We start from the raw sequence: 72,089 nt of genomic DNA on the forward strand, positions 1-72,089 counted from the left end.
TGGTACAGATTACCATACCAACACAACATAATTACCATACCACAACACAATATAATTACCATACAAACACAACATAATTATATGTACCAACCACATTATTAATGGTACAACAATAACTTTAATTACATATTCACCAAAAAAAAAAAAAAGGCACTACCAACCTACAAAAAAAGTCCATGTATAACAAAAAATTCAATTTGGTAATGGGAATAAAGGGTACTAACAATAATAAAAACCAGAAAACTTATTAAATTAAAGCTTTTTATTATTATAACAATAATAAAAAAAATAACTAATCAAGAGTCCGACAAACCCTAAAAAAAATAACTAATCAAATTGCAAATCACTTACTTCTACATATATTAATACTATACTCAGATCAAGCCTTCGAAAATACTCTATTTTAATACCACTGTCCACCATTTTACGACAACAACAATTTTTCCCCCAAATTTCAAGACACCACTCCAAAACCCTACATACAACTATATAGCATAAACTCGCATAACATGCATAATAGAACACAAAATTACTAAAATTCCCCCAAATTACCCATAAACCCTAACTTCGAAACTGCATGTAGAAAAACTTACAATTAAGGAGGAGATTCGCCGGAATTAAGTGGTCGTTGTCCTTCGCCGTCGACACGCCGTTCACCGTTCACCACTGTCTTCGTTGCTTTCTTTATCACTCTACGTTGCTTTCTTTCTCACACTTTCTTTCTCAGTCTTCTTGTGTTCCCCTCTTTTCTATGGGATATTCTCTCTCTTCCCTTTTTGTTTCAAATTTCAAAACCTTTTATTACCTCTCTCTCTTCCCTCTTTTACTCCTTTTTTTTTTTTAATTTACCTGCTGTGGGCCCCACCAGTCCTTTAGGTTTATTCAGATAAAACAACAAAGATAAGGGACAATTACTACTTTGCCCTTAGTTGAGTCCAAAGTGGACTCAACTTAGTAGAGACCAAGAAATGCTCGTATCCCTTCAATGGGAAACTCAAAAAAGTTTAATGCAGGTACATACCAATTCATAGAAAAAGGATTATTTGAAATAACTCATTATGTTTCTTCCAAAAAAAAAAACAAAAAAAAAAAAAACTCATTAAGGACCCGTAATATTTAGTGTAGTGAACTACGGAGTAGTAAGAATTGTTTTCTAACAATCATGAGGTGGGGTTCTCTTATCTTCTTCCACCATTCAAAGTGACTTTTCCATGTAATTGAGACGGATTGTTTTGTAAGATTCTCTTATTCAACAAGGTTTTTTCTCTTTAAAATAACAAGCTATGAGACATGCACAAGTTGCGTGTGTATTATAAGAAATTTATATAACTCAATTCTCACTTTTTTTTCATGAAATATTATCTACCTTGTTCTAATTAAAAAATCTTTCAAAAAAATTATAATAAAAAAATATTAATTAAGTGTAAAAATTGATGATATCATGGAGACAATAGAAAGATATAACTTCCAAAAAAAAAAAAAAAAAAAAAATAGTATTGTAGTGTTTTTTTTTTTTTTTAAAATAAAGGATGGTAGGTTTTTAAATTTTTTTTTTTTATTTTATTGATGGTAGTTTTTTTTTTTTATAAAAAAATGAAGGTAGTTATTTTTTTAAAGAAACTAAAAGATGGGTGGGATATTTTGGGAAAGAAAAATTTATCACCCAAAACCGATTTCAATTTATATATTACTCCGTACTATAAATTATAAAAAAAAAAAGGAGAAAAACCAATTAATAACTAACCAAATAAAACCTGATAAGATTCCTATCGAAGATCCTATCCTCTACACAAGCACACGACTACACGTCTACACGTGTGCTTTATATAAGTATCGGTCATATCAATGTAATTTAAAAAAAATGGAGGGAGTAAAACAACGCAAAAGTTAAGATTTGGTGGGTTATTTTAAAATTTCGTTACCTTAAAAATTAATGAAAAGAATACAAACCATTGATAATATTTTTGATGTTTACAATATAATAGTATGATTAATCTTTCCCTTTTTATAATTTTGTAACGGAAGGAAAAAAACCAAAAAACGGAAAACCGATAATAAAAATGGGTCCTGGAGTATTCGTTTTTTTACGCCTTTAAATAGCTGCACCCGCCTCCTCTTTCTCTCTCCTCCGTTGAAACGCGTACTCCAAATTCTCCATTAGAGCGCCTTTAGAGCTTTCTCTCCTCCGTTGAAGCAATTTCTAAGGTAAGATATATTTTATTCCTGATCAAATTGCAGATTATCAATTTTACTATCTAGGGTTTATCGTTGATTTAATTCCCAGTATAGTCAATTTAGGGTTCTTCTAAGGTGGATTCTTGAACTATTGATTATAAGTTACTCAAGTTATGAAAATTATAACGCTTGATTTTGTTGCTTAAATCTTTCTCTTTGCATTTTACGTTGATATTCTTTAGCAAGAATAATTTTATGTGATTGTTTGAGTCTAATTTGGTAATTGAGAGTTTGAGACAAATATGATTGCCTATTTGTTGCATTGTTCTTGCCTTATCGTGTACACAAGATGAACCCTTTTGAGGCTAATAGAGCCGAGCCGAGCACGAATATTTGAGGCTAGCCAAGCCTGCGTAAGCTCTGTTGAATTCGCTTGACCCAAAACCCTTATAAGAAGTTTGATGATTGATTAGGAAAACCCTTATAAACCCTTATAAGAAGTTTGATGATTAATTAGGGTTCAATACTATTGAATCAGTTCAACCATTTGCATTTCGCAGGCGTTTGTTGATAACCCTTTAATGTGAGGATGGAACTATGATTATGAGTATGACTATGACCTTTACTCCCTGGCTCAGGGACGGGCCTGGTCAAGCTGTGGGTATTTGATAACTGTCTAACGTTTCGAATTGTGAGTTACGGCTAGACATGTGTTCTGCTTAAGAAAAATGCAAAACAGTGTTTGTTATATTTCGTATTAGGTTGTAAGCATTCTCGTAGCTTTAAATTGTTGCTGTTTCCTTTTTTTTTTTATTTTTTTTTATTTTATTTTTTTATTTTTAAGTTGAGAGAATTATTGACAACCCTGTGAGTTAAACTGTTGAAGGCATGCACAGAGACTTCACAATATCTGAAATTCTTTCCAATAGTACTCCTTTTGGATGACATTGTCTTATTTCCCTTTTATTTCCTAGAATGATATTTGCCTTTTGTTTTGGAATGAGTACTTACTGAAAGTTTGAGACATTAGAAATACGGCTGGAATTTATGAGTTTACTATGTAACTATCTGAAGTTTTATGCGTATTCCTTAAATTTAAATGTACTTTCAATGTTAAGCAATGAGCTTTGTAACCAATTAACCTTTTCTTCTTGTCCTCCTTACCTCCTAGCACAATCTCATTTCACAGTGTCAGAATTGTTGCATTCACTTTCCAATTACAATCTTTGATCTCCCATCGTTTCTATAGGTTAGTCCCATATGCTATTTTGAGCGTTTAAAAAAGATATACCCATATTGAATATATTTGTTTTTTAACCTATTTTTGTTTCCTTATTATACGCTCATTGTCCCATTGAATTTCCCAATCATCCTTGATTCTATTGGGATTATTTTCCTAGATTTCCACCGACATAACTTCATTCATTGAATTCTTTTATTACTTCTTTCAGTTCCAGATTCTTCCACTTTCTTCTCTTTCTTTAACCTCTCAACGGTCTTTCACGGTACATGAAGAACCCTAGTTTTCTCTCTCAATTTTAAGGCTAATCCTTCATAATTCTCCTTAATTCTTCGACTTTGGTCAGTGAGACCAGATTTAACAAAGCTCTATGTTTATTTTGTGAAACCTTAACTTTCTTTCTCCTCATAATCTTGTATATCTGATACTAATTCGACTTGTGATTTGTTAATTATCAACGAAATTGTGTTTTCTGTCACTTTAATAGTTTAATGGTCTTTTAAGACTAAAACCTTGTCTTGATTGTTCTTTGTTGGGTCAGTTTGTTGTAGATCTGTTATTAACGTTGTTCTTCGTCGTTTTTCTCTTCTCAAATTACAACCATGAAGGACATGAATAATTCTGAGCGAAAATTTGCAGAATTCGGTCATTTCAATTTTCATAATTTTCCATATCTTTAACCAATCAGATTTCCCATCCACAAATTTTCTTGGTATGACAGGGTTCATATTCCTTTGAATTGATTAGGGTGAAAGTACAAATGCTTGCTATTTTTTACGATTCATTTTTTTTTAACTTTTATTTGCTCGATTTAAAAAAAAAAAAAAAAAAAAAATTCCGAAACCTTAAAATAAGTAGAAAAGACCAACTGCAAAAGATAAAAGTTGTATTTTAATTCTCATGATTTTTATTTAAATCTGATTGGTTAAAGCTTATGAAATGTTACATTTGATTGGTTAATTTAATGCTAGAGTAACATATGGAAACGGAGGGAATTGGTTAATTTCCTTATGAAATGTTACATTTGATTGGTTAATTGTAATGGTGGTGGATTGATGACTTGGCACTAAAATCCTAGCTAAGTCACATGCGCACCGCAATTATGGTTTATACTGTCCCCAAAAAAATAAGGAAATTGAATAAAGCAAAATTAGTAATGAACCGGAATGTAATTTAATGCTAGATTCATAAGATTCTTATTTTCTTATTTTACGTGATTGATTCCATATGCGACTAACATATGGAAACGGAGGGAGTTTATTTTGTGTCGCTTTCTTCCCAATATAACTGTCATCCAGTCCATCCAAAAGATTGTGCTTTAATGGAGATGTTATCGAAAAAAGATTATATTGTGTGAAAGCAATGACCGAAACATTACTTTTGTTTTCTTCAGTTGCTTTGAATGATTTAGATTTACAACTAACTACATAAGAATTTATACACTATCTTTCAGTCTTTTAAAAAGGCTATTTATAAGCACCAACCTCTTTTTAATTCAAACCTTTAGTGTCGAAGTGTGGAGCAAGTGGAACAGTGTCTTTAGTTAAAAAGGCAGTAGATGGACTAGATTTACTATTTTTTTTCTCATGGTGCATTGGATTTATTGATTTAATTTGTCACCTGAACAAGTTCTCCAAGTATTTTATGATAAGCTAAGGTTGATGATAATGACTAAAATGATGATTGGTATCATTGATGAAGTATTATTGATGTAATTAAAGCTTTATTACATCACTGGTTTGCATTATTTGGAGACTATTGCTCTTGGTAATGGTATCCAATGGTCATCAGTCCTCTGTGTGCCATGAGAATGAACCAATCTCATTCTTGTAGCTCATCATACCTGGGTGCTCTCTGTCCACTTGTCCAGTCATGTTATAGTTTCATACTATTTCAGTTCATAAACTTTTCTGATGTCTGGTTTACTATATTTCTTGTATAATCTAGTGTGTGTGTGTGTTTCCCCCCGCATGCACATTCTATGGGTTTTCTGTTTGTGTCGCATTTATTGCTTTCTTGGTCTTGTTTGAGGGTTGTATTGTGTATGATTGGCCACATGGTGACATGGGACATACTTTTCATTTATGGGTTTTCTAATCTGTGATTCATTCAGTCAGCCAGTTTAATGGAGTACAAAGTTCATGCATTTTTTTTCATACAGGGGTTTTAATTTTTTTTTTTTGGTTGCATTCTCAATTACTCTTTTTATGTGTCTTGTCTTGACTGTTCTTTTTCCAGTGTTGTTAGCCTCACGATATGGGGAAGAGAAAGTCAAGAGCTAAGCCTCCTCCAAAGAGCCTCAAACTTGATACTGTTTTTAGCTGCCCCTTCTGCAATCATGGGACCAGTGTAGAATGCCGCATGTAAGTATACTTTGCATGACTTGTGTTTTTCTGTTTGAGTTCATGAATCTAAAGAGGAAGTTAGATTTGCTGATTAAGTCCAGTTGTTCAATGGGTATAACTGTGTAAGTGCTTGTTTGGGTGACATGGAAAAGTATGAGAAGTCGAATTTCCTAGGAAGTGGAAAATATGAGGTGTTTGGTTGGAAAATATATAGGAATTTATAATATCTAAGAAGTACTTTACACAAATTGAAGAAAGAGGTAAGTGGAACTTCCTGTGTGTAGTTGGATTTTCTATGTTGCTCAAACTCTTCATTTTACCTCAAATGCCTGTGCAAAATCCTTGACACTCTTACATGGGTTATGGGTATGTACACCTAACACTTCACTTTGGCTAATAATAATTTTTTTAAAAAGCGAAGTATGTCACTTTGGACATGCACCTAAGTCTGTAGAGTATACAAGGAAAATAGCAAATCAGCAATGAATGAGGCAGATTAGTATACTTCCTTGGAAGTGTATTTAAGTATATCTATGGGCAAACAAAAATCCTAGGAAACGGTACTTCCTAACTTCCTATGTTCCAAACAAACACCCATAAAGTTGCATTAGGCTTCATTAGATAACAAATTAATTTTTGTCTTAGTCCAAAATGATGGAGTATTTATGTAGGAAGTAATAAAGGATAGAACTATAAGACCCAAGAAGTTGACAGTTTGACATGTTAACACCCATATACTTACTATATGACAGTTGAGTTTTGCATTGCTCATGAGTTAAAATTTGATCCCAGCTAAGCAAAAGCTCACAAACTGAATAATCTTGAAAGATCTGTTAGCCTGTTTCCTTCCAAATGCACCACCAAATCGCCTACAGAGCCGAGCCCTTTTTCAAACTTCAGCAAACCCACTTTCATCTTTTTTATCCAATCAACAAAAAATATCTTTATCGAATAGGGTTTAATAAAGTGTAGCACATCTTTTCTCCGAACAAGGTTGAAATGATATCACTTTTAAGCAATTAAAAGCCCTGCCTAGAGGAAATAATGAAATTAACATGAAGGGGAGAGTGAATAATGAATTTGACACAGCTATGTTCTAACCTTACCACGAGTCCACGATTATTTCTTTCTTTTTTGTGTTGTTTAGATCTTACTGTATTCATGAAGAATATTTTATAAAAGCAGTGTAATTGGGCTAAATTTTGAGCTGACATTTTATTACTTAACCTGCTTTATAGTGATATGAAGAACTTGATAGGCGAAGCCCAATGCAGGATCTGTCAAGAGAGCTTCAGCACTTCAATTACAGGTACTTTTCTGAGCCTTACTAATCGATCATCAACTCGCTCTACATGCTGTCTGGCTTTGCATAATTTAATTACATGCAACCGTGATTAAATTACAGAATTTTGCATGTCATTGGGTTCATTTTGAAATGATGAACAAGGACATATTCCAGCCAGTATTAATTCTGGACATCTTAGTGGGTTTGTAAATTGTTTGTTTTATTTATTTATTTATATATTTGTATTATTATTACTTTATGAAACCCATTTCTTTTTCAATAGTAGCGAGATTTTCCTGTCATTGGGATGATTATGGTTAGATGATCAATGAATAAAATTTTACCTAGTGGAACTGGTATTTGAATAATTTTTTATCTGGTCTCATGTTGGTAGATTAGTTGATTGTCCACTCAAAAGAAAAAAAAAAACCCCAAACCTGTTATGCTGCTTGTCACGGAATCTACCCACAATCTTTCTCTACTTGCTCTATTTCTCTATCCCGCTTTCCTTCCCTGTTAATCTGCTATGGCAAACGAGGTTGATATGTTGCTTGTTATATTGGCATATTAAAGCTGGCTAATGCTGTCCATTGCAAATTTTGGGTTCAATTCTTGTCTACTATTGTTTGTGTATAATTTGTGAGGATTTGAGTTTATCTGATTTTATTTTTTGTCCCTTTTCTTTTGGTGTCTGCAGCTCTGACTGAACCGGTTGACATGTAAGTCTTACTTGCTCAATATCTTGTGAGTTCTACTGTCTACTAAATCCTCTTTATCCTTACATTACTTTTGTATTTACAGATACAGTGAATGGATTGACGAGTGTGAGCGAGTCAATACTGTGGAAGATGATGCTGAATAATAAAATTACAAAGGGCAAGAAGGCTGTTGTTCTGTCCAATGAAATAATCGTCCCTTGCCCATTGTTTATGGTATGGATGTGCTGGATTAGTGGAACCATAACTACTAAAATGTGGACTGTATGTAAAACTTTGTATTATGGGAAATTCAGCATCTCATGTTCAGTGACTACATTAGGTCTTAGGTGCAGCAACTGGTTTGTTCTTGTAAGTTGTAATATATGTCATCTCGGTAGCATGCTTTCTGAATGTAACATGACTATAATACTGATCAGCCAAGAATACTCTGAAGTCTGAACTAGATGTTTGGCCTTATTTAAACTTTATATCAGTCCCCTCTAATATTTTATTTCGTACATGAATGAAAATTTTGGTTTAGCCTATAAAACTCGACAGCAACAATATTAGATTAGTTGTGACCGGCAGAGTTGAACTAACCCCTGGGAAAAAATTCCCTCAAGTCCGCTTGTTTTGGTTACCAAACAACAAAACAATGTAAAATAAGATCCTAAAGGAAAAACCCCAAGCCACTGTAATCAAGAAGCAATCTAATTTACTCAAGTCAGTAATGTCTAACTGCTGTAGTACATTAGAACCTGTCATCACACACGAGCCAGTCATGTTGAACCCTAGAATGTCGCTCATGCTCTCTAGTACTTTGCCCTTCGAAGCAAGCGGAGCATCCTTGAGGGGGGTGTTATCAAATATTTGGATCCCGCTAACTAAACACTTCATAGGGTTGTCAAATTCATTAATTAAAACCCCTTGATATGGATACTTAACCAGCGACATATAATGAAACCATATCCAATACTGTGGGATTTGACTTCGAGTTATAAAGAGTCCACTGAAGAGCGTAAATTGAGCCAAGAGGGTCACAACCAATACATACCCCATCAGAACATGGGGCACCAATGCAGACAGGAAGGTCACAAATGAATGTGCTGTCCAGAACGAGGCTAACATGAACCCGAAGAACCAAAGGAACCCCGAAAGCCCACCTCCTAACCTAACAGCCCAAAAGGTTATTGCAGAAAAAGAGAAGGAGAACAAGATCAGAGATGGGAGGGCAGTGATGACATTAGAGAGAACATAGGAAGATCTTCTGTAAGTGTTATTTGAAGTTTCTCTCATAAAGACCGACCTCTCTTGAATAAAATGAGGAATGGCTTCAGCACAAATGAAGAATGTTGTGACTATAGCAGCAGCAAAGAATCCTAGCCGTTCTTGTATTCCTTTAGGAGAGTCATCTAACCTCCAAAACACGGTAGCTAGCATTGCACCAGCAAGGATCACTGCACCAAACCGAAACCTGAATGATTTAGGCATTCTTTTTGAGTTGAGCAATGATCTTTTCGCGAGCACATAGGTCTCAACCCAAATTGGATTGGAAAACTCAGGAACCATTATACTTGACGATGCTAAGAATTTGCTTTCTGAAATCCTTGCATTTACTGCATCAGTGAAGGACAAAGCTGATAAATCAGTGGCAACCTCTGAATGATTATTGTTATTCCTCCTTTGGCAAGATTTGTTAAATTCCACCAAACTTGTGACACCACCAGGAGTATCCTTGAGCTCGGAGATGAGATCAAGAGCAAACTCGGCCTTGTTTACATTTCCTAAAATCGAGTGACTACATGCTGCAAAAAACTCTGTGATACCTGAAGGCGAGCCACTATAGACTGCTTGTCCTTCAGAAAGAATGATCAGAAAATCCATGATGCTTAGAAGCCGAGAACTAGGCTGATGTACTGACAAGATCACAACGCTCCCCCTTCGAGCAATGCTCTGCAGAACACAGGCCACTAAGAAGGCATTTGTCGAGTCTAAACCTGAAGTAGGCTCATCTAACAGCAAGATAGCTGGGTCACGAATGATTTCAATGCCAATCGAAACTCGTTTCCTTTCACCCCCAGAGATTCCTCTATGCTCAACATCTCCAATCACTGTCTTAGCAGCCTGCCTTAGCCTGAGTTGGCTGATTAGTCCTTGAATTCTCGCTCTCTTCTTCGACTTTGACAGAGTTCTTGGCAGGCAAAACTCTGCGAAATACATAAAAGTCTCCTCTACTGTTAGCCCTGAAAATAAGATAACATCCTGCATAACATAAGCTGATTTTGATTTCAGAATGTTGGCATTAGACCTCAAAACTTCTTGGCCATTCAAAGTTACTGACCCTCTTAATCTTTCCTTCGATATTCGACCCGCCAATGCATCAATTAAGGTTGATTTTCCAGACCCACTAGCACCCAAAACTGCCATGATTTGCCCCTCTTTCACTTCCCCTGATATGTCATGCAACAACAGCTTTTCTTCAGAGTAATTTCTTGAAGCATTTCTATAACATACATGTGTTAGTTTTGGGTGTATTTTGACACTATATGTTAGGCTTTTGAATGCAAGTATAAATGGGTTTGATGGTAGTGTTGTGATTTCAGCATCATTAAGCTCAGTTATCTGTTTCATATTTTCAATTAGTGAAGATAAAATTTTGCTTACTTTGTCAAATGATGAGGCAGTGAGGCACTAATATTAAGTTGTTAATTACAAGTAGTAGATAAAAACTCTCGAGATGCATTATGATTTAGCTTGGAATTTTTTATTGCATCATTTTGGCTTTGGTATCAAGTTGTTCAAATTTCTAGCATGTGAACTAAGAGGTAAAGTTCAAATTCATGTTTTTCTTTGTACAAATAAGATGATGTTAATTAAGATAATATATTCAAGATAAAAAAAATATTAGTGATATTAATTAAGATACAAACTTCGTATTAAAATAAGGGTTTTCTTGACTAACATCACGTTCAAGACATTAACTAGGTTACAAATAGTGTACTTTATATATCTTACATTCAGTTAAATATTGCTAAACGCTTGAGAGTATAGGGGGAGGTAAGGGAGTCCTCTACTCTCAAGCAAATGTAATTGGTAGGGTTCGAACTTGTGACTTTGGTGAGATCCCCACCAACTTCACCAAGCTTTAATTTGCTTAGTACTATACTACTTTGTATATCGGTGATGACATTGATAGATATTTGTATAGTCGTATCTCATACTCTATTATAGGCAAAATTATTACTTAAAGTAACAGTCTACCAATAAACAGTTAAAAAATTGTACTCCCTCCGTATTTAAATTAATGAAACGTTTTGACTTTTTATACTATGTATGTAATTCACTTTGACTAATGTTAGTGGTTTATAGCTAAGAGTAATTATAACCTTATGAGTATTCTGAATACGGAATTGTTCCAATAAATAATTTATTAATATTAATTATTATAATTTTACTTAAAACAAGTAATACTTAGTTGAAGTATTGCATTGACATACGATGCGTGAACACGAGAAATGTTTACTTATTTCTACATGAAGGGAGTATTTTATTTATAATTTAGATCTTGCTAACAAACGCCCCCAGGGCGTTAAATAAGCATTTAAACTATTACCTAAAGTGGTATTAATTTGGATAAGCATGACAGAATCAAGCGTCGATCGGTGTAATCAATGTTAATTTTTAATTTAATTCTTCTACTTTTAGCTATCTTATCCAACACCCCAGGACATTCGTCTGCTTTTTTGTTATAATTTTGCCATTTGAAATACATGTTTGGTTTATTAGAGCACCCACAATGGTGGGGTGGCTCACAATTTTCTCTTCCCTACTTTTCCCCCTCCACATCATATTTCACTATCTCGAGTCACCCTCTTAAGTCACTCCCTTTATTTTTCCTACAATGGTGAGTAACCCCACCATACTCTCTCCTACTTTTATCAATACCCCACCATGTTTTGTCTCTCTTACCAATGTAGTTTATGTTTAATTATTCTTCTAATAAACATATTAGTCGAACAATGACATCTATAAGTTCTTGAATTTGTCATTAATTTAGTTTACGTAATAATTATTTGTAATAATTATCAAAGTATTCGTAATAATTACATGATTAATTTAAATATTATAAAAAAATATTGAAGACTTAACTATTATTACTCGTAAAATAACAATATCACATTTAATTCATAGACGGAATTGAAAAGAACACGGGAAAACATAACAATGAAAAAAAAACATTACATAAGAAAATAATTATCCGACTACTTGATATCGTCATTCATTACCAAAACGACTCTATACGTGCTCAACCAAGTCTTTTTTCAATGACACACGAGTCTCCCTGTCTCGGACATTATTTCTATTTGTTATGTAACCCGCTAAACTGAGATTACGTAGTCGTCCTTCTCTCACAGTGAATGGTTGGTTAATATCTTGGTTTGAAGATCCGGCTATATTTTGAGGTTGATCAGTGATAAATTCAGATGCATCGTAATGCAAATAGTTCTCTTGCTCATCTTCAACAATCATATTAAGCATGATAATGCATGCCATTATAATTTTCCATAGGATTTCTGTCGACCATCACTAGTGGAAAAATTGTCATTTGTAACACCCTATTCGTAACGGACATGATAAATTTCGTTACGAAAAGAGTAATTGTAACTGGCAAAATATATGACCGTTACGGAAAAAAGTCATTTGTAACGGACAAATAATTTCCCGATACGAATAGTTAATATTCGTAACGGACAAATAAATGCCCGTTACGAATAATTAATATTTGTATCTGGTAAATATTAAGTCCGTTACGCCGAAGTCAAGCGCTAGGGTTTAATACTCGTGAATCTCTTTCGCCGCTTTTTTTCCTCAACGCTCTCCTCTCTCTCTCTCTCTCTCTCTCTCTCTCTCTCTCATCCTTTCTCTTATCTTCTTTCTCAATCTCTCTCTCTCTCTCTCTCCTCCTTCCTCATCTTTTTTCTCTTCTTCCTCTGTTCATGTTCACGGCACGTCGGGCGGTCGGTCTTAGGAACGATGGCAGTGGCGCAAGGAGCTGATACAAACCTACTTCTCGTCATTTCCCCCCTCGCGAAATGATTCTCCTTGAAGGTTCGTGTTTTTTTCTCCTTTTCTCTTTAAATAATTTCATTATTTCGTGTTTTTATTTTTCTCAAATTTACAATTTCATGTTTTTTGAACCCAAGGGTTTTCAGATTTTCGATTTTAATTCAATATCCCTCCATAGAAATAGTTCCTTTCTCAAAACATGCAGCACCGCAATTACTGAATTTTGACAACATTTCATTGTCAGATTTCTTGAAATCATATAGATCTGTGTTTTTCTTATTCGTGTTGAAAGGTTTCCATCATCGCCTTTTGTATATCGTATTTGTAATTTCGTCATCTTCAAATCGTTTTGTATTTGAAATAATTTCTGGGTATTCTTCATCTTTTCATTTTTCTAGGTTCAAGGATTTTAATTTATCGATTGTCAATTGTCTGTTGTTGATTTGAATGTTTGGGATCTGCAACTCGTTTAATGTCAAATAGATTTTCTGGGTTCTATTAATTTTTCCCTAAAATTTAATTGTCTCTTATTTTTTTGGGTTTCATTAATTTATATTTTTCTTTTGATAAAATTCTTTATTATTTCACTAAATTTAATATTCTAGAAATAATTTTGTAGTTGAAGGTAATAATAATGGCGAAAGCAAGCAAAAGAACGCAGTAGAAGGACAGGGCAGAAACATAACATCTTTAAATGATATTGGTAATCTTGTTACAATTCGAGATGTTAAAGGCAAACTAAAAGACCAATAACAAGGTTTTCCCCAAATCAATTGAAATTCGTATATTATTTTTTTCAAATTGAATTCGATTATTTATAATTGAATTTGTAAACCCTAAATTTATGCTAACTTTGTTTGCAGGAGTTTTAAGGCCAGATTACTTGCTAATGCACAGGCTGGTGGAGATAACAAGATCAAGGTCTAATAATAGCATTTTCATTAACTTTTTGTGTGGGTGTTGAAATTTTTATTGGGATATAAGTGCAAAGGTTGTGCCGTGTGATTCAGGTTTCTGCTATCCTATCTTCTTTTTTATTATTTTAATGCAATTTGCTAAATGTGAAATGGTGTAACTGTGGTTGTGATTTGTGAATCATCATTATGTAGTGTCTGCAATGCTCATATGTGAGGGCATAGCTATATCTGATCTTTTTTCTTAAAAAATATTAGACCGACTCTTTGCTTTATAAGTTGGATTTTGTGGCCATTTTGGCAGTGTATGAGATTTGATTGCGGGATTAGATATTCAAGATGTTACATTGCTGTTGTTGGATATGACTGTTGAGATCTTTATAAGGATATAATAGAAATATAGAATTGAATACAAATACAAATTTATAATGTTGGAGGCATGATCAACATGTAAAGAACCTGTTGCTAGGCTATTAAGTGTAAAAAATCATTGGATGGATTGTTCTGCATCTGACAGTGTTTGATATTTTGCATAATTTTATTACATGACTTGGCTTGGGAATGGAGAGTGAATTAAGCGAATGGAGGCCTATCTGAGAAAATATTACGTACGTATGTTAATTTATGTCATAGCCCAATAGAGTGATTCTCTTCTTGTGAACTTTCAGAGGCTTGGCCCAGCTGCAGCCCAATTAAATGGCGTACTCTATGTTGTTAATGGATATGATGGTTGTGAATACTTAAGGTAAGTTACAATGCCTCTACATTCCTTGTCTTCCATTGTTAATTGTGTGATGTATAATGTCTTTACATTCCTTTTTTTTTCTTTTTTTTTTTGAAATCTGTTGTGATATTTAGGAGTCACATGGAGGTTTCTGTGTTAGTGTTTCAAAATGTCATATATGTCACGCTTTATCAAAAAACCAAGGCATATTAAGACTATATATCTAGAAGATATTGGATTTCTAAGGTCAAATCATTTACCAAGCCACCAATTGTACGTTGCAAGTGCAAGATTATTATGAGTTGTGACAAGATCATCGGGATATTATTGGAGACGCTACAATTATAACTTAAGATATTAGATCATTTATGCAAATTTTTAAGATTAGACTCATGTCATGGGGAGGCCACACAACTTGCAAACTTTTTATCAAAATAATTCTGACATATTTCTTTGAGCGTTTTTTTTTTTTTTTTTTTTTTTTTTTTTTTTTTTTTTTTTTTTTTAATAATAAATCTTTGAGAATTTTCTGAAGTAATTTATTTTTGTGGCTCCTCATTACTGGTTTATTCATGACCCTGTATTTCTACTTTGCAGTTCCTTGTCAGATGTTATTTCTGTTTGTTAAAAAAATTTAGACTGTCGCTAATAAGCAAAATGCTAGAAGTAATAACACTAATAACTTAGCTCATATGTTGGTTTTCTGTTTCGTTGTTTTGAGTTGGCCACGTACATTGCTATGATGCCTGAAGACGCTTATGATTCTCTCCTTGCCCTGTTGTTCCCACTAGCAAATCAGAATTTACCTATTTTTATGCTTTTATTATGTACCATTTTTGCCTACTTGGACATTTATTTGTTGTCAATTTTTGTTCTCTAGCTTCTGTTCTTTTCCTTATTCTTGTTTGGTTTTCTAGCAGTTTGCTCCAGTTCATCAGCCTCAACATGAGATCAGAAATTTGAAGCAAGTGTTCAAGAACCAGGAATATTATTTATGTAGTAGCTTTTGACTCATGTTAGGGAGTTGTTTGTAAAGTCAATTTGGACATTTGTAAAAGTTGTATATTTGATTTTATAATTAATTAAATTTTACATTTATTATTATTGAATTTTGATAATAATTAAAATTTGGCATCATATATAGCAGAATGTCAGGTTAGCAGGTAGACTAGCAGGTACCTGCTGCTTTTTTATTTTTTTATTATTTTTTTTTAAATTTGGCTTCAATTGTATTCGTAACGGGCAGTCAAATTGTCCGTTACAAATAACCCGTTATTCGTAACGGGCAGTCAAATTGTCCGTTACAAATAACCCGTTATTCGCGCCCGTTACGAATAACATAGCCTATCCGTAACGGCAGCATACGTAACGCCCGTTGCCCGTTACGGATAGGCTATTTTTGCCCGTTACGGATAGCTATTTTTCCACTAGTGCATGCGAGAGCTGCTTGTCGTATTATTGCGAATCGAGCTTGTAACACTCCGAAGGCACGCTCAACATCTTTGCAATAACTTTCTTGCTTCCTCGTAAATAATCTTTGCTTAGCAGTTTGTGGAAGCTTGATGGCTGGGATAAATGCTGCCCATTTTGGATATATACCATCTGTAAGGTAGAACTACTAAAATTCGGTTGAATTGCGACCGTTTTTCTACGACCGTCATGAAAACGGTCGCAAAAATTGATATTTGCGACCGTTTTTAAGCGGTCGCAAATTTGCGACCGTTTTTAAGCGGTCGCAAATTTGCGACCGTTTTGTAAGCGGTCGCAAAATTACGACCGTTTATGGGCTATAAAACGGTCGCAAAGGTAATTAAATATATTTTAAAAATAAAATTCATGTGAAAATTTATTCAAAATTAAATTAATTCTGTTACGACCGTTAGTAGCGGTCGCAATATGTGTTAATTACGACCGTTTGAGAAACGGTCGCAAAATTACGACCGGCATACCGGTCGCAAAATGCGTAAATTACGACCGTTTGGTAAACGGTCGCAAAATTACGACCACCATACCGGTCGCAAAAGTGTTTTATTAATTTTTTTTAAAAAAGGGTATATAAGGAGATCACCCAAACCCTATTAGAACTACATCCGTCACACGCATCCTCTATCCTCTCTCTCTCCTCACGCATCCTCTTCTCCTCTCTCTTTTTCTCACACCCTTCTTCTTTCTCTCTCTTCTCTTTCCTCTTTCCACCTCCTTGTGAACAACCCTCATCTCATGAATCCTCTTCTCCTCATCTTTTTCTCCTTCTCTCGCATCTCTTCTCTTCACCAACCCGAATGAAATAGAGCAGCCACCGTCACAAGCAAAGCCAACCGTTAAAAGCAACACGCTAGTTTGGTGTTTATGGTCAAATTCGACCTTAAAAATTCCAAATCTGGAGTTTTCTTGGTCGAATTTGACCATATTAACCTAAAGAGGAAGATAGATTATGAAAGGTATGTTTATTTTTCGAAAATTTTGTTTGTTTTCAAATTTTGTAGTTGAATTTCGTTTTCCCTTCGAATTTCCATGTTTGTTTGATTTTGTTATCGATTTTTGTTTGCGTTTCTGTTCCAATTCCTTTGATTTTGGTTTTATTTTGAGTTTTTGTTAATTCTGTTCGAATTTGTTCGAATTTCATAGATTTTTGGTTTGATTTTGAGCTCGAACTTGTCGAATTAAGGTTCGAATTGGTGGGTTTAATTGTTGAATTTTGGTTCGATTTATGAGGGTTTTATTTCGTTTTTTGTTTGATTTTTTGTCGAATTTTTTGTTCGATTATGTGGGTTTAATTGTTCTGTGTTTATTTTTTTTGGGTTGAATTTTTGGCCGATTTTTTTTATTTAATTTTTGTTCGTTTTTTGGTTTAATTTATGAGCATTTTATTTGTGGGTTAATTGTTTTGATAAATTTGGATTTTTTTTCGAAATTGTTTGATTTTTGTAGGTGATTTTTTTTACTGTTTTTCTGTGTTAAGGGTGAGTGGTGGTGGGTATTGGTGGGCGAAGGTAATGGTGGGTAGAGGGCGGCAGAGGCGGCTACTGGTTGTTTAGGGTGGGCAGTGGTGGGTGTTTGGGTGGGATCTGGGTTAAGGGTGTGGGTGGGATCTGGGTTAAGGGTGTGGGTGGGTGGGTTTTTTTCTTTTTTTTTTGTTTTTGTTAAAACTTTTAGTGACGGCTTATGACGGTCGCTAAATTCAATATTTGCGACCGTTTCATAAGGCGGTCGCAATTTCTAATATTTGCGACCGTTTTTGAAACGGTCGTTGAAAATAGGGAAAACGGCTGTAAAAAATCTACGACCGTCAAACAGTCGTAATATTTTTTTTTTTTTGCGACCAAGATAATAGCGAACGCCATGTTGCGACCGTTGACGGTCGCAATTATGTTTTGCGACCGTTTTTACTATTTTTTGCGACCGTTTGCGCCGGTCGCAATTTGGCCAATTTTTAGTAGTGTAGTATCCCATATTGTATCTATTTCCATTCACATTAAAACTCACCTATGGGGCTCGACCTTCACAAATATCATCGAACATTGGCGACCGTTGGAGGACATTTATATCATTTAGTGAACCAGGTGTGCCAAAAAAAGCATGCCATATCCACAAGTCTTTGGAAGCAACAACTTCTAAAATTATGGTCGCAGTTTTACTTCTTCCTTGGTACATTCCTTTCCATGCACGTGGACAATTTTTTTCCACTCCCAATGCATGCAGTCAATGCTCCCCAGCATACCAGGGAATCCACGAACATTACTTTCACGAAGAAGTCGCTCTACATCTGAAGGTGTTGCCCTCCTCAGGTACTCTTGTCCAAATTTAGAGATAACCCCTTCAACAAAGTGTTGGAGACAATCTCTTGCTGTACTTGCCGCAATTTTGAGGTATTCATCAACTGCATCGGCTGCTGTACCATAAGCCAACATCCTCATTGCCGCAGTGCATTTTTGAAAAGCCGAAGCACCAAGTCTTCCAGTGGCATCAGGCCTTTGTCAAAAGTATTCGTTACTTTCGCTTAGATGTTCAACAATGCGCGTGAAAACGTGTTTACGCATGCGAAATCTTCGACGAAACAAATCTTCATTATAAAGTGGTTTGAGACTGAAGTAGTCGTTATATAACCGTGTATCAGCATCTTCACGATCTCTTGGTACGTACCACCTTTTCTTCTCAGGACCGGGAGTGAATGGGACCTGAAAAGTAGAGGTGACAAGGGGGACAACAGCTGAATTGATTGCTTCCTCAATTAATTCTTCTTCCTTACGCCTCTGAGTAACTGATTCGTGCCACTCAACATAGTCGTTCACCATATAATCGAAAATACCAGAACTTGATGAACTAGATGAATTTGAATCAGAATTCATTCTTCGGTATATATGGTAAGAGTAGTGTTTAGTGTGAGACTGTTTTTGTGAGGAAGGGTATTTTTGGTTGTGTGTTGAACTACAAAGTGAATAGGACTTATATAGAAATTTGTAAATGATTTTAAAACAATTACAGATGAGATAATGTATGGGCACAAAAAAAGTAGAAGATGAGATTTCTGATAAGGTTTTCAGATTTCTATCCAATTACAAAAAAAGCATGTATTGGCACACAACTCTAGATGATGAGATGTTTTGATCATTCTGATCATATATCCTGATTTCTATCCAATTACGAATTATTTTATATGCACGCAACTGTAGAAGATGAGATTTCTGATAAGGTTTGCATATTTCCATCCAACTGCAAACCAATGTTTGTGCCCATATCTCTAGAAGATGAGATTAAAGAGAATGACTTCAATTATATTTAAATAGCATTAATTAAAACAAGTTTTACATATGCTTAGAAAACAATTGTTAAATCATACCAAATGAACAACAACATAAATTAAGACAAACATTGAAGAAGCTTAAACTAACTTAAAATAATATTAAACTAACAACATGAATAACTAGCCTAAAAGGTGGCTGAACTCCTCTTTCAATTTCTGAAATAGTTGTTGGTCGTCCGCAGAGAGGTTTGGTTTTGCAAGTAGAACACTAAATAACTTGAACCTCTTTTCCTCCTCTTTCCTCTTTTTCTTCTCAACATCTCGCTCCTTTTGATAATCCAACATTTGTTGCGCTACATCAGCTCGCTTCTCATCAACACTTTTGTATTGCTCCTTCATCACATTCTTCTCTGATAGGGCTTGAGTAAACGAATCTAAACTACTAATTCCAGAACTAGCTACAGATTTACCTTTTATTTTTGCCTTTTTCACCCCATCTGGACGTCCACGCCGACCTACTTCCGTTGGAGTATCTGGTTCTGATCTTTTGGAGCTATCACTTTCACTAGTATTCGACATTTGCTTGTTTGTTGGCCCCCATTTATCATATCTTTTTAACACATCCCATATACTGATTAAAGTGAACCGGGCTCCGTTACATGATGCACTATACATTTCTTGAGCTTCAGTCATGACATTGTAAGTGTTGGTACCACTTGCATTTCTACGTTGTGCCGCAGCATAGCACCCAACCCATAGGTTCACATCTTTGTTTATTCTACCCCAACGACCTTTCATAGCTCTCAAGGTTTTGCGGCTGATAGTGGAAGAATTGTCTTTCCTGGCTTGCTCATACAAATCATATATGGATTTCCACATCATAGCCAATCTCTGATCAGTTGCTGTCTCCGGATCTTCAATCGCACATTCTATCCAAGCTGAGACAAGTGTGTCGTCTTCTTGTGCACCCCACTTTGCATTTGACGAGGTGGTGTTGCTATCTTGCGGATCTTCACCATCAACGTCATCATCGTCATTTTCATCATCATTGGCATTTCTTTCAGGAGGAGTTTTGTTGCTACTTCCATCTCCCCCGGGAGTTGTTGGACTATTCTCCACTTGGTTTCCAACGTGTTGAGACATTGAGAACATTAAACCAGAAGAAAATTTTTGGAGAATTTGATTCATGAATTGTTGTTGGAATTGGTTAGGAAATTGTTGTTGAAACTGGTTAGGAAACTGCTGATTAAGATTTATAATTGGTCGGTTAGGAATGTTATAATATAACATTCTTTGAACATTTGGATTAGCAAGACCATTTGGATCAAAGTGGAGATTAGCTTGAAAATTTGGAGAATTGGAACTAATTTGGTAATTTGGATTATTTGGGTTATTTGGGTTTTGTGGGGAGTAGAAATTATTTCCTTGATTATTTGGAATATTAGGATCCATAATTAGAACTACTATTATTTTTTTGGGTTTAGATAATATATAACTTAGCTTTTGTGAGTTAGTAGAGGGATGATAAAAAATTTAAGTGTGAATAACATAGGCAATATTGGTCTCTTTTTATAGGCAAAAATATAAGAAAGCCGTTGGTAATTTTTTTTTTTTTTTTTCATAAATTCAGAGCAGATTTTTTTTTTTATTACCGTTGAAAGTTTTTTAAGAGATAAAAATTACTTGAAAAAATAAGCTCCAACAACTATAAAATCAAGACAAAAGTAAGTGGACACTTGCCGAAAATCTGGTGGACCGCGTCCTCCCTAACGCGCGTCAGAAATTTCAGTTTTTTTTTTAATTTTTTTTTTATTTTTAAAACAGCCAAAACGGTACTATTTTTTACAATAACTGGCAAAAAAATATAAAACGCAGTGTTCTTTTTCGCGTGGGCCGAGACATTTGGTGACTTGCCAGAGAGGGCATCCCCATCAAATGGGTAACCCATGAGTCACCTCTTACAATGGTGAGGTAGCTCAAATGGAGGAGAGAGAGAGAGTTGTGGGGAGGGTGCTCCCCACCATTGTGGATGCTCTTATACATTTAGGGTCTTTCTCATAGATTGAAATCAGCTGAACTGAACTGAACTGGAGCGAAATGAATATTTTATAAGATAAGAAAATTAGGAGCTGAACTGAGCTGAGATGAGCTGAACTGAACTGAAAATAATCGTATGAAAATAGGCCTTATACTCGCCAATTTGGAATTTCTCAGCAAAAAGCCCTTTTGAAGACATCATCAGTTTCAGTTTCTAGTGTTTCTACTCATCATTCTCATGGAGCAAACTGAAGACTCGTAGAACAACAACAACAACAAAAAATGAGCAAATTCAAACAACTGCAGTGACAAACATCCGTTGAGAAAATGCCCAAGACATCGAATTTCAAAACAATCAATGAAGCATCAATTACCTGCATCATCTCCCCCAATAATCACCCTTTTGAAATCCTGCAACACTCTTCGATGCTTCCAGCAAATCCATGTTCAAATCATTCGAAAGGGTCTTGAACATGACAATTACTTGATTTCCAACTTCGTTTCACGCTGTTGTACATCTTTCTCTCTCCTCCAGTATGCAACCACTGTGTTCAACTCTGTTTCATGCGCCAACACTTGTCTTTGGAACTCCCTGTTAAAGGGTCACTGTAATTACACTTTTTTGTCATCTTCTCTTTCTGTGTTTTCCGCCATGAGAGCTTCTTCTGAAGGTGCTCCAGATAAGTACACTTTCCCGCCATTGATGAAGTGTTGTGCGAATGAATTGGATGCTTTTGTTGGGGTTGGGATTCATGGGTTGTTGATTAAATATGGGGTTGAGGAGGATGTGTTTGTGGGTTCGAGTTTGGTTGATTTATATGGGAAATGTAGGTTGATTAGGGATGCCCAGAAAGTGTTTGATGAAATGTCTGTGAGAAATGTGGTTTCTTGGACTAGTTTGCTTGTTGGGTATGTTAATTCTGAGGATTTGGTTAATGCACGGAGAGTGTTTGATGTAATGCCCAAGAGAAATCAGGTTTCGTGGAATGCCATGATAAGTGGGTATGTAAAGCTTGGACAGTTAGATAGTGCTAGGAAGTTGTTTGATGAATTGCCTTTCAAGAATGTGGTTTCCTACACGATGATGATTGATGGGTATGCTAAATGCGGCGACATGTCCTCCGCGAACTTCTTCTTTGAGCAGTGCTTAGTAAAGGATCTTGTCCTATGGTCAGCTTTGATATCAGGGTATGCTCAGAATGGGCTTCCTTATGAGGCTGTGAAGTCTTTTCTAGATATGAAGTTGAGCAATACTAGGCCAGATGAACATATAATGGTGAGTGTAATGTCCGCTTGTGCGCAAGTAGGGAATATGAAACTTGCTAATGAGATTGATTCATACATGAACCGAAGCTCGTTTGATCTCCAACGTACACATGTTGTTGCAGCATTAGTAGATATGAATGCTAAATGCGGTAACATGGAGAGAGCAAGGGGTTTGTTTGATAATATGCCTAAACGGGATTTAGTCTCATACTGCTCCATGATTCAAGGCCATGCTCTTCATGGTCAAGGAGCAGAGGCTGTTAAATTATTCTATAACATGCTTTCTGAAGGGATAACACCTGATGATGTTGCCTTCACTGTCATCCTGACAGCCTGCAGCCATGCGGCACTGGTGGAGGAAGGTTACTGCTTATTTAATATGATGAGTAAATATTCAATTACCCCCTCGCCTGACCATTATGCTTGCATGATTGATCTTCTAGGTCGATCTGGCCACTTAGAAGCAGCCTATGACCTTCTTAAGTCATTACCAATTGAGGCCCATGCTGAATGTTGGGGAGCACTTCTTGGGGCATGTAGATTACATTGTGATACTGAATTGGCTGAAGTAGTAGCCAATCGACTAGTTGAACTTGAGCCTCATAATGCAGGAAATTTTGTTTTGTTATCCAATGTCTATGCAGCAGCAGATCGTTGGTTAGATGTTTCTAATGTAAGGAACCAAATGGTTGATCGGGGACTGAATAAAATTCTTGGTCGTAGTTGGGTTTAGGGTCAAAAGGTTATTGGTACCCTAGTTTTTCATCAAAGGTTATTGGTACCCTAGTCGTAGCTGGGTACTTCTTAGACCTCGACCACAGCAGGAGACATTCCCTTGTTGGATTTTGCAACATTATATAATACCCTAGTTTTTCATCAAAGTTTTTGTGAGTTAAGCACACAATTAGGTACTCAATTCTTTTAAAATTCACCTTTTAGGTACTCAATTATTTTTACTTTTCTTTTGGGAACTGAGTTAAGAATTCAGGCCAAAAAAAATAAATCAACCAAAGAATTGAGTACCTTGGGTTAAAGAATTTAGTACCCTTGGTTAAGTATGTGGGCCCCACCTGATTAAAAAATTAATATTTATAAAAAAAAATTGTATTAAATTAGACTAAGAAACTAGTCGTTGGTTTCTCTATTTAAAGAGGCATGAACCTGACAGAAAATTCATCAAAAACAGCAAGAAAATTCATCAAAAAATTTTCTTAGTGTAAACCTGCAGGCATTCGATTAAAAGAAACAGATGGGCAGTCCTCCATCCACAGCTGCTCCTCAATCAAATTGAGGGAAAGTTTTGCTTAGAATATCATCCACAGCTACCTTATTACAAGTTCTAGACTGAAAAGAAAAGCAACAAACATCAAACAAACTAGCCATGCTTAGAACATCAAACAGACAGCAGCAAGTTGATTAGATGAAGGCAATTCGAAGAGGCCTTCAATCTCCTAAGCCCAGCATCATACGCATATTTGAGGCCAAAAAACATGGCATGATCTTCTGCATTACAAGCACCAATTGAAGGGGCAAAAATTCCAAAATTTATATCAAATTCACACATAAATGATGAGAAATTGAGCTTACCTCAAAAAAATGGCGGCTTTTGGTGTCGTTTTCACCAGATTCGAGCACAAAGAAAGCTTCTGGTGTCATTGTTCTTCGACAGTGGAGTGCGCAGCAAATTTCCAGAAAAGGGAAAAAATTAACTCGCAAAAAGGGGAATAAAGAAATAGAAAGGGAAAAAAATGGGTTGACCCGCGAATTTTTTAATCGGGTGGGGCCCACATACTTAACCAAGGGTACTAAATTCTTTAACCCAAGGTACTCAATTCTTTGGTTGATTTAATTTTTTTTCACCTGAATTCTTAACTCAGTACCCAAAAGCAAAATAAAAATAATTGAGTACCTAAAAGGTGAAATTTTTAAGAATTGAGTACCTAATTGTGTGCTTAACTCAGTTTTTGTCGTTATATCGAAGTCCACTAATTGCTCACTGAAAGGATTTTTGCTCCCTTTTTAAAATGTGGTTATGCACAAAGTGCCACTCCTAGGCATAGGACTGGGTATGCTGAAACTCTGTAACCCATAACAGGTGACCTTTGTCACCTATTGTTATGGAGCATTAATCCTTGTTAAATTAATCTCAAGAATATTTCTCTGTATTTCTCATTAATCACAATGCCCACATACAATATTTATATATTAGGTATACTTGGAGGGCAAGATCAAACAACCTAAAATAGTTCACAATATTCTCTAGGATATATTTTCACAATTATCTTGTTTCCTAAAATATATCCCAATACCCCCTCAAGTTGGAGCATACGGGTCACAAATGCCCAACTTGCGAAGAAAAAACTTGAACTTAGCTTTTCCCAAAGCCTTTGTAAATATGTCTGCCAACTGTACCGTCGTAGGAACATACGAAAGTATAATTGTCCCATCTGTTATCGCATCCCGAACAAAATGACAATCTGATTCAATATGTTTTGTTCGTTCATGAAACACTGGATTCTGCGCAATATATAACGCTGACTGACTATCACAATAAAGGTGCATCCCATTCTCATGTTTAACTCCTAAGTCACCAAGAAGTCGTTTCAACCACTTTAATTCGCATGTCGTTGCATTCATACAACGATATTCTGCTTCCGATGAAGAAATAGCAACCGTAGGTTGCTTCTTGGTTTTCCACGATACTGGGGGACAAACCAAGAAGCACAAACCAACCACTCAAGGAACGTCGGGAGAGAGGACAACCTGCCCAATCTGAATCACACCAACCTTCCAACTGTAAAGCACTGTCAGATCTCAATAAAATTCCCTGTCCCGGACTCTTTTTTAAATATCTAACAACTCGCAGAGCTGCTTCCCAATGATCAATCCTGGGATTTTGCATAAATTGTGATAATATATGAACTGAATATGCTAAATCCGGTCTTGTAACAGATAAATAAATCAGTCGGCCTATAAGACGATGATATTTCTCCACATCATGAAATAACTCTCCCTGAGCTAAAGCCAACCTGTGATTTTGCTCCATAGGGAACTCTGCAGGCTTAACATCTAGTAAACCTGCCTCAGTAATGATATCCAACGCATACTTCCTCTGGCAAATAAAAATTCCCTGTTTATTCCGGGCTACCTCTAGCCCCAAAAAGTATTTCAAAAATCCAAGATCTTTCATCTTGAAACAATTTCCCAGATATGATAGATTTAAAATCATAGCAGTTTTATCGTTGCCTGCTACAATTAAATCATCGACATATACTAACACATTGAGCTCATTTTACCCTTTGTCAGGGTAAATAATGAATAATCATAATATGACTGTTTAAAGGCATAATTTTTCAAAGCTGTAGCTAGCTTTGCAAACTGCATCTCGGAGCTTGTTTAAGCCCGTACAATGATTTCTTCATCCTGCAAACTTTGTCAGAGTTATTTTTCTCAAAATCAGGGGGAATTTTCATATATACCTCTTCTTCCAAATCACCATGAAGGAACGCATTATGAACGTCCATTTGATGAACTTCCCAAATTTTCACCGCCGCTACTGTAAGAAATGTTCGAACTGTCACCATTTTTTGCAACCGGAGCAAAAGTCTCATTGTAGTCTAATCCTTCAACCTGATGATTGCCAAAGATGACTAATCTCGCTTTCAACCTCTGCAAGTTTCCGTGCTCATCATATTTCTCTTTGTACACCCACTTGCTTCCGAGTGCCTTTTTACTCGGTGGTAATTTCTCTAGCACCCAAGTGCCCTGGTCTTCTAGTGCCTTTATCTCATCTGCCATAGCCTTTCTCCAACCCTCGTGTTTCATGGCCTCCCTGAAACTTTTGGGTTAATTTCCTCCTGTAATAGCAGCAATATATGTTTAATGTTTCATAGAAAACCGATGAGAATCAATAAAAAGTGTTATAGGGTAGACAGTACCTGAGGAAAGCGATGTCACAGGTGAACGTTGAGGAAGCGCATATGGACTACTATTTCGGATTGTATGAGTCACGAAGTCACGGAACTTCAGTGAGGGAATTTTTGTTCTCAAACCTCTGCCCAAAGTTACATCCCCCTACTGTCGAACTACTGTTTTGCGGAGCTGCTGTTGCGCTACTGCTCTGCTGATCGTGCTGGTCAGACCCCCCTGCACCTCTTCGGAGGTAGCAACCCCACCAGCGCCCTGCTGGAGAACCTGTGGGCTGATCAGTAGCCCTAATAGTGTCCTCCGCCGCCTGGCTGCGGTCTGTTGCCTCCTGCCGCGGGTGGAGTGCGGAGCTCACTGCCCAAGTCTCCTCTCCCACCTCGCACTCCTTTTCATCCATGAACTCCCTCTCTACCTCCAAGCCCCTATCTTGCACACCATCAGTCATACACAATTCATCCTCACTCCCCCCTTCAATCTCATCAAACAAGTGGGTAGGCAACGTGTTTGGGGAATTATTGGGTGTTAAAAAAGGAAATTTATGTTCAAGGAACTTCACATCTCTCGAAACAAATGTTTCTTTGGTTTCTAAGTCATAAGCTCTCCACCCCTTTTCCCGAATGGGTACCCAATAAACACACATTTCCGACTACGGCTAGCAAATTTGTCACCTTTACTCCGTTGATTATACGCATAGCATAAGCACCCACACACCCTAATATTCTCATATGAAGGTTGTTTGCCAAATAATATTTCACAGGGGGTTTTATAACCAAGCAATTGAGAAGGAGTTTTATTTATTAAATGACATGCCGCTTGCACACACTCACCCCAAAATTTCAAAGGCAAATTTGCTTGAAACCTTAAAGCTCTAGCCACATTCAAGATATGTTGATGTTTTCTCTTAACACGCCCATTTTGTTGAGGTGTGCCCACACAAGAGGTCTCAAAATATATCCCATTTTTAAAGAAATAATTTTTCAAGGAATTAAATTATGTTCCATTATCACTACGAACCACTTTAATCTCTTGAGAAAATTGTCGTCGTACAATAGCAACAAAATTAAGAAACATGTATTCAACTTCCGTTTTATTTCTTAATAAATAAGTCCACACACCTCTAGAATAATCATCTACTAAAGTTAAGAAATAATGAGCACCACAAGTCAAAGATGTCTTGTAAGGCCCCCATAAATCTAAGTGAACAAATTCAAAAATTCGACTAGCTTTATTTTGACTCAAAGGGATACTACTCCGATGATGTTTTGCCCGAGGACATATATCACATGTTTTAAATTTATTGCTACTAAGACTCACAAAAGGAAGTTGTTGAAGAACCTTTCCCGAAGGATGCACCATACGTTGATGCCACAACTCTGTCAATTGATCCCCATCTATCTTCAAAGCCTTCACCATAGGAACACCCCGAAAATAGTATAGTCCATCCACTCGTTCACCCGCTCCAATCACCTTCCTCGTCGGTAGGTCCTGTATAACACAAAGTTTATTAGTGAATTGCATGACACAATTTGATTCATCACATAATTGAGTTGTCGAAATTAAATTGCAATTCAATTGAGGCACATAAAGAACATTATTAATAGTCAAGCCCCCTTGCAATATAACCAATCCAATTTTGGAAGCATTGGCATAATTCCCTTCGGCAATTCCACCGGATAATGGCTCACATTCGTCACATTTCTCAAAAGAGAAAGATCACAAGTCACATGGTTTGAGGCACCGATGTCTATAATCCAACCCAAATCATGTTTACCGGGAAGCTTGGGCTGAATAGAGTTTAAATGATCAAGTAGTTGCTGTATTTGAGCCGTTGTGACCCCTACAAGGGCTGCCCCATCTGAGGTGGTAACAGCAGCCCCTTGCAAGAGCCGAGAAGTAGCCATCACACAACTGATCACAATATTCCTCTAAGTGATTAAAATCACAAAGAAACCTCACTGACAAAAATTGTCACAAATCGTCACTGATAAAAGTTGTCACAAATCGTCACAAGCAAAGAAGTATATTAAATAATTGACTTTGTGAACCCTCACTAACTCACAAATAAATACATGAACAATTTTAATATGTATTCCCTCAATCTCAATCACCACTCCCAATATGTGTATTTGTGAACTCTCACAATTATAAGAAAATTGTCACTCAAAAAATGATCCCACAAACAGTAGGATGCCTCAAGGAAAGGATCCGAAACGTTGTTCCGATCAAAAAAAAAAATAATGTGAACTCTCACACTCCTCACGATTTCACAAAATTATGTAAATTTCGTGCGATCAATTCGTCGAAAAAAAAATAAATTTTAGATCAAACCTAAGCTCTGATGCCATGTTAAATTAATCTCAAGAATATTTCTCTGTATTTCTCATTAATCACATTGGCCACATACAATATTTATATATTAGGTATACTTGGAGGGCAAGACCAAATAACCTAAAATAGTTCACAATATTCTCTAGGATATATTTTCACAATTTCACAATTATCTTGTTTCCTAAAATATATCCCAATAGTCCTGCTGTGTGGAAGACATTCTGGAACTTGCATGTGAGTCTAAGAGACAGTAGCGCAAAGTATGTACTATCACATGTGCCTGTTAGAAATATCAATGAAAATTGATGTTCAAAGAGACCGGATAAATTCTTCAAGGCACGTGGTAAACGCTTTCCTAATAGTTATTTATCGACTCTCTTTGGAACAATCGAGTTACACGATAACACTATTGGGATACAATGAAAAACCAATTAGTTTTGCTTGTTCTTACAAAACTAATTCAACAAAGTTTGAGTAGAAATGTGTTTGTTTTCACTCTAAGAAAATTACTGCAGATTTTCTCTCAAATTAAGCAAGAATGATATGTAATTCTAATCTCATCCCTCATATATGTCATATAAACTCCTATTTATAGAGTTTATATGAAGAGCAGTTTTAATTCCAACGGATATATCCGTTCACAAAGCAAATCGTTCAAAAAACTGTCAAAACCGTCATTTCTAAACTTTGCCCGGTCAAACCGGGCAATGGAGCCCGGCCTACCGAGCACGAGCAACACTTTTGTAAAACATGTAAAAACTGACAAACTCCCTTCGCCCTGGTAGACCGGGCAATTGAGCCTTACCGGGCGCAAGCAACATCTCAATGAAATTGAGATAATTGACAATTTTTACTCGTGCTCGCCCTACAAGGCAAGATTGCCCTAGCAGCCAGGGCGAAGCACAAATTCGTCAAATTTGCCTTGTTTTGTCACTTTTATATATCTTGCTTTGCTATACCTCTAAGTATAATCATTATACTAATCCTCCTCAACTCCTAGCATAATATAAACTTCATATATGATACATAAGCTCCATTTATTCCATAAATGTTCCAACAGTGCCAAGGTTTGTTCTCTCCCTCGAGTTTATATAACCACCATTAATATATTAAAAAAAATTACAATGCTAAATATTTTGATCTTTGAACTTTTTCAATTTGTTTCACCATTTTATGTTGACATTTTCCAAACATTGCTAATTTTTTGGAAGAGACAGCATGATTCATTGTTTTTATTGCTGATTACATCCTGAATGACTGTTTGTTTCCTAATGACCACTTGTTCGTATACTTAAATAATGACTGGGAACAAAGCATCTCTCATATAGACAAAGCTGTGTATATATGATAGACCGTAGGGTATTGTGCTCCTCAATTTGTCATGTGCCAGAGGAAACTCGAATAGAAATCGTCTGTGATTACAAAATCTAATTTCCTTATCCTTACCATATAAAAAGTAGGAGATTACTCTTATGAATAGTGCACGGACCATTATATCCCTCAAAATGTCTGTACCTTCTTACCCCCATATATAACTTTGTAATTTTTCTTACACTTTCTCATTGGGAAATCGTACGTACAATTCCTTAACCATTTATGAGTTTTGAGCTTTCTTTCTTCTTTCTCTGTTCACCTTCCTTGAAAAACTTATTACACTTGAACATTTTAATTACTTTCTATTTCTTCTCTATCTCTATTCACCATCTCCATTGAAGTACTTAATTCCACAACCACAAAATTACATAAGAATAAATGGCGGAACATCATGGGGGCCAAAGGGGGCCTTGGTCCCCCTCAACTATAATGCTACACATTAGAAAGTATAGTATATTATAGTAGGATATGTATGTGTGGTCTCCCTCAACAATTTAAAAAAAAAATTAATTAAACTAAAGTTTCCTAAAAGACACCGTGTACTACTACTTGTATATGAAATGTAGTGGGGCCTTTTGTTGTCCTATTAATAAAATTAATAAAATAAAATAATAAAAATAAAGAAAGTTGACTACTACCTTTCCTAATCTCATTATACGAGATATCCAACTACAAGTAGCTTCTTGTATAAGCTAAACATAATAATAATTAAAAAAAAAAAAAAACAAAACAAAGGGTGGAAAACAGAAATCGCTTTTCTAATGTAAAACAAAAAAACCCAAAAGTTTCAGTTAGGCCTTCATCAGTTCATCTACTTGCGGCGACTCTTCCTCTTCTCTTCAATTGTTCAATTTCAACATTATTCAAGCTATTTCAGGTAAATTGATTGTGAACTTTTTTTTTCCCCTTATTTCTGATGTTGAATTTAATGTTAATTGCACAGTTATAATCATATATATTGAGGTTATGTTAATTTTAAGAGTTGAAATTCTAGGTTTTAATTTTTATTAAAAATTGCAAGAAATTTGATTTTGCTTATTTACTGAATTATTGTAATTTTCTTTCATTTAGATTTGAAGAATGGTAACAAAGAGGACTATTACATCTTATTTTGCTCCCAAAAAAAGAGAGAGAATTATAAATTGTATCCTCTTGTTGATAGGTTAATTCGCCTTGTATTAACTCTCCCTGCATCCACCGCAACAACTGAGAGAGCTTTTTCAGCAATGAAGATTGTGAAAACAAACCTTCGAAGTAAAATGGAAGACAATTTTTTGAGGGACTACTTGGTGGTGTATATTGAAAAGGAGATCGCAGAGACACTTAGTGAAGATTCCATCATTGATACCTTTTACATGATGAAAGAGAGGCGAGCACGGCTCAAATGAAGTTTATAAAGGTATGTTTATATGCGGAATTTTTCAAAAGTTTATTGTTAAGTATATTCCTTTAATTTTGCTATAATTTCTTAGAAGTTTAAGTGTGGAAACTTTTTGAGAATATTGGTTGTAATTATAATATGATTTCGGTATTATTAGTATTTGTTCTTCTTTGGTCCCCGCCTTGTTTATATCCTGGTTCCGCCCCTGAATAATTAAAATCAAATGGGGAATCAAGAACAATTAAAATCAAATTGGGGCTAAGAAAAACTGACAATACCAAAAAAATAATCCAAGAAATAGCGAAAAAAAGAAGAAATGGCATGGAAGGACCCATTTGCGGTCAATGTTTGCCCTTTTTATTGGAGATAGATTAGTTTGATTTTGCTGTTTTGTTATCCTTTGATTATGCTCTTCTTTTTTTTGTTATACTAATATGAAAAGGAAAGTAATATTAAATAATATATTGTAAATTACCTGTACTTCGTATTACTTCATACCGTTGTTGATTCTCTGTGAAAGAGGCTTCACTGTCATTGAATCTATGTTTTCGCCTTATAATTTTGTTGTCTTTGCACATCTCATTTGTTTAGTTGATGAATTAGTTAAATAAGTTTCCAATTGGTCATATAATTAAAAAAATTTATATGCTTTTTAAAGTTTCACCCTTGCTATTGTAGTATGAATTAGTATAATTTTAAGAGCTTTAGATTGAGTTGATTATCATATATAAGTTTCTATTTACTATTAATTTCAAACTATAATACGTATTATCAGATTTAAGTGGTATTGTTAGCTCATTTGCAATTGTATTGTAATATTTTAAGAGGAGGTAAATGAGGGGCTTTAGCAAGGATGTGGAGTATTAATCGAATGTAGGTACATGAAAATGAGATTAATTGCCCGAAAGTTGAATAGTGAATTATAATAAGAAGAATGATGAATTTGGTAATTTGCCTTTTCTTGTTCTATCTCACAATCTTCCTAGCAATTCTATCTTAGCTTGGTGACTCCATTGGATAGATGAATTTGAAAAACCCATCAATTAATTAAAATTAAATGGAGAATAGAATAATAAAGTTTAAATTTTTTTATATTTAATATTTTAATGGCGGTTATGGTTTTACATGACAACATTAGTCACTGGACAACGAAAGGTTGTTGCTTTTTGTGGGCATTTTTTTACTTTATTTTGTGAAGGTTAAAATTAACGACTTCCTCATAATTGTGTTTCAAGGACACTGAGCCTAATGAAATTAATATGATTGTGCCGAATTAGATGTACTAGGAAGAAAGGAAGCCAAAATGACTATGGTGAAAAGGGGAAGAAAGCAAGAAGGGATTCAAGGGAATTATCAAGGGTGGACAAAGAGGCTACAAGTGGAGCTAGCAAAGCTAAATTCTTAGAAGCATTTAGTCAGATTTCATTTTGTACTTATTTGTTAACTTTTGAGAATTATTAAATCATGTGTAATTAACTCCATGTGAAGTTCAAACACAAGCCAAAAAAAATTAAGTCGAAAGGGCTAGCCTGCGTGCGTTGGCTGCCCTAGTCATAGGAAAAATGGTTTAAAACACTGTCTTGGCTTCTGCATAGAACATACTTCTAATGATTTGGGCTTTTAGTATGTGGTAAGCTACCGAAAGTAATGTGACAGTTGGAAGATGAAAATGGAATGTTTGGTCATGTGTTTTAAGGTTGGGGTCGACTACATGAACCAAAACTCCAAAAGTGAACACAAGTCCCAGTATGTCCATAAATATATTTAGCCATAAGGAGAAAGATAGAAGTGATTCAACGGCTGTAAAATGTGTCATATTTTTGACGGAAAGAGTATGGTTCTGTCTGCTGATCTTGTTTGCATTGCTAGTACTACTGCTGCATTCACTCAGATGTTATTGGTTGGTTTGGTGCATAGTAATTGACAGCATTTGTTATTATGCAATTGATTGCAGATACTGATATCATTCAGAAGGTACCTGCCAGAATATATGGTGCTTGCAGAATCGGCTATGTTGCTTCAGATGATGTACAGGCAAATGGGCCTCAGTATCTGCAATTCCAGCAGATTGAAAACTGAGTGTTACTAATGCGACTTTGGATGATTTCAAGTCAGGAGACTTTTTTCAAAAGTCATCCACCCACTAATGATGGTCACTCACGAGAATGGAAATTTAGTGCCTTTTGTATCAGTAGTGATTGCACCGACCACGCTTGTTAGTTGATTTCAATCGTTCTGAATTTAAATTTGGTTTTAGGATTTTAAATCCAATTCAATCTGAAATGCCATTAACTCAAATTTGATATGATTCCATTATAATAAAAGTTTTACATTTTTTTTAAAAAACAACCGGAAGCTAATTAAATTAATTCAAGGTCATAGAGTCCATCAAAACATTAGGGAAAATCTCACAAGGACAATGATTTACCCACAGTTGTTCATAACCAAACGGAAAAAGCTTTGCGAGATTTCATGTATGTGTAACAAATTTATTTTTATGGCATTATAAGCTCAAACATTGACAGTTGACCTTTAAGCTTAAAGTAGGTCAAAGATATAACACCAACATTTTCAATCTTTTAGGAGGATAATTTGACCATACAAATTTGAACAGTTCAGTTTTAAGGATCCAAACATCCATAATCCAATTCAAAAATTAAAAATTTGAAAAAAAAAATAAATAAATAATTTGAATTTCTATTAGTAGTAGTAATTAATCCAGATAGAATGAATTTGGATTTGATTTAATTTAATTCAAGTAACTTTCACCCTAAGTCACTTTCTTCTGAAATAAAATGGATAAAACAGCCAGATTTAGATGTGCTGGGATATTGTGCACATTTAGCTCATTTTAAGAGTCATTTTCACTAAAACAACAAATCAAGTATCCAGATATAAGTATCCAATTATTTCCTGTCACTAATTAAGGAATGTAATTGGCATCTTCAATATCTGAAATTACAACAAAATATCAAGGATTACTTGTCATAAATGACATGATAAGTTGTTTACATAGATGTGGGAGATGATGACAACGATTGAGAGTTGACATGTATCTCATCTCATAGCAGAAAATGAAGTGCAACAGAAGCTATTACATAATTTATGTAGGACATTAAAAGCATCCGACGAGCAGTCTCCAAATCATGTAGAAACCAGCATTAGAATGTACAGCCACCCTACCAAATGTGATACCCCTTCACTATAGAAGTAAATAGAAGCGATTTTTAAGCTGTTTGTAACCCCTCTTCACTTGTCAGATATACTCCAACAATGACAGAAGCCATTGTCTTTGTTTAAGCTAAAAACCACGATAAATTATATACAAGAACCTCAGATTTAAAAAATGAGAATCTCACCAATGTTATTGGAGATGATCAAAACCTAATATGGAACTGTCAGTAGATGAACTAAACCCGCCAACTAGACATGTCTGAGATTGTTGCTCTCTCTCACTATTTCAGGTAGTAATCACCTATATTCTCCACAAGATAGCCATATGGCGGGCCAACTCCATGATCAAATGATTTATCTCCACTGATCAATTGATTGGGATCAGAGCGGATATTTCCAACACCATCTTTGCTGTTAAACTTGGCCCTTCCTTTAAGTGGACGCCTGTTATCAAGCGGAAACTCAGCAGTAAGTCTACCCATCTGCTTTTGGAGCTCAGAAACAGTATCATTTGCTGTTTTTCCTCTAGGAGTTTTCTTACGATCCACCAACTTGAGTTCCAATCTATACAGTGCACACACATCACACTTGTTGATCTCGTACTCATAGAGATGCCATTCATAGTTGTTCAGTGGTTGAGGATCCATATAATAAGATCTTTTCAGCCCACTGAACTCATCCATAACTTGCTTTCTCGACTCATGCCACCCTCGGCCACTGTAATCTGGTAATGATCTCTGCTTTCTGTTTCCACTCTCAAATGCTCTTCGAGGTTTGTCAAAGAAGAGCCACTCCCTAATAGTCTCCCCCTCAAGAACTGAGAGATCAAAAAGTTCTGCAATAATATGGAAAAATATACTAAATGAACACATAGCAAATGTGCAAATGGGAAACGGAAAGATTATAACAAATCCAAGAAAACAAAAAGGAACAACATGCCGTCCCACTAAGATTATCACACAACTCTTAGTGATTGATAAAGGCTATCAACCATTAACAAAGTAAGTAGAATGTGATCTGAAGGGTTATTTTCGGGGAACAATTTTGTTGAACATTGACAAATGTGCCCAATTATGAAGTAGAGTAGAGCGTTACCATAAAGGTAATTTGGGGAAATAATTTTGTTGAATCTTACAGTAGCAAATGTAATTTCTACAACGGGAAACTTTGACACTTGTAGGAAAATGGGGTAACAAGTTGATAAGCATGTAACAGAAACTTACCAGGGGCGTTCCAAGGTGACTTTGCAGTTGCTGCCCCCTCACATTCCGGAATGCCAACATCTTTTCCTTGTGCTTTCGCACTCAAAGCAGCAAAAAGCAAGCCATCCTTCAGGCCGATGCCTCCCGGACGTAAGACCGGAGTCATTCCAGGAGGGCCCTCATTCAATGCAAGAGTAGCATGGAAGCTACTGCAGTAATCTAACCACCAGTCTGATCCTTGGGCAGGCCTAGGACAATCCCATAGTGCACATTTTGGACCCAAAAAAGCAGCAGGTGGTGGGCATACATTTGGCAGAAATCCTGAAATTGGATGTGCGTACAGAGCACTTACATCAACACCATTATATCCACTAAGATAATGATGCTCAAGGTCCACATGCAGATTAAATTGATTGTAATCCAGCTGGTTGGCCATTTCCATATTAGTCGTTGTCAAACTGCGCAATCCAGGAGATCCTTTGCATTGATCAACTGGTGAGAAATTCTGCTCCAGTGATCCAGGCTTAACTTCAGGGCCCTGTTAAAGCCAACTTCAAAGTCAATTACCATATTAATTTCTAAACATTTTCAACAAGATTAGTTTAACTGTCGCAGTTTACAACAAGTTCTAAGAGCAACTACAGATAATGAAAGTTTTTTTTTTTTAAAAAAAAAAAAAAAAAAAAAAAATCATAAAACATGACTGTTTAAAAAAAAAAAAGAAAAAAGAAAGAAAGAGGTTTTATCAAAAAGAAAAGAAAATCACTGAAATTAAGACACGGGCACAACTCAAAGGACTCCATTTACAAAATTTAAAATTTTGAATGCGGGAAAATTCAAGTTATGTTTCCACAATGAAGTTTTCATAATCAAAACACTAAGTGATTAAAAAATACTTAATGTCACAATGATGGGCCATAACAACAATTTTGTTCTCCTTTTTACATTGTAGCTCTTTTATTAATTATTCTTTTATTTTTATTTTTTTGCCTTTTCGGTGAAGTAGAAAAATGAGGGAACTATAATTCGAAGACATGAACTAAGCATAAGGTTCTGGAAATATAGGAGATAAGTCCCAGCTTAGGCTGCTCCAGCAAGACAACAACACCAAAAATGAAAGTTTCAGCTAGAACAAACAAAAAGAAAAAAAGAAAAAGGAATCACAAAGAAAATTTGGAATAATATAATTCCAACTGTTTTTTCAGCATCTCTTCTCTTTCTCCCTGGAACGGAATCTACGAAGGCTGGTGACTAGAGACTCGTCTTATGGAGCAAATGAGACCACTTTTAGGTTGCAAATCCATGAAGATAGCACAACTCAATTAATTACTTTTAATATCATCAATTTTCTCCACAAATTAAAGAGTAGGGCTTTCAATCCAAAATCTAGATCTATAAAATCTTCCTTTGTTTTCACAAATGCCACAAGCCCACAAATCATCAGTGAAGTAGCCCAAATAGGTGTCAAAGGATCCGATCACACCATCCTGGGTATGATTCATTAGCAGGCTCTAATCTTGCATCAGATTGGGTAGACAAGGGAAACAGCCCATTACAATCAAATAAGATAAGAGGTTGATATCTTGCAGCTTTTCTCCATTCCTAAAAATATTGTTCACTTTCTTGCAATTTCTTTTTGTTCCTTGGAATAGGATAGCATATCTTGAACATTCATTTTTTTTTTCCTATCTAGCAAAGGTCCCACAGATTGCATAATATTATCTTAGAAAAGGAGTGATACAAGTCAAGAAGTTCTCCTACACACTAATTGGCATAAAAAGTCAGCATTTGTTATCATGTGGTACCAGAAGTACAGGAAAGAGACTACACCGTAAGGAAAAGAAGGTTTATTAGGCCTTTATTTTGGTTTCCAGTAATCAGATAAATCCATAACAAAGCTCGCATATATGAGGCTCCGATCAACAGAAAGAACTTAGAGTTGGTTAGATTTCAAAACAAATATTGGAAGTCCTCTACTCAAAACATGTGTTGTACCTGGTAAACCTAAAAAAAGATCAAAACAGGAATGTACTTGAAGGTAACTGCAAAAGTCAATCAAGAAATAAATAAAATATGCACCAGCAATTCCATTCCCACCTATTGTTTGACAGCTGTAACTCTCATGGCTCGCAACATTTAAAACCACGAATTCCAAAGCAATCAGAAAATTTGGGATGGGGAGAGTACCCTAAAGTTGACGTCTCTAATACAACAATGGGGTTTGGTTAAATAAAGGTGAATATTAAAAAATAAATAAATAACTGATTAAAACATAACAACAATATATACTTGATTAAAAGTGAATAAAAATAGATAAAGATGTAATGGGACTTTTATTTAGGGACAAGATTTTTGGGTGAAACCGTGAATTGAGACTTTTATTTTAGAATAGAGGGAATAGAACGAAAGCCGAGGAGTTTCCAAAAGCCAGGTGTTTGCTGATTTGATCTCTAATGCAAAGGTAACTCAGATCTTTGAGCCTTGTCTAGGCCCTAGGGAGTTATTATTCTTTTTGAGAAATGAAAAAAGAGAATTCATGCATCACATGCTGATGAACTTAAAGCATTCACAAAGTGACAAAGCTAACTCAACAAGGTTGAACTATGTACCCTCAATCATATCCCAACTTCTTTCACTAACATTCATGAGAAGCCTCCTGGTGCATAAAGGATTGACAATATCTATGGCATACTAATTATTCATATCCCACTTCTTCTACCAGAGGTGAGAAGCTAGGTGCAAAGCAGGGCCATTTTATTCAAGTTTTTGCTTTCAAATATATCCTAGCTTTCCTCTATCCTGCAATTTCTTGTGTCATTTCCAGAAGTGCCAAACACGAATCTCTATGACTTTATATGACACTGAATGCCTACGCAACATTTAGAAAATATTTTAGACTAAAGTTTCCACAATGTGCAAGGTGAGGTAGGTGTTCCTCACCAATGCATGCCACATAACAATTTGGCAGAAAAATGCAAATGCAAATTTTCTCAGTTTCCACATAATAAAGAACCATGAATATGAAAGAGGAAGTAAACTACCTCCTGGAAACCTATAGCATCTCCAGCTTGAAACTTTTGAACATCAGGTTCAGACTTTGGCAGAGGAAGCTCAAATGGACTTGTAGCATCATCTTCTTCATCACAAAGGTGCAACAGCCGATAGATGTCCGAAGAGAATGTACCAAGACTATCGTTCTACAAGAAGCCAGTTTAGTCATAATTGTCCATACTCCTTTTCTTCATCATAGAACATGCAGCACTAATAACAGGAAGTAAAGAAACAAATATATGAAATCCTCACTTGTACAGATGACGCAGGTGAAGGCTCATTAAGTTCAGATTTCCATTCACGTAACATTAGATAGACCTGCTCTTCAAGAACTGTAGCATCAAGTGTGCGGCTATCCTTCCTTGCTGACTGCAGATCTGAAAATATCATCTGAAGATCATCGACTCGATTCTTTGCTTTATCCTTAAAGAGCTGGTGTGATGCTGACTTGCAGCTGTTTCTCTTCAAACCCTTCCTCATTATAAATCTCAAAATTCAAAGGATCCTATGTAGCTACAACAAAATAAAGAGCACAACTTCAATCATGTCAGTAATATTAATGCAATATCACAAGGCTTCACACTTGATGGCATATCTAATGGATAAAATGATGCTTAGCGGCCTTAGCCATAAGAGAATAATACAGTACAGATCCATTCAACAGAACACAATTGATTCAGACAGAATGAAACTTGTCAGAAATTGTCAAATGGAAATAGTACCCTCCACTTCTAAGCTTCCAACTAACAACGCCCTCTTAAGAACAGTACAAAGCAGCTTTCACAGGTGAAATATTCTCATATGACATCATTTAGTTTAATAACCCTACACAATTCAATCTCTTATCCCCACCCCACATCCCTCTTGGGAAGCGGAATCTATACGACTATACTGGTTATTGTTGCCATACCAAACTCAATCCATGAGATGTTTATTCATCAAAAAAACAGAAGCCCACAAAATCATTCCCTTATAAACTAAGATCCAATGGCATCATCACTTCTGATCCTAAACCCTCAGAAAACACCACAATTGAACCTCCAAAACAATATTTCCACTTCAGTGAACAATCCAATCATACAGAAACTTCTCCAAACAAACACATAAATCATCATAAACAAAAGCCAAATTGTGATTTCAACTTCACTTCAAAAACAACACTTCAGCACTAATCACACCTGAAATTCTCCAGGCAATAAATGATCTTAAACACGAACGCAATCACACCCAAATTTCTCCAAACAATCACACATATGATCTTAGCACAAAAACCAATTAAGAATAAAATAAAACAATTCTAATCACACCCAAATTTCCCCCAACAATCACACATGATCCTAACACAAAACCCATTTGAGAATCAAATGAAACAACTCCAATCACACCCAAATTCTCCCAACAACCATATAAATGATCTTAAACTCATAAACCCAATTAAGAATTAGGGTTCAAAAGGACAAAAAAAGCACCAAAGTCTAAAATAAATCAGGAACTAAATACATTAAAGTATCATCATAAAAACAAAGAGATAACAAAACTTACAGAAAATCAGGATGCAAAACCTCAAAAAAACTAAATGGGTATCAACAAATATGGATGCAATACACAAACAAGATATGTAAAGGGGTGAAAAGGGGTCAAAAAAAGATTAAAAATTGCAAGTGATAATCTTCAGAATAATAAGAAAAAAAAACATGGGGTTGAAAAAAAATGAAAAGTAGATGCTCACCCAGAATAAATGAGAGGTCGATCGCCAAATTTGAGAATCGAGAAAGTCTGAGCACTGAGATGGCAGTAGAAGGAAGAGGAGAGAGAGAGAGAGAGAGAAGGGTGTGTGAAGGGTTAAGTAGAGAGAGAGAGAGAGAGAAGGGCTCTACAAAGCAAAAATTCTGTAGGCAATTACAGATTCTTTAGGCACTCGTATAAATGCGGGGGTCCAACAAACCATGTACAAATATGTATGAACGCGGTAAAATGATGGGAATTCAAGGATAGAATGTCTTGTTTTTCTCTTTTATTGGAAAATGGAAACTATGTAAATGTAATATTGGTGTCATGCTAATGGGGACTTCTCAAAATGTACCGACAGGGTATTAACGAGTATTTAGATCAATTGGTAAGGGAGTTATTTCATCTAAATTAAAAGGTTTAAGGTTTTGTTTTCGGTGTGATCAACTTATTTCTTTCTAGATAAGTGATGGTTTACCGCTTAACTACATTTAACGTAGATTAGCTGTCCTTGGGGTTTTGGGTTTTATCCGAGAATTACCGCTTTAGTAGCTAAAGTTAGTACTGATTTGATATGGTTAAAAAGTAATTTGAGAGTAAATTATAAAATATTATATCTTAGAAGTAAGATATCTAGGGGAATTCATAAAAATCCCCTAAGCAAGTGCCATTTGCAAGTCCACGATGGTCTCTTGCCAACAGTTACTAATAGCTGGTCTCGAGACCACCTATATAAATAGTCCCTCGCTGATGCGCACGTGACATCAGCAGGTCACATATTGTCAAATCATATACAAACCTTTTATAAAAGAAAAAATATATAAATTCTTTATTTTTAAAAGCTGTCATACCCATTTTCTCTCTCTATCCATCACTTTTTCTCTTTAACTATCATTTTGTCTCTCTATTTCCTCTCAAAACCACCATAATCTATCAAACTACAAAGCTTAGAGATCAAAATAACATGCATAAACATGGATATTTGAGATAAAAGTAGAGCAGCATCCCAATAATATGAAAAACAACCTTAGAAAAAACGGTAATTTTGCAATTTTCTTTGTACTAGTAGCATAATTGTTTAATTACAAGCTAGACTTTTTGTAGCAATTTTATTTGATTATTATGGAGGAATTTTGCCAAATTTCATTGCAATTTTGGTTGATTTTATCTACATTTTCAATTTTGATTAATTAATTACATTTGATAGTATGAAAATTGTGAACATTAATATTATAAGAAAGAACATCTGATATTACAAAAATGAACATCTAATATTACAAGAATGAACATTTTTCCAAATTGTGAACATTAAGAATGAAAATCTGATATTATAAGAATGGATGTCTGATATTACGCAAATGAACATTTTCCCAAATTGTGAATATTAATATTATCAGAATGAACAACTGATATAGTATGAAAATGAACATTTAATTTTGAAAGAATAAATATCTTATAGCAAAAAAATGTTCATTTTTGTTATACAGTATTGTGAACATTAATATTATAAGAATGAACATCTGATAGTATGAAAATAAACATTAATATTATAAGAATGAATGTTTGATAGTATGAAAATGAATATTTAATTTTGTAAGAAATAATATCCTATAGCAAGAAAATAATCATTCTTGTTATATTAAATATTCATTTTTACAATGAAGGATCAGCCATGAAAATGTTCATTATTGTTATGTTAAATGTTCATTTTTACAATGAGGGACCAACTAGATATGGCTGGTCTCGAGACCAGCTAAAAATTTGCGCTCTTGTCAAGTGAGTAGCAAGTATCCACGTGGTCGGAAGTAGGTCTCCACGTGGAGAGTAATGGGGGCCTATATGGATATTTGACTAGTAGTAGACATGATCCATTGCAAATACCTGACCCATTTATATCGATAGCCCGTATCATCGCATATACTTCCTTCGTTTCTTTTTAGTTAACACCTTTCTTTAGTCGCGTTTGCCAATGCACAAATTCAACCCTTAATATCTTTAATTACCAATAAGCAAAAATTATGAAAGTTGATAGTTTAAAAATCTATATTGTGACGAATCTAACAAGATCACATGACTACATTTTTCATTATATATGAAGCACAAAACACAGTCAAAGAAGAGTGTGTGAATAGTGCTAAATTCAAAACGTGTCAACTAAAAAAACAGAGATAAGTTTTAAACCTTGAAAGTGGCGATATTACGGCAACTTTTTGGTGAAGCAGGTCACACCGTGCGACAGAAATTACCTGAGTTTTTTTGTTAGGGATTACCCGAGTTATTCAATCAGGGGTAGGAATGGCAACGGATCGGATTCAGGTTGGATGTGGCTAAATCCGAATCCGATCCGTTTAGTAAACGGACCCTGGACTCAGATCTGAATCCGAAAAATTCGAGTCCGAATCCGATCTGACTCGTAATTTTCGAATTCGAATCCGGTCTCCGAAATGACCCGACTATTTTTTTATTTTTATTTTTTGTAATGTCATATACCTATAATTGCTTGTATTGTCATACCAATTAAAGTGTAAACATAACATATTTAAATTATAAACTAAGTTACATAACAAAAATTTGCTACAAAACAAGCAAATAATTGTCCCAAGCTATAGAGCATATGCTTATTATACTCTCGGATTCGGACTTGGATCGGACTCCATCGGACTTTGCGTAGGGTCCAAGTCCGATCCACCTCCTATTCGGATTCGGATCTATTTTATCGAATTCGGATTCGGACTAATTTTAAACGAATTTGAATCGGATTGGATTCGAATCGAACTCGGATTAAATTAGCATCCCTAATCAGGGGTTACTCGACTTACTCGGTCAGGGGTTACTTGATGGGTTCAAATAGGGGTCACTCGGTCAAGGGTTACTCGAGGGTTACTCCGTCAGAGGTTACTCGATGGGTTACTCGGTCATGGGTTACTTGAGTTACTCGGTCAGGGATTATTTAAGGAGTTTGGTCAAGGGTTACTCGGGTAATTCGGTCAGGGGTTACTTGACCGAGTAACTTGAGTAACCCCGACAACTCGAGTAACCTCTGACTGAGAAACTCGAGTAACCCTTACCTGGAAACTCAAGTAACCTTGACCGAGAAACTCGAGTAACCCCGGCAACTCAAGTAATTATTATTATTATTATTATTATTATTATTATTATTATTATTATTATTATTATTATTATTATTATTATTATTATTATTATTATTATTATTATTACTACTATTATTATTATTGTTGTTATTATTAAGCAGAACAGAGCAGATTATAGTAAAGCAGATAGGGGTGTCCATAATTCGGATAAAAACCGAAATCCAATCCAATCCAAACCGAATTATCAATTCGGATCGGATCCAAACTTTAAATCGGATCGGATCGGATCGGATTTAGATTTTTTGGAAATTCGGATTTTCGGATTGGATCGGATTGACCCTAATTGGATCCAATCCAAACCGAAAACCGAATTGTAAAATTAAGTTTGTATAAATATGGATTTCTGTATATTTTGAAGTTTAGCTCAAATACTTACTACTACATAAAATAAATTAGAGAGACTTTGTATTAATTAATTAATGACTTGACGTTGAACTATTTATTTTAATCATGATTTTGAAGACTTTTATTTATAGTAAAGCTTTATTTTTATAATTGTATTAGGCGCTAAAAAATAATGTATTATAATTCGGATTTTCGGATCGGATCCAAATAACCGAATTTTAATTCGGATTGGATCAAGAGAGAAATTCGGATCGGATTGGATTGGAAAATTGAAAAACGAATTATATTTCGGATTGGATCGGATTTGGACTAAATCCAAACCGAAAACCGAACAGACACCCCTAAAAACAGAGCAGAACACCTCTAAAGAACGGGGCTTACCAAGCTCAAAATTACTTAGCTTGTTTTCTTTGAAAAGTGCCAAAATTAAATGAGAATGATAACAACACATACAAGATACAAGCATACAACTTGACAAAAAAAGAAGTGAAAAAGTAAATTGGTAGTTAACTCATCTTTTTGTATACTTCGTTTAAGTTAAGAAACACTCGTTTGATTGCTTGACCATTTTGCTAGGTTGTTATTGGATTATTACTTCCATATACTTTTGCAATTAAACAATATCTATAGATTGTCCCTTCAATTAATCAATTATATTTTAAAAATTCTTTTTTCTACCCATCTAAAATGAGCGATTTTCGTAAATAATTCTAAAATAAAAAATAATTCCGTGTGTACGTTGCTTTAAAAAATATTTCCCATCATACCGTTTACGTAGGCTCGTTCGTTTTTTGGCTATTAATAAACCGCTAATAAAGATTGCAGTTCTACACAAATTAGAACCGCTAGTGGTATTAGAGCTTCTATTTGAAGAACCTGTAATGTTTAGAGGTTCTTTAAATAGAACCTCTAATGGTATTAGCGGTTCTATTTGAAGAACCTCTAATGGTATTAGCGGTTCTATTTGAAGAACCTCTAATACCATTAGCGGTTCTATTTGAAGAACCTGTAATGGTTAGAGGATCTTTAAATAGAACCTCTAATGGTATTAGCGGTTCTATTTGAAGAACCTAAACATTAAGCCTAATAAGTTACTAAGTATTTTAAGTATAAACCGCTAATGACATTAGCGGTTTTAATAAATGAACCGCTAATGACATTTTTTAAAAATCCGTTATTGTTATTAGCGGTTTATAGCCTCGGATTTTACAACCCTACACTAATCCTACGTGTACGGTATCACGGGAAATAGTTTTACAACTAACATATATACGGAATTATTTTTTATTTTAACATTATTTACGGAAACTGCTCCATCTTAAACATAAATAAATAAAACATTTTCGAGTAATAGACGATATTATATTTATAATTATCAGTAGTCAACATTGACTAATAGGAAAGTAAAGAAATCATTAAAAACTTAAGAATCAATTCCTGATCCATTTGCAAACATATGATACATGTCCTTAATTATCACCTACTTCTGGTCCAACGAAATAAAGAATTTGATGCTTATCATCATTAATTAATAAGTGGTTCTAATCAACTTGTAAACAGCCTATTTCTTCAAACATTTCATCAGCAGATTCAACTGTACCAAAGAAAAGAAAGAACCTAAACCATCCCTTTGTATCATATAATCAAGGCCAAGCAAACCTGTATAAGAAACGAATAAAGAGTCCCCCCCACTAAACAGAACCATATTATTCTCTGTTTTTCTTCGACACACCGCCTCGTAATTAGATTTTAAAGTTGTATGCCCATCATTCATGTGTTTAGGCATAAAATATCATATGATGCTTTTTTTTTTTTTTTTTAACTAAACACATGAAATATGGAAAAATCTTATGTACACAAATACGTCGTGCTGCATGTATGAAACTGGTTTGCAACAGATCAGAATAGAAATCAGATGAGAGAACTGAGAAGAAAAATTGCACTACAAAGTGCTAGTAATTTATTTAGACAAAAATAAGACTATCAATCTGTTAGGTTATTACAGTTTATTCGTAATTTACAGGGTTGGAATGAAGGACTTGAACTAACAATGTGAGAGATTGGCAATCACTTCGACAAAATACGGCCAGTAATACTGAGCTCCTAAAAAATCATATACATAAAATATGGGCACATATCACCCAAAAAGTAAAACTAAACAAAGCTAAAAATAAAAAAAATTAAGGCTGCTAGTGAATTTAGTCAAGAGATGATTATCAGTCAGTTCAAGCACCTAGTGCTGACTTTTCAGTTCCTGACTGACCAAAAAATCTGAAGTTGAAAATACCAGCTATACCTTTTCCCTTTGCTAGCTTCTCGATTTCTACGAGTTTGTGCTTAAGTTGCTCCACTTCCTTATATAGATCTTCGTTTTTTTGTCTCAATGCCTGTAAGATAAAACAAGATATATCCTGAGAAGCTTGAACATGAGTGCAACATAGTGGAAGCAATGAGAAATGAGACAAGGAAATTTACAGGGGTTTCTGAAAAATATTTAATCTCAAAATGCTTAAGCAACGCCCAAATCATAAAATTCAATCTCAGGAAAGGAAGATGCAATCTTATAAGTATGTGTGTTTTTTAACTAAACACATAAACTATGGAAAATTGTTATGTATGTGCATATTTTGCCTACATTTCTACACAAAAAATAACAAAACACTTCATCTTGAATAGAAGTAACAAAGCTGTAAAGCAGCAATCACAGAAATTTAATCTTAGTAATTCCAAGGTAGCACATTTGCACCAAATCTTTTCCTCATCTTTTTACTCCATTGACAATAAAATTGATTTTTAAGCTAATCGGCTTCAGGTCTATTGTCATGTGTCAATGGTTAAGGAAATTTCCACAATGCCTTTAACCATTCAATCATGCAGATGTAGCACAGATCTTTAGCTAGAGGGTATATTAAGATCCACGATGATATATGGACTCCTAAGTCCTAATCACAAATTTTGTCTCATCACCAAATAAAGGGGCCTTCAACGTAGAAATAGGCACCAATCTTCACAATCAACTATCAGACCCATCAGAACAGCAAACAAAAGGTACCTTCAGAGGAATATAGCTTTTGAAAAATAGGCCACTCTATTTAACCTTTCTGAATAAAGAAAGCGAATAAAAAGACAAAATTTGACGAAGAACATCTATCCTAAGGTCAATTCATGTTATGCAACAATCTATACAGATCAGACACCTCATGAAAAAGGGACTAAAAAAGATAAGATATTCCTGTCAAATCTCATCAATACCGTTACAATTTTGCATAGTCTAACAAAATACTCAAAGCTGTTATTACAAGGGCTTAACAAGGATTAAATAGTCTTGACAAAATAAAGGACCTTGATAGGGTTGCAGCCAAGACAACTAAATAAAAACCTCCGAAGGAAGAACCAAGTGAGGCAACATCATGCTAAAAGGGGAGGCTGGACATCAACAATGAAAATATTATGTAAAAAGTAGGAATGGAAAAACTGGTTTGTCCCTGCTTATCCAATCAAATTACCAGAATTGGATACATACTCTACCTAAACAAATTTATCTGAACTTGACCCTTAAGGAAATTGATCTAGTAAAACCCAACCCAAGACTTGATTGACTAGTGCTGAAAAGCTGAAAAGATTTCAAACTGAATATCTTATCAACCAAAAATAACCAAAACTGAGAAAAACTCCATCTGAACCCAATTTGAATCATCTGTTCACCCAGATAGATTAAAAAACATGTGTCATCCCTTCATATATGTACTAATCTGTACAAAAAATAGGTCGAATAGTGTTATAAATTTATGTTCTCGATAGCATCATAATTCCATGGTATCCAGGCTAAATATTCACTTTGAAGGACAAGCTCAGCCTTAGTAAGAAGTCTCTAAACATCCTCTGAAGCTCACCAAAATGAAGAATACTTGAGTGGAGTGAGGTGCTCAGGAATACACCAGAGGCCAAAAGGGATAGGCACCAAAATGACACCAACAATATATAAACATTTTAGAGATTTTACCCCAATGCCTTTAAAAAGGCTCTTGCCACAGATGATATAAAGGAGAACAAGATGTTAATAAAAAAGGTATTTCTAAGTGACCTTTAATCAAATGCCTAACGAGATTTCAAAACTAGTCTAACATAATTCAAAAGTTGAAGAAGAAATGACCCATTGGCCTCATTCAGAAAAGTTATATGAACTTATGAAGTACATAAACTATGGTTAGTTTTTTTTTGTTTTTTTTTTTTTTGAAAGGCAATGCAAACAACGGAAAAAAAAAAAAAAAAAAAAAAAAAAAAGCATCTATACAGTTGCCCTTTTACCCAGGACTCCAATCGACAACTAAAAATAATTTCTTAGATAGCTCCAGTAGTATTACGGAGTACTTTACAATAATTTTTTTACGCCAGAAGTCACAATAAATTAAAGAGAAGACACCACAAGGTCCACCGCTGAGGAACAAAAATTTTATGATGAATATTAAGGTTGGCAGTGTACGGTGCCAGCATGGCCTGTCACAACCACGAGCACCCCTCGATGGACAGTGCCTAGGACCCTGGACTGCGTTTTTGCACAGACAGGCAAAAGGCTATAAGCACCTTATCCCCCCCCCCCCCCCCTCCCTCTCTAATAATGAGCAATTTAATGGAGCACATACTACTGTTAGACATAATGTCCGTTTGAACTCCTAAGCTTACATCACACAAATCCCTTCATGAGAGAAATCGTCGTCCCATTTGGCCTAAGAAAATTGATGCATTACAATTGTGATATGAAGAATTATAATTTGATTGATTGATTGAATTGATGGTTTATATCAACTTGTCACTATATAGTCCTATACTTGGCCCTAAATTCCTTTACAGTCTTCTCATTATTTTTTATTTAATCAAATTCCTGCTGAATTAGTGGTTATTTATTATTGTGCTGTGAGGAAAGAGGACAATTAAGAATCAACTGGAACTTTAGCATATAGCTCCAGTAGTATTAGTCAAAAATCATTGCATTTGTTACTTTGCATTGTGAACCATACTTCAATGTTGATGAATTCAACATTGAGAAGTATTAGTCAAATGAAAATCCTTTAACTAAGGATCTAGAGAATGCTCAAGCACATAAATCATTCCAAATTTGTCACTGAAAGACTCACAGCCAATAGACATCAAGAGATACATGGTCTGCAGGAAATACATCCAGAAAGAGATTTATTTGTAGACAGTGATTCTTTACATTACCTCCAACTCTTGCAGCCGTTTCTCCTCCTTTTTAGCTTCTGATTTTGCGCTTCTTTGCACTTCAAATATCACAGCAGCTCCTGCCACCTGTGTATTTATCTAAAATGTGAGTTATACATATATGGGTCAAAAGAGGTCTGCTGGTTAATTTTAGTTACGCGTTCTGTTTCAATTCAAGTAAATTGAAGCATTGGCTCTTAAGAGGAATCTTAAGTTTGAAAGCAACGTAGGACTATAAGTGCAGTGTCTTTAAGACTTGTTATGAACCAATGATAACTTGCAATAACGAGCGGGCAGCATGGAACAAATCCACGCAATACTAGCAAAGTAACTTCAATAAGATGAAATAGTCACTAATTGTTTAGCTACATTCTTGAAGTCATGATGTGATTGATGTCCATAAGACCAAAAGGGCCAAGAATATGTCTGCGGGCTGAAATGAATGAGTGCACACATGTACCATACAAGAGACTACATATAATAGATAATCAAGGTCAATGAATAGCTATTTTTTTAGCATGATTCCACTGCATGAAAGTGCACATTTAAGGGAAAAAAAAAAAGCTATTGAATGTATTGCGAATGAAAAGATATCCTTTGTTTTCTTAATCTAGAAAAACAATATGTATACGTTGTCTACTTTCTTGGTGGAATCACTTATATTTAACATGAGCCATTAATTACTATCTGTAATATATTTAGCAAGCTTATTATGCTTTTGGACATCATGCTTCGTGTCCATCTAGCTCCATGCAAAGGTCTTACTAGGTTAACCAGAGCACGAAAGTTGGATGATCAAAACAAAAATGAAGCAAATTTCAGCTACTGCTGGTTTGTACCCAGCGAGCTTATAATATCCATCGATTTGATGCATGGCTCAAATTAATCAAAAGGGGTTGCAGGAGGAGGATTAAACCAGTTATAAACAATAACATCAGAAGGTGAAGTCTTACCAGAAATATAAACATTTCTCCTAGAAGATCTGAGGCAGCCTGAACAGCTCTCTCCTGATTTAGTGGGCGAATTTCAACATCTGTTGCATGGCCATATATGCGCCGTTGCAGTGTAGTTGTGAGCCGATGATTTGCCTAGTTTCACCAACCACAGCAAAAATGTTACATAACTTACAGGAAATTGCTTGAATTCAGCTAAGATTCCATCCTCCCATGCCATTAATTTTGCCTTACATGTTTTGATATGTAAAACATAGATGCAGGAGTATGTTTACTTAGAATATTTATTGCTAGTGCCCAATTTCTATATGTTCATATTGCTTTGTTTAGGTTTAAGAATGGTCAATTCAGAATAATGACCAATCTGTGAGGAAACCTCTACGTAATATGCCAAACTTAGGCAACTCTCCACCAAGTTGACTATAATTTCACATAATTGATTTGCATCTCCCTCACTTGGCTCCCCTTCCCTCTCCCTATATAGTGGATCCTTGCCGTTTGGTCAGCACAACCACCAGCCCATATTAAAGGTGTAAGTAGCATTCCTAAACTGTCAAGAGATAAGATAATGTTCGAAATTCCGTTTGACTATTCTCCCTCTTCTTTGTAATGTGCACTGCTTGCTTCAAATATTTGTAAAATTTGTAAAACCAGCCCATACCTCACAACAGAATTTTAAGTTGTTGCTTGCTTTAAATGTTTTTATATAGATAACTGTAATACTCCACAAATTACGAGGGCAGAAACATAAAATGAACTGTGCCAAAGTATCTTCTAGCTAACAGATGGGGCACAAATCTTATGCTTTATCGCCAATATACTATACAAGATACTAAGATAGCACCTCGGTCCCCAATTCATCCATCATTCCAAACTAGTCTTTCAAATTTCAATGTATGAAATGGTATCAATTCATCGCAAAGATATTTCAACAGACTTCTCCCTTCCATCCATTCTGCCTGAATTCAATGTGTATACACACATTCATATCTTGGCAGTAGCATAAAATCATAAATAGATCCCGATCTTCCGTTTCTAATCAACTCCCCTTCATTTTGGAGTTGAAAAACGTCTACTTGACACAATCTATAACCTCTCATTTAGAGCCTTCCACCAATCCACCTAGATTTAACTCTGCATTAAAACCTTGAAACTACTCCTCTGTTATAAACAATAAAACAAACTTCAGTTCAGTGCTATTTGTGTTCAATATCCATGTCCAATTTGCACATTCTCAAGAGACTAGAGTGTAGAAAGAGAATTGAGAGACATAATTCATACTTCTATACAATGGAATTTAATTAAGAATGAAAACTAGGAGACATTCCAGAAACAAAAGTCATCTTGCTCATGTGGGATACAACTTTCCCCCTGTGCTTTTCACAGACATTTATTTCGATATGTAAGCAGCTATAACATTCGTTAGAGAACCTCCCTAAGCAGCTAGCTACAGCGTTCCACACTTCAATAGTTCTATCTAAGATCAAAAAATTTCTGTAAGATTTTTTTTTACCAAAGAAAAAGGGTGTTATTCCATTGCATGCTATGCCACTTCCACTCACATTCAAACCAATGCATTCTTGTCTTCTACTTCCCCACAGGGTCATCCAACACTAAGAGCCATGTCACAACTCACAAAGTCACAATTTGTAAGTTAGAATATGACTCGTGTGAAATACTATGGACCAACAACTTCGTACAATACATACTCAATCACATTGACACCTTAAATGGCGGATCAAAAACACCGACCCTCTAAATGTACACTCTCATCCCATTTTAATAGGCCACATTTGGTTCGAGGTCATTTATAAGGAAATTGGCTTGAAATAACATAGTTAACCTTAATAAACTATCAACAAGTATCTAATTTTGACACTATGCATCAAATCCTAAAAATAGTAGAGTAATTATGAGAAATGGCCTATTATTTTGGGAAGTAACAAAATTTAAATATGGCCTAATAGAGAGTGAAATGGGGGAGTAAATCATACCAAACAATGACACTGATCACACATTCACATTGGCCATACTTAAGATAAAGATCCATGATTTCCATTCAACATTTGTGTTTTACCCATTTCACGATGATCAACATCAAAATTACTCCAAAAAAAAAAAAAAAAAAAACAGCAAAATCAACCAATTTAGCTTACCCTAAACAAATAAATAACTCATCAAAATGCTCAATGTCAAAAATGAAAATACCCATCAACAAATCACTGCCAAAAACCAAAATTCAATAACAACCCAGAATTTAAACAAACAATTTAGAAAGAAAACAAGAAAGAATTTAAAGGAAGAATACCTGAGCAAGACTAATGATTAATTCACGAAATTTAGGGTGTAACCCAGCTTGTTGTTTGAGACGAGTTGCAATGGGTTTACTGAGAGTTCTCAATGCGAGTGTCCCAATCTTAATTACAGGAAAAACCATTGCTTTACTATTCCTAAATCTGTTCATACAGATTTCTGGGTAATTTCAGAAAGGTAAGTTCAAGTCTACCAGGTGTTTGATGTTTTGCTTGAGAGAGAAAGAGCATAATAAGAATGACATGAAACGAGAATTGTGTGTTTTTAGTCACAATATTTTGAAATTTTTGCTCAGTTTTCTTGGGAGAAAAGTAATGAACTACGGAGTACATTTTACATTTTTTCGCGCTATTGAGAAGGGAAGTTGCGAAGATGGTCAAAGGAGAGAGAGAGGGAATTGGAAGTAGGGAGGTTTGACATTTTACTTTGGGGTTTTGGCTTTTGAGTTTTGACCCAAGGCTAACTTTTTGACTAATAAAAATCAAAAAGTTAAAAGTCTTACTTTAAAAACTTTTTTTTTTTTACGAGTACTTTAAAAACATTGTCTTCCTCTATCTCATTCTCATGATTCACATCATATCCCAAAAAAAAAACATTCACATCCAAAGAAGGTGAATATAAGAGTTACGGCCTGTTCTCATCGACTGAACTCAGTTGAACTGAACTGAGCTGAAGTGAAATGAATATTTTATAAAAAGAATGAAATTAAGAGCTGAAATGAACTGAACTGAACTGAGTTTCAACTTATGAGAACATCCCCTTAATGAGTAACAAACATATGACGAGGCTTTTAAGAGATAAAAGAACGATTTAAAAACTGTCTTTAAAAACTAAGGCAAAAGAACGATTGAAAATCAATCTTAGAAAACTAAGGTCATATTCTTTAGAGCTGTTCAATTCTGACACCTATCCTGCTCTGTTGAAATCTACTCTGCCCAAAAGCTCAAAATAACTGAGCTTAAGAATACAACACTTTCATCAACGTGGAAGAAAAATGCACTCATTAAGAGCCTGTTTCGATTGACTGAACTCAGCTGAACTGAATTGAGCTGAACTGAATTGAGCTGAACTGAACTGAACTGAACTTATTAATTAGTGATTTTTAACTACGGATTAGTGATCTTTGATTATTTATTGATTATTTATTACTATACATATGTGTATATACAAATGTACATATTATTATTAATATTATTATTATTAATTATTATTATTATTATTATTTATTGATTATTATTATTATTATTATTATTATTATTATTGTTATTATTATTATTATTATTATTATTATTATTTATTGATGATTATTATTATTATTATTTATTGATTATTATTATTAGTATTATTATTTCAATTATTATTGTTATTATTATTATTTATTGATGATGATTATTATTATTATTATTATTATTATTATTATTATTATTATTATTATTATTATTATTGTTAATATTATTATTATTATTATTATTATTGTTGTTGTTGTTGTTGTTGTTGTTGTTGTTGTTGTTGTTGTTGTTGTCGTTGTAATAAGAGCTTAAAAGAATGAAATTTGGCTTTATATCATTAGCAATATCATTAGACGTAAATTAAGAGCTGAACTGAACTGAACTGAACTGAATTTCAACGGAAGAGAACAGGCCCTAAATCGAAATTCAATCTAATTCAAATCAATTTACTCATTTAAATCGAATTTTCTTTAAAAATAAGGAATGAATTAAATCGTATTTGTTAAAGGATCAACTCAACCAAAAGCTTAAAATGATGGTTGAAGCCCAACTGAACGTCCCCTTACACGAGAGCCCATTTTGGTTAGAAGTGTGGATGCAACATGGGCCCTCCTCACACCCAGCGCTTAATAATATTCCACTTGAAAGTGCGGGGTGGATGAGATTCGAACTCGTGACCTTTGTGTCACGTTGGCTCTAATACCATGTTAAAAAATGAGTCTTGGCTACATACTAATGTAGCTATTATAGCTGCAACAAGGAAAGACCCAAACGCGTGGCTCAAATCAAATAACCAAGATAATATATTCGCGACCTGCCCAAATCAACTCCACGCTCTATAAAATGAACATTTAGTTTAAAAAAATGAACACGAAAAAAATGAACATCTAATAATAAAAAATGAACATGTAAAAAAATGAACATGTAATACTATAAAGTGAACATGTTATAAAAAAAGTGATCATTTATTTAAAATGAACATTATTATCATATAATTATATATTTTCTAGACCACGACCTTAAAAACGAACATTTAGTAAAAATAAAAATGAACACGTAAAAAAAGGAACATTCAGTAATAAAAAATGAACGCGTAAAAAAAATGAATATTTAGTATATTAGAAATGAGCATTTAGTATATTAGAAATGAACATTTATCATACAATCATAAAATAGCTAGATTTTACCAAATAATATGAACATTTCGTAAAAATATATGATCACATTAAATAAATGATAATTTAGTATTAAAAACGTAAAAAATGAACACGTCAAATAATATTATGAACATTTAATATATTAAAATGAACATTCATATATTCATATAGATTCAAATTCATTTTATATAACAAATTTACGAAAAATAAAGCTAAAATAAATCGTTAAAGTATGTTCATTTTTATGTTATATATATATATATATATATATATATATATATATATATATATATATATATATATATAAAGTTAAATTAAATTACCTTAAGATTCATAATCGCGACGAAGATGATGGCGATGGAGAATGCTACGGTGGTGATGAATGAGAGAACATTCGGAGTAGGACAAAGAAGTTTGAAGATTGAAGGGAAGTAATAAAGTAAACTTTTAAGGAAAGGGAAAAAAGATAAAAGAGAAATTTTGAATTGAGAATAAACTAGAAGAGAGAGAAAATTAATAGAGCTAAGAAAAAAGAAGAGAGATAGAGTTAAAATATAAGGAAGAGAAAATTGTCAAAAAAAAAATATAAGGAAGAGAAAAATACGTATGTTCATTTTTTATGCACTACTTCCAAATTTCTATTTAGTTGACACATTCAATTTAGGCACACATATTAAGGAGAGGAGAGAAAGTGAGAGAGAATGATAAAGCAAGTGGGGTACACTTAAAAAACAAGGTATAAAACTTACCCAAAAAGGAAACGTCACTACTACAAAATAAGCCAAAGAGACCCGTCCAAATTAGCCAAAGAGACTGCTTTAGAGGCGGTCTCTAGCTAAGCGGTCTCTTTGGCAAAGAGACTGCTTGACTAGAGGCGGTCTCTAGATTAAAAAAACTGAGACCACCTATTGAAGATAGCTAGGCTGTCTCTTTTTTGTGAAAAACTAAGACTACCTACTGAAGATAGGCAGTCTCTTTTTTGAGAAATTTGAAACCGCTTATTGAACTTAACAAGTTTCTCGGGTCTCATTTAAAATAAAAAATTTGACTAGAGGCGGTCTCTAGATTAAAAAAAACTGAGACCACCTATTGAAGATAGGCGGTCTCTTTTTTGTGAAAACTGAGACTACCTACTGAAGATAGGCAGTCTCTTTTTTGAGAAATTTGAAACCGCTTATTGAACTTAACATGTTTCTCGGGTCTCATTTAAAATAAAAAATTTGACTAGAGGCGGTCTCTAGATTAAAAAAACTGAGACCACCTATTGAAGATAGGCGGTCTCTTTTTTGTGAAAAACTGAGACTACCTACTGAAGATAGGCAGTCTTTTTTTGAGAAATTTGAAACCGCTTATTGAACTTAACAGGTTTCTCGGATCTCATTTTAAAAAAAAAATAGCTTATTTTATTTGATTTTTAAAATTATAACAACAATTTATCAACATTACTAATTTTTTTGGCATTATTAAATACAGAATACAAAAATATTTCTTGAATGTCATATATGTCAAAAGTTACAAACATAATACAGATATAAAAAATGAAAATCCAATACGCAAAGTTAAAAAAAAAAAAATTGTATATGATAACTTCTAGCTTCAATAATCTTCAGTTACAAATTTCTTCACTCCAAACTTAGCTTGTAGAAATCTTTACCTGTAACCACAAATATAGACATAGTAAAAAAAAAAAATAGTATCTAGAAAAATAAATCAGAAATTATTCTAACAGATATAAAAGATAAAAAAAAAAAAATCTACCAAACGAAGAAATGAAAAGATAAATTTTACAAACGAGCTAAAGAACGAACTGTCAGGAAAAGCAAAAGAATAAAGTTTAAAAATGAAAAAAAAAAAAAAAACATGAACAAAAATTTGAAGAACTAAAAAACGATATTAAGAATGAAAATAAGAAATTAAATACATCAACATCTGACTATATAAGAAATGAAAAAAACAGAGTAACGAAAATTATTTTTAAAAAAAAAAAAGCAAAGTGAGCGAAAAAATAAACTAAACTAACTAGATCTGACTATATATACAAACTATAGTTAAAAAAATGTAAAAAAAAAAAGTATAAGAAAAAGGATTCATATAAAAATAATCGATTTTAAAAAACCTCAAAACAAAATTGGAAACACATTCGATTCAAACCACATAAACAAATTTTGTAGAAAATGAGTTTTAAAACAAAATATTAACAAGAAAAATCAAATATCATCATAACTAAAAGAAAGATCGAGCAAAAACTTTTTTTTTTTTTTTAAAAATACAAAATTTATATACAATTATAACAAAATACATTTTCATTGCGGAAAACACAAAAATTTCAAGATTAGCCCTTAAATACGGGAAAAAAAAAATAAGTACAAACTCACCTTGACAATAGATCTTGAAATTATAATACGACATAGAGAAGATCACTACTTGAAATTTAGAAAAATAAGAAGGAAATTAAAAATGGAATGAGAAGGAAAGAGAATAAAGGAGGAAAGAGAAAGAGATGAGTTCTCACAACAGAGAGAAATGAGAGGAGGGGGAATAGAAAGAGATGAGAGGAGGGAGTTATCAGTTTTGAGGCGAAAGCGGCGAATTGAAGTAAATTGAAAATGGAAGTGAAAAGTTTAATTTCAGTGGTTAGGGTTTTGACCAACGACACGCGCGATTTTAAGAATTTTGAGGAGACCGGTCATTTAAGATGACGGGTCTCTCTGGTTTCTTCAATTTAAAAAAATAAATTCAAGAGACCTGTTATAAAAAAGGACGGGTCTCTGTTTATACCTTGATTTTTTAAAAAAATCAAGAGACCGGTTATCTTAAACGTCAGGTCTCATGGTTGTTTCGAGAGACCTGTTATTGAAGATAATCGGTCTCTCTTTTAAAAGAGACCCGTAATGTAGTTAACGGGTCTCTTATCTATGGTCTCTTTGAGTATTTTTGTAGTAGTGCGTGCTAATTAAAAACAAAATTCCTAAAAAGGAATACGTGTCGTCAACTAATAAAAAACAGAGGTAAGTATATGTTCATATTTAAACATGTTGCAGCTAGCTTAGCTACATTAGTGTGTAGCTAAGAATTTGTACCATATTAAAGGACCAACTCAACCAAAAGCTTAAACTGATGGTTGAAGCCCAAGGCCCAGGAATATGTTTCATACTCTATCAGTATTTAGATTGGATTGGGATTAATGTGATTTTGAAAGGTTGCGCCTAGACACCCTCGAGGTTAACTTGTTACGTGTATTTGTGTGTAGACAATCCAATCAAACAAGACAAAATTATATTGACACCTTCTTCACAATTCAAGATCATAAATTCATAATTAACTTAACAAGGATATTGTTTCACACTCGAAACAATATTTTAACACAAAGTCTTATATGTGGCTAGCCACATGATGTGGTCATTTCACATAATCACATATAAGACAATTAATTAAGTAACTAGTTTTAGGCCCGGGCGATGCCCCGGTCATTTTTTGCATATAAAATATTATAATAAATTAAAGTAAAATCTATTGGTGGTTTTATAATTAAAAAAAAATTAAAATCATTTTTTTAAATATTATTGAACATTATTAAAAATTCATTAGGAAATTTGCAGTAATTTAAATTTTATAATTCATATTAGTTTGCTTTATTTGTTAAAAGAATTTTTATCTACCATTAAAAATTTATTCAAGGTAAACACATGTTGCTATGTATTTTTGTGTTACATATTTTAAATACATATAACCTATATAAATTATGGATGAGTAAACGAAAGAATGAGATTATATCGAAGTATATATATAAGTTCAATTAAAAATTTAGAATTTATGAACATTAAATTTTTGTGAGGAAATATTGATATCTGTTTTAATATGACATGACGCTACATCATTTATCAAGTCATGAGTCATGACGACACGTGGCAAAAATTATGACACGTGGCATGATTACAACTCTTCCCATGACTATGACTCAACATCATCTATCAAGTCATGAGTCATGACGACACGTTGCAAAAATTATGACACATGGCATGATTACAATTTACAACTCTTCCCATGACTTTTAATATATATATATATATATATATATATATATATATATATATATATATATATATATATATATGGGATTACAATGATGAGTAAATATGGTCCGCTTAACATATGTAGGTTACTTAAATGAGAAAAAGGGGTTACTTTTCTTAAATAAGTGGAATTATTCTTTCATTTTTTAAACACATAAAAAATGGGTTACTCGAATGAACAAATGGAGTTACTCATTTTTAAATTACTTGATTTCACTTGTGATGAATTTGGGTTACTTTTATGGATTACATGAGGTTACTCTTATGAAAAAATGAGGTTACTCATACATATAAATAAGGGAAATTCTCAATGGTAACACTAAACTTTGTAATTTTCTCAGTGGTAAATTGCAAAAATTCTTATTATCCTTGGTAAACTTTAATTTATTATAATTTTCAATGGTGAACTTAATAAAGCAATTTAGTTAATATTAAACCATGGTTAACATCTTTTTAGTTAAAATCATTAACCACGATTAGTTTTATTATTTTTTAAATAATTTAGTTAATAATTATACTCGAATAACCCTAATCGGCCCTCCCACACCATCCCACACCCTCGGCGACCTCTCCTCCACCCCCGAAAACCCCGGCCACCTAGCCCACCACTCTTGAAAAACCCTAATCGGCCCTCCCACACCCTCACAAACCCTCGGCGACCTCTCCTCCACCCCCCAAAACCCTAGCCACCCAGCCCACCACCCTCGAAAAACCCTAATCGGCCCTTTCCCCACCCACAAAAACTCTCGTTGAGGGTTCTTAAGGGTGGGGGGAGGGAAGATTTGGATTTTTCGAGGGTGGTGGCTGGGGTTTTCGAGGGTGGGGCAGTGGGGGAGGTGGGTTTCGGGGAATAAGGGAGAGAGGGGTTTCGTGGGGTGGGGTGAGTTGGGTTTGGGTTTGGGGGAGGGGATGGGCTTGGCGCCGGCGCCGGCGCCGGCACTGACGCGTGGGGGAGGGAGGGAGGCTGGGCGCCGGCCGACCTGATGGTGGGGGAGTGGGGAGGGGTGACTGTTGGGGGAGGAGGGTTTTTTTTTTTATTTTATTTATATAATATAATTAATTAATTATTAAAAAAATATATGAAATCTTAACCATAGTTAATTATTTATTAAAAAAGTCATCATTAATGTCATTAATAATAATTATAAATAGTTTAGGTTTACCAAAGATAATAAATTTTTTTGCAATTCACCACTGAGAAAACTAAAAATTATGGTGTTACCATTGAGAATTTCCCTATAAATAAAGATTACTCTTATAAATTAATGTGGCCACACCATGTGGCTAGTCACATACAAAACTTGCCCTTTATATATTACTAGATTGTAAGTTACTAGCATTGCATTACATATATTTTCCCATTATGTTAAAAAAAATGAAATAGTTATTATATTATCATCACAATTATAATTCATTAATAAACTAATTTCATATTTAATTGACAAAATAAAGGATTGTACTCATATTCATATCTATCTATATTAAAGGGCGTTTATTATAAATTTCTGTATATGCCACGTGTGTCATTACATCAGTATGACGCCACATCATCATTTAACATTTTAGCAACCTTTAGCATAATGCTACGTCCTCATTGAATGAAAACCACATGTATTACCATCATAGATAGAATTAAATCATGTTATATTAATCCACATTTATATATAAATACATGTTGTCATTGTATTCTTATTTACATGTTAATATAAAAAATGAAATTATTCAAAGTATCATTCGAAGTAAAGTTTGGGTCACACACTAGTTCAACATTAAAATATGATCATTGTGATTATATAGCATAATTTCTTATCAACATATTAAAAAAATCATGTGGCTAGTGAATTAAATTATTATAGAGAAGGTTATTGTTCATGATGTTGGATTAAAGAGAGTAAAAACCAAGTTTTTTCGAGGTTGATTAGTTTGCTTTACAAGGAGTCCACAAGGAGGTTGTAGCCTACAATGTTTGCCCACAAGTAGGTTATGGAGTAGACTTTTTATGTCTACTTTATAAGGGAAAAATCAGCCTACTCCACAAGTAGTTTGTGGCCACCAACGATTGCCCACAAGTGGTCATGTCTACATACATTCAACTTTTGGCATTCTTCCTGCATCTCTTTGATTCTCTTGTAACCCCTCATTGAATTGGATGTTTATTGTGATTTAATTATCCTTTGTTGTCTAGATTCAACCTCTTGTTCTTCATATTTCATTATATATTTTCATGATTGGAAATAATGGAAAAAACACAATTATCAAACACTTTAAGCTAAACACATTCCTCTTTTTGAGCATAAGTTTATATGACTCCAACCTCTCATCCAAAAGTGTCTTTGTATGAGAGTGGTGTGTTAACCTTAAGGAACGTGTCGGCGAATATAATTGAGCACCACGGTTGCGCCAGAATTTTGTTTTCAAGTCAGTGATTTGTATCACGACACACTGTATTTGTTCCATTTATTATAAGATCAACTTTTCGATCTTATTGATTATTTCTTCTTGATAGCCTTGAAAATACATCTTATTTTACAACACATGAAACCCCAACTAATTTAAGTTAGCTATCATAACAAACATGAAATATCAACTAATACAATATACGTAGCATTATCTTTTCTAGTTGCCTAACTTATCATACCAGAAACACTAGATTAGGCTCGTGCGATGCACAATTTAAATATTATTTTACGATTTTAACAATATTATTTAACTTATTTGTGTGTAATATGTACGTAGTGCAAATAATTTAATCAACATCTAATAAATTGAGAAATTAATAAAGAGTGGAAGCCCCAATTCATATAATCCGTATAAAATATACGGAGTAGGAGAAAGAGATAATGTTTATAAGAAAATGAAATAGTCTGACTTTAATTTTTCCAATCGAAATTGCATAGTTAGTCAATTTAAATATAAAATCTGTTAGAGAAATGTATAATTAATTTATCATTTTCAAATTTTTATTTATGTTGAAAAAAATGATGATGTCATTATGAGTTTTGGCGGGAAATTTTTTTATAAGAGGTTGACATGTGGAAAGTAATGACATCAGCGGTAATTACTTTAGTTATATTTATTTATATAGATAGCGGATCTTTTACCAAAACGGCTAGTTTGACAAAAGTATTTACCAAAACGGCTAATTATAAAAATTAATTCCCAAACTAGCTAATTTATTAACTTGAAAGAAATTTATCTATTTCTTATTTCCTTTTAACCAGTTTGGTTCACATTTTTTTTTGGTTTATTTTTATTTCCTTAAAGATTTTTTTAAGTTGGAAAATTAAAGCAGTATACAAAACTACAAAGAACGTAAATAGTCGCAGACTTGCAGATCCCTAATTTCGATTAAAAAAATAAATAAATTAAAAGCCCTAATTTTTCATCTTGATCATATTAGTTACAAAAATTTGGAATTTCAAGTCTTATTGTTCTATCAAGATCACCGTAAATTTATACGACAATAAGGGATTTTAGGGTATTGTTCATCTTTTTCATGTCTATTAAATTAATTGTATACTCTTTGTTTATGTCGGCTAGTATGAATATTTTTTTGTTTAATGTGTATGATGAATCAAACTCGATCACATATATTTATTTCTATCTTTGTGTGTTAAAAAAAATAGTTGTACTTTTTATTTCTTTTGTTGATTGGAAGTTTGGATCTTTTTTTTTTTTTTTTTTTTTTGAGTGGTTGTTTACGTTGAGTAACTTTTTTAAAAATTGAGAATTGCTGCATATATATTATGTTGATTGTTATTGTTCAAATTAATGGGATAATTTAAACTATGGAATTAGAATTTAAATAAAACCAAAATTAAAAATAAAAAACTAAATCTTTTTAAATAAAACCAAAAAAAAAAAAAAACCCCATAAAGTGAACCAAACGAGTTCAAAGGAATATAAAAAATAAATAGTATCCTTTCAAATCAATAAATTTAGCTAGTTTGGGAATTAAATTTTATAATTAGCCGTTTTGGTAAATACTTTTGTCAAAATAGCCATTTTGGTAAAAGATCCTATAGATAGCATTGTAAACATTTGACTCTAAAACTCAACCCAGTAATATTGCAGGCCCTATATTTCATCGTCAATCTTTAATACGAAACAAAATTCCATGGTTATTCGTTCAATAATGTTAGCTCACTTAAGTTTTTGGCTCAAAAGACGTGTAAGGGTCATTGAAGGTATAATAAGTTATTAAACAAAACAGAGAAAATTGCATACTCTTTAATAATACAATTATGGATTATAAACTTATAACCCAAGAAAAAAAAATTTATTCAAGAAGGATCTGATTAACTTGTTAATTCATTAAAACACCAAACCCATAAATAATGGGTAATTGATATAACCATACAAACCATTGATCAATTAATAAGGAAGAAAATTATGTGTAATTTTTTTTTTTTTTTTTTTTTTTTTTGAAAAATTATGTGTAAATTAAAAGATCTAGTTTGTAATGTTATTGGGCCATTGGCGTAAAGAATTGACGTAAAAATATAATTGATATTGATTAATAAAATCACAAGAAATAATTTCGGGTCGATCAATAAAAGGTCTGCGATCAAATAAACAAAGTAGACCGTATTGTATGCTCACGGGGTATATGATCACATGCAAGTACAGAGAAATTCAAATACGTACATGCATAAACATGATGATAGAGTATATGATCATCAATATATAATCAAATTTATAGAATTGTACAAGTATATATATATATATATATATATATAGATACAAAATAGCCATGAATGATCAAAACAAATTAATCCTATGACGCAAGATTTTAGTGGGTACTGGGTTAGACAGATCATCTAGTATCAATATATTATAAGGCCAATAATTATGTTATTTATTTGATCAATCACAAAAGTAAAAGACATGATCCAAAACTATTGATTTAATCAATTCAATTACCCAAATAAATAATAAAATTATGCAAAGAACATGTAACGAATAGTGACTCTATTAATACAAACTATATCACTCAAAAAAAATCAATACAAGTTAGGCACATTGAATCATAATACATCAAAATTTCTCAAACAAACTATCGGTTGTGGTGAAATATTTATTTATCCAACTTGCATACATATTTATTTATCTACATGATATGGAGAAACTAATTAAGCATAATATGGAGTATACGTGTACCTTTGTTTATGCTTGAGATATGACTAGAATCGAACGTACAGGGCATGCTCAATTGGCTAGAGTGGTGCTGATAACGTGTTATAAAATAAAGGAAATAGGAGAGAAATTGGAGCGAGAATATATCATTCTATTATTTCATTAGGAGTGAGTGTGTGTGTGTATTTTAAAATGAAAAGATAAACAAGAAGTTAGGATAATATTCTCTCAAGACTATACCCTAACTTATCAGAAAAAATCAAAAAAAGAAAATTTACTATCTATGAACAACGGATGGATATCTTGGTGAGCTTGCATAAAATGGCCCAAAGAAGCAACATAGTTTGCTGCTCTATTACCCTCTCCATAAATGTGGCGCGAATCAATATGAGTGAAATTTCGAATCGGCTCCTTAACGTCTTCCATTAGTAGCTAAATTTTCCATGGGCACTGAGCCTTTCCCTGCAAAATATTAATAATAAGCAAATTATCCCCTTCAATAAAGAAATATTATAGGTGAGAGCCAATAGAAGACCATTACGAAGGGTCGTAGCTTCTGCAATAAGAGGAGTACTCATACCAATATTAAAAGAACGACTACAAACATTATTTCCTAAATGATCTCTTAGAACAATATAATGCCTATAGCCCCTGAACCATCCCAAACAGAACCATCAAAATTTATTTTAATAACACCAGGGGGAGGGGGCGACCAAGAGACACATATACTCCTAGGGGTAGGATGAGAAGTAAGAGCGGGAGCATGCAGGAGTATCCAAAGAGTCAAGATAAAAACGGAAATGCCATTCATGATAAATTTTTTGGGCACGAGAAAAAAATGCCCATATGAGAAAAAGGAATTTCATCAAAAATCATTGAATTCCTCGTTTTCCATATACTCCACAAAGAAGTAATAACCTTTTTCAACAGAGAGAAATTACCCTTTAAAACTTTAAAAAGCAAATAAATACCAGTAGTTAAAGGGACTCGACCAATCCAACGAATAGTAGCATCAACATTCCAAAATTGAGAAGTATAAGAACAAGATAGTAAAAGATGATCTTGAGTTTCATCATGACAATTACAGAGGGGGCACAAAAAAGGAATATCTAACTGACGATGAGCAAGATTAGCCCTAGTAGGTAGAGCATTATGAAGAAGTTGCCAAACAAAAATTTTCAATTTTGGAGATATATCAAGTTTCCAAATCCAAGAAATTTTCCACTTAGTATGAGAAGAGATATTATGGGCAAGCCAAGTAGCTGATTTGATAGTAAAATCACCATTATTAGAGAAACCCCAGTAGGGATCATCTTGAATAACAGAAGAGGGAAGTGGGATTCCTTTAATAAAATGGACAATATTAATTAGATGGGACATAAAGAGAAAGAGTAGAAATATCCCATTCATTATTTTCCAAAATAAAATGATCAACAGTAAGATTTAGGTTTTGGATATTCGAAGTATCTAAATTAAGCATACTAATTAAATTTTCAGAAGAATACCAATTATCGAGCCATAATAAAACACTAGTACCATTACCAATTTTCTACCTAAGGCCGCGAAGTAAGAGGGGGCGAATTTGAAGAATCTTTTTCCAAATCCAAGAGTCCTTTGGTTGAGGACTATATCCAAAAAAGGATTTGTTTGCTAAATATTTAGCAGTGACAGAATGAACCCAAAGATTATTGGGGTTAGAGATTATTTTCCAACCTAGTTTTGCTAAAAAGGCAGAGTTAACCGCCTCAGATTTACGAAGGCCTAAGCCACCATAATCTTTAGGTTGACAGATTTTATCCCATGAGATCATAGGTATAGCTGATTTATTTGGCGATTGTTTCCAAAAAAAATTTCTATTAATTTGATCAAGAGAATTAGTAATAGTTTTTGGTAGGCAAGCTATTGACATAGCAAAGGAAGGTAGCGCCTCCAAATTACTCTGGATGAGGACGGTCTTATTAGCTTTAGACACTGTGTTTGAAGACTAACTATTCATTTTTTGTTCAGCTTTGATTACCAGATGTTGAAAATTATGTTTCGAAAAAGATCGAGAGTTAAAAAAAACTCCCAAATATCTGCCTAAGAAAGACTTAGGAGTCATATTAAAATAACTAGCTAAATTCCTCTTTTTAGAAGAAGGGACCATTTTTTAGAAGACAATAGAAGACTTGTGAAAATTTATCAATTGACCCGAGATGGCAGAAAACTCCCTAAAATATTTCGAATATGGTTGCAAGATGCTGAAGTAGCTTTACAAAATAGAAAACTAACATCAGCAAAAATAAGGCAGGGAATAATTGGAGCAGATGCAGCTAATTTAATTTAATTCCTATACCATTCTTTCTATTCATAGAATCCAAAAGAAGTTTCTTTGATAGAACTTCCATACAGATAACGAATAAAACTGAGGATAAAGGATCACCTTGACGAAGCCTTCTAGAAGGAATAATCATATTAGACGAATTTTGATTAACCACTAGAGAGTAAGATACCGTGGTAACACAAGCTTTTATCCAACCAACCCACATGTCATTAAAACCAAATGCAGATAGAGTTGCCCGTAAAAAATCCCATTCAACTCTGTCATAAGCTTTTTCCATATCTAACTTTAGAGCTAACAATCCTGTTTTGTTTTTCAATTTATTAAAGATATTCAACACTTCTTGGACCAAAAGGATGTTATCTTGAATAGAAGTATCAGGGGCAAAAGCATTTTGATAAGGACCTATAGTTTGTTTCAAGAACGGTTTTAGACGATTTACCAAGATTTTAGAGATTCCTTTATAAAGGGTCGTACAAAGACTAATACGGCGGTATTGACTTGCCTTATTTGGATTTTCAACCTTCGGAATAAGAGGAATGAGCGTATGATTTAGTTGGCATAGTAAAACTCTATTAAAAAAGAAACCATGAACTGCTTTACAGACGTCAGAACCGATTATTGGCCAGTAATGTTGAAAAAATTTGGGGCTAAAACCATCAGAACCAGGAGCTTTATACGGGCACATGTCAAAAAATGCCTCTCTTATTTCCTCATCCGAAAAAGGGCTAGTTAATTTATTATTATCAGAAGGAGAGATAACTGGATTAATCCATGGAATGGAAATATTTCTAGAATAGTTATAATCTGATTTAAAACATTTGGAGAATTCATTAAAAAAGAGCTGAGTAATACCTTCTGGTGAATCAACCCAATTATCTGTATCATCCTGTAACTTTTATATATACATAAACACACACACACACACACAAAAGCAGAGGAACAACAATATTATTAAGAAGCATCCAATTCCGCTAGGGCAAGAACACCTTGCGAAAAAGGTTCAAAAGTTACAAGCTCCTCCACACCGGGGGACACGATCTAGCAACCAAGTGATCTACAATGTTTCCCGCTCTTTTAACATGGCTACAAGAAAAAGAAATAAACGACAAAGACATATCTAAAATGCGATCAATAAAACGATAAATGTCGTTAAAGATAATTAAGCATGCAAAGTAAACTCTAAAAATAATAAATATAGTTGACTGTTAGACTAAAGTATATGTATATGCTAAAAAGATACTCCCTCCGTTTCAACATGATAATCCCATATGGAATCAATCACATAAAATAAGAAAAGGAGAATATTTGGAATCTAACATTAAAGCAAAAAACAGATTATAAATAGTTTTGTCTTATTTAAATATTTTGATTTTTTTAAAGGTAAACATTAGCCATAATTGCATAAATTAAGGGAGTAATTTTTATACTTACGGTCATGTCATCAATTCACAGTCAATTAATTTAACCAATCAGATTTTAATGTGCATAATATAGGGAATAAACACTAAGTTAAAAGTGAAATACATTTAATACGAGTAGATCTTTTTTAAACGCCCAAAATAATATATGGGACTAACAAATTGAAACGGAGGGAGTACCTAAATTATATCATAACACAAACTTTTAAAAGAATTGGGTGTACAATAATTATTGTACATCCATTTTAAATCTCTCTTAAAGTGATCAAAAGTTATCCCTAAAATGAATAAAAGTTACCCTAATATGTATAAAAGTAACCCAATACAAATAAAAATAATCTACTTTATATTGGTAAAGAATCACATTTTAAATGACTAAAATTCAATTATTAGTGATTGAAAGTAATTTTATCACCCTTATAAAACTTTTCTTGTTCGATTTATATATAAAAAAATCATATTATGTTAAAAGTTACCTAAAAAAAGGCAAAAAGTTACCCTAAATTGGCTTAAAGTTACCCTTATACTGCTCGATGTACACTAATATTAGTGTAAATTGGATGTAAATAAAAGTTTATGATATTATAATCGGATTCCGGCGATATTCCGGCAGAAAGTCACATTAATACTTAATGTGTATTACGGAGTATATCCTAATTAGATTCCGGCGATATTCCCGGCAGAAAGTCTAATTAATACTTAAAGTGTAATTCCTACTTCACCAGTTTTAAACTCCCTCTAATTTGTTTTTTTTTTTTTTTTTTTTTTTGAAGAGAAACTCCCTCTAATTTAGAATGCTGCCCTTTTTTTTTTTTTTTTTTTTTTTTTTTTTTTTTTTTTTTTTTTGAATAATTATAATTATTATAAGTTTCAATAAACTATTTTTTACGGACACTAATTATTTTTTTTTAAATTTAAGTACACAATTATTAGCACTTGCATGTTAGGTACGAGTATTTTTTTTTTCGAATGTCATTGTAATTAATGAAAAACTTCTTTAATAAAAAGTTTATTTAAAAAGAATTTGACTTTGAAAAATTCAATTCTTTTTTTATGATATTTCCATTATCTTTGGTATATCGATCTGTTTTAGCGTCATTGCTATGAGAGACAAGTCCCATAAAGAAAGAAACAAGCTAGAAAACTACAAGGAAAAAACGAACTAAACGAATACAGAGAAAACAAAACGAAAGCTAAAACAAATAAAAGGAAATTTTGAATTTTTTTTTTTTTTTTTTTTTTTTGAAATAAGGAAATTTTGAATTTTAACACAACACAATAAAACGAAAATTTGTTGTATACAATTAATTTTGCAATTCTACCTTTCTCTCTCAATCTTTTTTCCACTACCAAAAAATTTGTGCCAAACTCTTATGGTGCAATAATAAAAGAACGGAGAAAGTATATAAATGGAATTTTTTTTCATTTGATTTTAGAGGACCGGGTAGGATTATACGGAGTATATGTTAGTTATATCCAATTGAGTAAGAGATTTGTGATTTATTTTTAGAATTAAATAATTCAAGTGTCACAACCAATTGGTTGATGGTGTAGTGATGATTGGGATTACACTTGGTAGGGAGGACCCGTATTCGATCCCTCGAAACAACAATTGGGAGGGGACTAGAACCTAATCACCCAAAACTGATTCCCGAATCCGAATTAGCCTAAAAGGTGAACGGTGTAGAACACCAAAAAATAATAATTTAAGTGTCACAAAAGCAAAATTGGAGAATGGTCAGGATAAAACTTTGAAAATTTTTATAAATATATAACAAATGAGTTGAAATTCACATTTATTTTAAAATAAAAAAATTAATGATATAGTACTACATACAACGAATACAATAATAAATTTTGGCTTATAAGTTTTTTTTAGGCCATGGAAATAATTAATAAGTTTTTAAATACTAGTAAATTATCCAGGTCTTATCAATCATGTGGTTAATTTCCTCAAAACAAAAAAATCATGTGGTTAATATTTTAGTATTACTATAAACGAAGACTACGAAGTAGTTTAGTAGTTGGTTTAGGAGTCTTCAAAAAAAAATAAATAAATAAATAAATTCACCCCGATAATCCAATATTTAAATAATAAAAAATAAAAATATTACACATACCAGTAAATCCTACAATTTCTTTCTTACACCATTTTTTATTTTATTTTTTTCAAATTCTTCCAATTATAAATAAAATTTTGAATCTTATTTTGGGTGGAGTTTTAAGGAAAACATAAAAATAATATAATTAAGTGCGTGATGCAATATTAAAAAACCAGAAAATAATTTAATCCATCTCATAGAGAACAAAATTTGGAGCACTATAGGATGGGTGTCAGGGTGAAGGAGCTTACGATCACTCATAACCATTTATAATATGACCACGGGATAAACTTAACGAAACAAACTATAGGATGGGAGAAGGGATTGAGAAAAGCAACTCGCCTTGGCTCGTGCTTGCTCGTATCAGTCCGAAACTCAATAAGTGTACAAAAAATAATGCAATATTTTTCTGCTCTTCTATCAATTGAAACAAAAAATTACTTTAACACTGAATAATTTTAAATTAATACACGTACAATTTAGTTGGAAAAATTTATAAAATAGAAGAGAATATAAACAACAAATCCCAATATTTAAATAACTTTTTCCTCCTTTCTCTCTCCTCCTTTTTCTCTCCAAAACCCTAGCCTTCATTGTTGAATTTTGAAGGGGCTTCCATCGATTTTAATCGGTGGAAAGCCCCAATCATTGTTTCTTTATTGTTTTTTTAGGTTTATAATAATACTTCCTCCTTTTGGAAGGAACTTTTCTCCCTCGAAAGAAAGGGTTTCCGATCTCCTTCGAAAGACAAGGGTTTTTCGACCTCCTTCGAAAGACAAGGTTTATCTCCTCTTTTCGAGGGAGAAATTTCTTAGTTTTGAATCCATGGTAGTAGATCTAATGGATTGTCGTGAAATTATTTCGTTGGTGAAAAAGTTATCAAGTTTTCGAATACGAACAGATGAATCAGAAGGAAACCATCCTCACGGCTACAAAGGATCGTTAGATTGTCTCTCCAACAAGGCAGTAATTTTCAGCGATATAAGCGGGAGATGCTCCGCAGTGCAAGATCTACTCGACGATCGTAGTTTTTATGAAGGAAAATTCTATTTGATTCAATATCTTATGTATTTGTTAACGTCGAATCTCTATTGTAGAAGTTGTATGACTTTTAATTAATGAAATATTTTTGCTATTAAAAAAAAAATCCCAATATTTAAATAATTTTAAATTAACACTGAGAATATAGTGCTCTTTTATCTTGGTAATCGAATACTTACGCCAATGTTGTTTTTAGGGGTGCTTATTGAGCGAGTCGATCACGAGCTGAGGAGTGCTCGACTCAACTCGAAAACTTTTTACATGTGCTCAACTCGTGCTCGCTAGAGTTTCAAGCAAATAAAACCTGCTCAACTCGTGCTAGTTAAAGTTTCGAGTCGAGTTGAGTTGCTCACGATCTGCTCGTTAAAATTTTGGTCATTTTATTATTATATGCCTTTATTTATTATTTTATTAATTTATATTGTTTTCCTTATTATATATAGATATTATTAAAAAATTACTCTTTCTTTTTTTATAATATAAATTAAGACTTAATAAGTGTCAAATTTGTTTAAAGACAGTAACTTTGTTTGCAAATTCTATATTAATAATATATTATCAAGTTGCTCACGAACTTATCGAGTCGAGTTAGAGCTTGCTCAACTTGTGCTCGTTAACATCTCAAGTCGAGTTTTGACCGAGTTGAGTACGATCAGTTGCTCGCAAGATGCTCAACTTAATTAGCACCCCCAGTTGTTTTTAGGATAATTGAAGGTATTGTGATAGTTGAATGCGATTTTACGAAAATGCCCCCTAGTCATCTATAAAAGGCTAAGCGACATACATGTTCTCATCATTCATACAGTTGATCACTAAATAATCCATCTCATAGAGAACAAAATTTGGAGCACTAAATCAGAGTATCGGTAACCATTCTTCTGTGTTATTATTATGAATCTCTATCTTCCTCCTCCCTTGTTTCTTTCTTATTATATTATTTTGTGCGTGCAATTTTATAACTTGTATC

The 72,089-nt window shown here is 33.8% G+C and overlaps 3 protein-coding genes, 1 long non-coding RNA gene and 2 pseudogenes across 6 annotated transcripts; 3 read left to right on the plus strand and 3 right to left on the minus strand.

Moving 5' to 3' along the window:
- The first annotated feature begins 2,048 nt into the window (after window positions 1-2,048).
- LOC145636236 (transcription elongation factor 1 homolog) lies at window positions 2,049-8,239 on the plus strand. The gene is made up of 5 exons (XM_081687737.1): window positions 2,049-2,205; window positions 5,654-5,778; window positions 6,999-7,069; window positions 7,743-7,764; window positions 7,847-8,239. Exons 2-5 carry the CDS (start codon window positions 5,672-5,674, stop codon window positions 7,905-7,907), a joined length of 261 nt encoding a protein of 86 aa, XP_081543863.1. The 5' UTR covers window positions 2,049-2,205; window positions 5,654-5,671; the 3' UTR covers window positions 7,908-8,239.
- A 122-nt stretch (window positions 8,240-8,361) lies between these two features.
- Window positions 8,362-12,297, minus strand: LOC145637190 (ABC transporter G family member 6 pseudogene; annotated as a pseudogene).
- A 352-nt stretch (window positions 12,298-12,649) lies between these two features.
- Window positions 12,650-15,552, plus strand: LOC145635179 (uncharacterized). Of its 2 annotated transcripts, none has more exons than XR_014113803.1 (5): window positions 12,650-12,852; window positions 13,430-13,567; window positions 13,674-13,820; window positions 14,393-14,469; window positions 15,366-15,552. It is a non-coding gene; the product is annotated as an uncharacterized LOC145635179 (long non-coding RNA). The 2 variants fall into 2 exon arrangements; XR_014113802.1 differs by having other exon boundaries at window positions 12,651-12,852; window positions 15,369-15,552.
- A 5,887-nt stretch (window positions 15,553-21,439) lies between these two features.
- LOC145635180 (putative pentatricopeptide repeat-containing protein At5g37570 pseudogene) lies at window positions 21,440-23,230 on the plus strand (annotated as a pseudogene).
- Window positions 23,231-34,351: 11,121 nt separating this feature from the next.
- LOC145636237 (transcription factor VOZ1-like) lies at window positions 34,352-40,822 on the minus strand. 2 transcript variants are annotated; one of them, XM_081687738.1, is made up of 5 exons: window positions 40,662-40,822; window positions 39,185-39,445; window positions 38,923-39,078; window positions 35,903-36,419; window positions 34,352-35,514 (listed from the first exon to the last, which is right to left on the minus strand). In XM_081687738.1, exons 2-5 carry the CDS (start codon window positions 39,410-39,412, stop codon window positions 34,961-34,963), a joined length of 1,455 nt encoding a protein of 484 aa, XP_081543864.1. In that variant the 5' UTR covers window positions 39,413-39,445; window positions 40,662-40,822; the 3' UTR covers window positions 34,352-34,960. The 2 variants fall into 2 exon arrangements, with proteins under 2 accessions (XP_081543864.1, XP_081543865.1); XM_081687739.1 differs by lacking the exon at window positions 40,662-40,822 and adding an exon at window positions 40,475-40,629.
- A 5,264-nt stretch (window positions 40,823-46,086) lies between these two features.
- On the minus strand, window positions 46,087-53,035 carry LOC145635181 (uncharacterized). Its single transcript, XM_081686467.1, has 4 exons — window positions 52,639-53,035; window positions 50,331-50,465; window positions 49,378-49,464; window positions 46,087-46,544 (listed from the first exon to the last, which is right to left on the minus strand). Exons 1-4 carry the CDS (start codon window positions 52,792-52,794, stop codon window positions 46,383-46,385), a joined length of 540 nt encoding a protein of 179 aa, XP_081542593.1. The 5' UTR covers window positions 52,795-53,035; the 3' UTR covers window positions 46,087-46,382.
- Window positions 53,036-72,089: the final 19,054 nt, after the last annotated feature.

The sequence above is a fragment of the Chenopodium album genome, chromosome 6 (genome assembly GCF_948465745.1).
Source record: "Chenopodium album chromosome 6, dcCheAlbu1.1, whole genome shotgun sequence".
Taxonomy (NCBI): Eukaryota; Viridiplantae; Streptophyta; class Magnoliopsida; order Caryophyllales; family Amaranthaceae; genus Chenopodium; species Chenopodium album.

Bases quoted from the DNA above. Each gene is read 5' to 3' on its own strand.
- LOC145636236 (XM_081687737.1), top strand. From the start codon at position 5,672: ATGGGGAAGAGAAAGTCAAGAGCTAAGCCTCCTCCAAAGAGCCTCAAA. The intron at 5,779-6,998 runs GTAAGTATACTT...CCTGCTTTATAG, and splicing joins ACCAGTGTAGAATGCCGCAT to TGATATGAAGAACTTGATAG. The intron at 7,765-7,846 runs GTAAGTCTTACT...TTGTATTTACAG, and splicing joins CTGACTGAACCGGTTGACAT to ATACAGTGAATGGATTGACG.
- LOC145636237 (XM_081687738.1), bottom strand. From the start codon at position 39,412: ATGAGGAAGGGTTTGAAGAGAAACAGCTGCAAGTCAGCATCACACCAG. The intron at 39,079-39,184 runs GTGAGGATTTCA...GGCTTCTTGTAG, and splicing joins CACCTGCGTCATCTGTACAA to AACGATAGTCTTGGTACATT. The intron at 35,515-35,902 runs GTAAGTTTCTGT...ATATTATTGCAG, and splicing joins GTCACCTTGGAACGCCCCTG to AACTTTTTGATCTCTCAGTT.
- LOC145635181 (XM_081686467.1), bottom strand. From the start codon at position 52,794: ATGAACAGATTTAGGAATAGTAAAGCAATGGTTTTTCCTGTAATTAAG. The intron at 50,466-52,638 runs GTATTCTTCCTT...TGGTGAAACTAG, and splicing joins TAATCATTAGTCTTGCTCAG to GCAAATCATCGGCTCACAAC. The intron at 46,545-49,377 runs GTAATGTAAAGA...TTTATCTTACAG, and splicing joins AACGGCTGCAAGAGTTGGAG to GCATTGAGACAAAAAAACGA.